We start from the raw sequence: 60,948 nt of genomic DNA on the forward strand, positions 1-60,948 counted from the left end.
ACTGTCATGGAGGGCCGCACCCTTATTAGAAAGGGCTTCCACAACAGTCCCAGGTCCTCATGTGGCCTGTTGGGAGTCATGTTGTTTTATTTTTGCTTTTTATGCTAAGCTAAGCTAGACATGCGAGCTGCTATTTCACTGGTAAACCTTTTAACTGTACATTTTTCATTTTTTAAAAACTGTGTTTGTTTTTTCTAACCTTTGGATTGTAGGGTTAACAGTGGCGTCATTGCTAGGCCGCTCTCAGAGATGAGCTGCCAGACAGAAAAAACTGAGTGCTGGGAACACAGTCATTCATTCCTTTCATTTTTGTTTTTAAGTTCATGCTTTAAAGTTCAGGTCTGTTTCTATAAAATCACCACACACAAGAAAAATGTTTGATTGTGTTTTAAAACAACAGACACCAAAAAAAAAAAAAAGCCAGATTTGTGTTTATGTATTTAAAAACAGACGCATAGTCAAGTTTATACCGAAATAAAAATATACGGTAACACCAAATATCCTGATCTGGTCGTGAACCATGGTCTGATGACAAGCAGGTTAACTTAAGATTTAACTACCACAAAACAGACATAAAAGGTGTTTTTATAGATCATTTGTTTGCACAGGTGACCACAATTGGCCTGGGTTTGACTGACCTCTGTCCAATAAAGGCTAAAATAATCATTCTAAAAACAAAATTGATGGAAAGTATGATTGCAGTTATTGGTGATTCATCACTCAGATATTTTAATCTGTTTATTATTTATAATATATTAGGAAACTTTTCTGAGAGACTAGGTTAAGACTTTTAAATGGAGCTGGATGAATTTTGTTTGTTTTCTTATCATGTACTGTATGAGCTTTGTGTCACGAGTCACCCGTAACTGTCCAAACTTGTCTCTCAATATTACAACTCAAGGCTGTAGCCCACTAGATGGTGCTAATGCTCTTTACCTGCTTTCTGTCTGGAGCTCCAGCTGCTTCTGAAATGAATGCACAAACTCAATATATCCGAAAAACACTGCTTATTAAACATTTGAATTATAATTTTCCCTGAGAAAAGTCCTCAAATGCAAGAAAGAAAAAAAGTGTTACATTAAAAACCAATAAGAATATTTAACAATCAGTTGTAAAACAGACTTTCAATACTGGATAATGTAATAATAATAATAATAATAATAATAATAATAATAATAATAATGTGTATGTGTTAGTCCCCATAGGGAAATAGTTCCCTAGTGAAGCAGTGGGCAGCCACCAATGCAGCGCCCGGGGAGCAGTGTGTAGGGACGGTACCTTGCTCAGGGGTACCCTCAGGGTAGCCGTTCAGTGGAGTTGAACCCCCGACCTTCCGATCATGGGGCCACCACTCTACCTACTGAGCTATCCCTTCCCCCCTTTTTTTTTTTCCTTTCTTTTTTTAATAAAAGGTTGGTGATGAGCCTTTAGGGTCTCCAGCTTTGCCTTTGCATCAGCATGAGACGCAAGAAAATGTCCCCAAAAGTCCATTTCTACTAAAAACTTCTTAAAAACTTGTTTCCTAAAATTGAGTTAAAAATGAGTCTGCGACAGGATTGATTGGTTGTAACAGATAATTTTATTTAAAAAAAGATGTGCTTGTATAGACAGACATGTTCAGTTTAAATACAATCTAAAATTAATTTTATATTTTTTTCATAATACTGGGAATGGACTACTTTTAAAACACTTTGAACCTAGTAACATTTCTATGACAAAGTAGCAATTAGCAGTGCAGCAACAAGCAAATAGAGTTTGTATACAAATCAATTACACAATCAATAAAACACGTATTTGCAAACTTCTGGTCAACATCTCATAAATAATGTAAATGCAACAAGTGTGAACAAGGAGGTCAACTTGGACACCTTTTTTTGTTTTTGTAAATGGTGCCTGGTTTTCCAAAATTCTCCGTTCAGCTCCGTTCTTCATAAATACAACAAAAATACTTTTCCAAACAGTATCTCTATCACACACGTGTTAGTTTGTCTGGAGTGTATTCAGTTTGAGTCCTCCAGGCTGCTGCTTTTCTGCTCCGAGTTGCAGTTGCAGAGCCGCTTCATTATACTTTGCAGGCTCGGCTCAACGATACCAAGCAGGGGTCTCTGGGAGGGGTCCCCGTTCCAGCAGGCCTCCATCAGCTGCCAGCACTCTTCGTCAAAAGTAGGCACACGCTCTGGTCTGGAGCCTGATGGAGGACAACATGGATACAAGTGAGTCTCTGGCCGAAACACGAGCGATCCAAATATTTCCTCAAATATTCACCCTGTTTGACAATCAACAGATTATCTGTGTGTTCAGCAGTGACAGTTACACTTCCTTACATGACCTACCACTTCATGGCCGAGTTGCTGTCATTCCCAATTGCTTCTACTTTGTTATAATACCACTAACAGCTGACTGTGGAATATTTAGTAGTGAGGAAACAGCTGGACTTGTTGCATAGGTGGCGTCCTATCATGGCACCACGCTGGAATTCACCGAGCTCCTGAGAGCGACCCATTCCTTCACTAACTTTGTAGAAGAAGTCTGCATGCCTACGTGCCTGATTTTATACACCTGTGGTTGTCGAAGTGACTAGAATACCTGAATTCAATGAGTGAATACTTTTGGCACTGTAGTGTACATTTTGTTTTGGGATTATGATCTCATTGCATGCATCGTAACTCTCTCCCATATTCGCAAACTGAACTATGATTTGCATTCTCCAAGATTCAAAGAGTCTGGTAAAGGGCCGTTTACCTTTTTTAACGTTGTTCCAGAGCTGATCCTTGCTGGAACATTTTTCAAAAGCCTCTGGAAGTTTCACTGAACCGGTGCACAGGTACCAGAACAGGATCCCAAAGGCGTAGACGTCGACAGAGTTGTCATATTTTCCTGTCGGGAGACAATGCCACAGTGGAGACAAGTTAAAACCTGACACACAAAACAAGCTGCAGTTATGACTTCCTGCTCTTATAACTCTTTCTTTTTTTAATGCACTGCCCCATAATCATACCTGTAAACAGCTCTGGAGCCATGTGGATGGGAGTTCCTACTATGCTGCCAGACATCATGGCTTCTGGTTTACAGAAGCCCAGGTCGGTGATCTTTGCCCGATTTTGTTTGTCCAACTAGAAAAAGCAAAAAGATGGTTATCTAATCAAGTAGAAAATACTGCAGTATTTAAATTTTCACTCATAAAAATGTGGTCTGATCTTTATGCAAAGGCCAAGTTTACAGTCACCTGAGAGCATTCGTGCACACAGATGGCTCGTTGTAAGAGTCCAGCTGTAGGACGCATGCATAGCTATTGTGCTGCAGTCTGTAATTTTATATTTATTTATAGCATGCGTGTATATTTTCAATTGTATAATCAAAACAGGTATACAAGATCTGCTAGACAGGAGCAGGCATTAACAAGCATGTGATTCCTCCTACGCTTTTCCAAACAAGAAGGGGTCAACTTATTTTTCCATGTAAATACGAAGCTTTCTTTGATTTCATGTTTATTCATTTTTTTATGTGCATTAACACTTGTTACTTGAATGTTTAAAATAAAGATTGGAAACTGTAGTTCTAATGTTGGCTACAGCTATTAACAGAGTTAAATCAAACTACACTAATAACAATTAAACTGAACTTGCATCTGTTGAACACTTTTATTATCACATGCATTTAATGTGAAGGCTGGAAAAACTAAGAAAACTCTTGATTTTACTAACTTGTGGAACCTCATTCAGCAGCAACAACCTCTACCAGATGCTCCTTGTAGAACGAACACAACACAAAGGACAAATTTAGGAAAATTTCTCCCTGCAAAGCTGTCCAATATTTATGAGATTTCCTGATTTAACCCTGGGCAGACCATGCCACAACATCTCTACAACCACTCTGATAATTTAATTTTGTGCACTGAATTAACTGTTTCCTCATTGAATACAGACTTCAGAGCTGGGATGAAGCTTTGTTCATTTTTCCTCACAATTCTGTTTATTAAATTTGGGAAAGATAAAAGAACAAACTACAAAAAACTAACAACGCTACAGTGATGCTGTTAAACTGAAGCTGTGACATCAGTAATGCAATGAGACAATACTCCGCACTTGCACAGGGCCCGTTTTATATAGTGAAATACAACAACTAGTCCATAAATCCAGTCTACGTACTTTAGACCAAAAAGGTGGCGATCATCCGTGTCATCTATTCAATTCCAGATTATAAATCAACAGACGTTCCACTGATCACGTTCTTCCATATTCACAACCTCTGAGATTACAGATTTCCACAAAGAAATAGAGGAAGGATCATCTCTGACCCACTTCAACATTATAGCATTAAGAGACTGGATCACATCCTCTTTTGCAGACAGGAGGGAATCTTCCCAAGCAGATGTAAGAGTGCATTTTCCAAAAGCTGCTGACCTGTTGTTGCACTAACACTTGAACATACTACCGTCCAGACGGTTTGTGCATTCCCACAAACAACGCAACCTGAGATTTACATTTACTTTGTGTGGGGAACCTCCAGGTGGTCTTTTGCAAACCTGAGACATGCTGTATTTTCCTTTATGGTGGTTTTCTGTCAGCACTCTGCCCATTTACTATTATTCACAGTGGAAACAGACATACAGCTGTTTGCATTTTATTAGTGTAATCAGACTGTTTATATTTGTGACTCAGATCACAGGTGAGTAATCGATGTAGAGATTATTGTAATTGTATGATGCTGAACCTATGGAGTGCATTTTCTTCTGTGCTTGGAAAGGTGTCATTCAGATCAACTGTGCCATGTATTTTATGAACGTGGGCTACTTTGATAATATAGAGTTCTGATAGAGCTACACAGTCACAGACTATAGCCGGTCTAACTGACAGCTGATCTGAACTTACCAGAACATTTTTTAGCTTTATGTCTCTGTGCAGGAGACCCTGACCATGGAGGAAACGGATCCCCTCCACCACATCCAGAGCAATCTGCAGTCTCTCCTTCAGTGATAAACCAGCCTGGCAGGGACGAACAAAAACAACAGAGAGAGAGAGAAACCGGAGACTTAACAGGATGTAAAGAGCAGAGTAGAAGAGTACGGAGCTGCTCCTATAAAACAATGACCTAAGATCTCTGTTATTCGCTGCTTTATCGAGTCACCTTCAAGCCTGTGTAGAGGTCTCGGTGCAGCCGCTCCATGATAAGCAGCACAGATATGCTGGAGCCGTCTCCATAGGTGTAATCGATCACAGAGCCGTGCAGGTCGACCAGCCGCTCATGTTTGGGCAGTGACCTGAGGAGACGCACACACCCAAAGAAAGGGGAGGGAAAACATATTTTAGCTATAAAATCATAAAATGTTTACTTCTCACCCCCGTCCACCTTCTTCTGCTTATACTTCTGTTATCTTGAAGTCAATCTTGTTTGCCTTTGATAAATTCGCCTCTGCAAAGTTTTGGAGATTCCAGAATTCCTCAGAGCTGAGGAGGTTATAGCGCACAAGCATTAACTGTGCTAACGAACTCATGCTGTCACCTTTAAAAATAAACACTGACATGACACAAAAGAGCCTCAAGGCTTCAACAGCCAAAACTACTTTTCTATAAGCTGGGTGGAGTTTGGCCTTGAAAACAAGCAGCCTGTCATGTTCTATAAGCAGAGCTCTGCTCTTGATGAATGCACCTGCTGCCTGAGAAACTTTCTTAGTCACAGCTGCTGAGCGCGAGTAAAGCTGCGATGCATTTGGAGCCAGCTGTTTGGTGTGAAGACGCGACTGTGTTCAAACACTTGTTCCTAATAACTCACCGTGTGTAGTGAAACTCTAAAGCCAGGTCATTCCAGTGTTTATCGTCAGGCGGGACCACGGACTTTAGTGCACATGGGTAGTGTCCTCCCCAGCTGTCACACAAATACACAACGCCGTACTGACCCCGGCCCAACTCCCGCCCGAGCTTGGGCTTGCCTGTGAGAAGAGAGAGAGAGAAAAAGAATTGCAGATAATAAGATTGTGTTTATAAATGCAGCTTTGAAGCTAAGTCTGAAACTTTGCCAGTGTCTGAGTATTTTAACCAGTCACTTATTGTGTTTCTAAATTAGATTTGCCTATTTTTAAGTAGTGTACTCACACTCAAATATACAGTGACCTTCACTGTACAGTTTCATCTACTGGGAGTGGAAAGTCTCCCTGTGTTTTTCCCCCATGACCTAAAATTTATACTTTTCATTCAAGCAGGGACACGTCTTGGAGTTAAATTAGTTAAGTTCAGATTTAGAACTTGACGGAGCCACAGTTAGCAGAAACGTGTGAGTGCGCTGTGCCCATTTGTGGGAACGACAGAGGAATTCGGTGGTGACTCACCGTGCAGCAGCACATCCCTCAGAGAGCGGCTCTCCAAAGACAGGCGGGCCAGTCGAGGGGCGTGGTCCTTCCTCACACGCAGCCACAGGTCCTCGGTGCGCTCCAGACGACCTGTGTGCCCTTCCTCCAGCTGCAAACACAACACATGGTGTAACAACTCATGCCCTGCATTAGGACATATCAAATGGCTGATCTCATTCGTTAGCAATAACATTTTCCAAAATTAGTTACTAACCAGTTATTTTTGTAGGGAAAAAAAGCCAGCAGAGAGGCTCCTCTCTAAAGGTTTAAACTTAATGTAAGCACAGCCCTTTAACTAACAGAGTCCATGTACAGAGCTGATGAATGCTTCATTGAGCCACCCATCATGTTTGTTTGGCCCAAGAACTTTCTCCTTCATAGTAAAACAAGTTTGGTCTCAAAAGAGTCGCACTAACATGAGTCAAAGACTGCTTTGCTCTCTACAGAAGCATGAGCACAAGCAGCTCATTACACATTTTAAGTTTCCTCCGTTTCTTTTAAGAACACCACATCACACCATGCTGAGATATACCAAGGTTCAACTAACAGCCTTGGTGAATCATCTTATTAGTACAAAATGTTATTTTATGTCTGTCAAACTGGGTTATCGTTACCATTTTTGTAGATTCAACTAAAGGTTTTTGTGGTTTTGTGACTAAAGAAAATGTAAAATTTGTCCTTTTTGCACACCCTGTACATCAGTACAGCTCTGACCACATGTTTTTGGATTCAATAATCTCAATCCATCTGTATGTTGTTTTTATATTAAAGCGTGAGATACTACCATGGAAAACTAGCTGGCCCTGAAGTTCTCAGTGACCCCTGGCCAGCTGTTTTGACCCCTATGGCTATGTGACGTCATTTGTCAGAGGTCAGCGCAGAGGAGCTCACCGACTCACTCCTCTTTTTTTTTTTTTTTTTTTTAAACCAGAGAGCAACAGTAAGCAGCTCTAATCTACACGGTCTGGTCACCACTAACAGCTCACTATTAACTATTACCAAACTAATAAAATACTGCAAGTTCAAATGTTGTTAAGTAAATTAAATTACTTATTTGTTTACATCAGGGTTTTTCCTGCATTGTGGAATTTTTTTGGTTCCAACTCAAAGACAATTCATGCAGCTCCAGAGGAAATTCCCCTCCCGGCTTGTAATGAAATTATTTTTTAACCAGTTTTGTTAATTGGGGTTTCATCAGCTCAACCAGAAAAGACATTTCTGTTTATCCAATGTTCCCCACAGGCCGATTCTGAGCCAGAAAACAAAATAAACAACAATTTAAAAAAAAAAAAACCAACAACAACAACAGAGTAAGCTAGATTTGTTCATATATTCAACACAAGGCAGCTTTGCAGCTAAAGACAGAACTATGCTAATCTCAGCTTGTCTCGTAAATAAATCACGAGACAAGCTGAGATTATTAAAAGACATCTGCAGGAAAAAATTCACAACAATTAGAGTGATTAAAAAAAATGCTTGATTGTATAAAGAACACATTTTTCTCGGTTCTTATTTACTCATGTATGTGAAGTATGAGCTTTGTATTTAAGCAAATAAGAAAAAGGAAAAGTTTGGAGCTGCAAGCTGTAACGTGTTGCTTAACGTGAGAATCTCTGAGAATCGGTGGGACTGGAGGTCATCCATATTTTGCACCAAGAAGCTGAAAAATTGCCGATAGTTTGATATCTGATTCTACCGATTCCCAGATGCAGCTCAGTAATGGGAAAAATTACAGGTCTGTAGTCTGTAAGTGAAATCACCTTAGGGGCTCGTGTAAAGTGCCGAGTATCATCGTCGTGTGCTCTTTTCGGCACAAAGGCCATTACACACCGTTGTAAAAAACCATGACATCAATTTGAACATCTTAGGTAACTTCACGAGTTATCGCATTCACAAGATTTTCAGAAAACTTCATCTGTGATCTTGACAATGAAGTCGAGGTCACCAAGATTCAAACTTATTGGAGATTTTTAGTAGATACACCCTTGGTATGAATTTGAAAATCCTACGTTGCTGTGTTCTTGAGTTATTGAATTCACAAAGCTGGGAGTCCACGCAGCTCGCCCACCTGTCTGGTGAGGTGACAACAATACCTTATCAGACTTTCAAGTGTTACTAATCCTGAATATCACACCAAGCCTGCGTTTTAATGTCCGTTATTCGCCGATGTCCTGCTTGTTTTTCTGGTCGCTCCAACAGGAACGTGACACACGTATGATGTTATTTTAGTCAGCTGGTTTCCACGGCACTCGACAAGTGGATCAGAAGCATAAATAACCTTATTTTCAATTAGTTATGTTCACCCAACATCACCTCCTCTTCCGTCACAATAAATCATTGTATTTGTGTAACTGCATGATAATGGAGACACTGATGTGGCCCACACTGTCTGTCATGTGATAAATACCATCACTCATCTGTTGGGGGCTTTATGGAGGGATGTCCACGCCATGCATGCCAATTGCATAAATACAAAAATAATAACAGTGAATCTGATTAAATAACTAATTTGTTGTTTTATGCTATATTCGATTGTTTGACATTGTTATTTTACATTTTTACTTCTTGTTTTATTGTGATTTGTATCTGTGAAAAGTGGTATTTAAATAAGTTTCACTGATTTAATAAATTGTCCATTTTCGAGCTGTGCGGTTAGCAGCCTTTAGTCTTGCAGCTGCTAAAGAGAATGGGCTTTCAAAGAAGCTGCTGTGAATTGCTCCCAGCTCTCGCATTTTTTGACTCCCTGTGAAACCAGCTGCTAATGTTACACAAACAATAGTAGAGCCGTCCCAAATACCTCTCTGCATATGTGAGAGCTCCAGGAAACGTCTCATAAGGCATACCGCAGCATCACACGGCACTTTCATCTCTGCTGCTCAACAAACAAACAACAATGTGTAGATGCTGTGGTCACGATTTTTCCCTATACACCAGCGGTAGCTCTAGTTTCACAGCCTCACTGCCCTGGAGGTGGTGCCTTACTTTAAAACCAACATTTTTTTGACTGCAGTGAGAGTTACTGGTGAGTAGTCAACCTTTATTGAATCATCACCATTTCATTGACAGTTTTTTACGTATATTTAAGATCATACAGGGGAAAGTATTTGTAGGAATAGGAAAGAAAAGTGCAGCTAAAGCAAAAGAGAAGGTTTTAACCTGACGCAGAGATGTCGCGAAAGCCTCGTGGGAGCTGTTGAGCCGGGTCCTGAACTGCGAGCAGATACTTCGGGCCAGTTTGGCAGCGCTGAGACTTTCGATGGCATCCTGGGCCACTTTGCGCTTCCACTCTGGAGTGATGGCAGGAGGGTTAACAAACGTTATCCGGTGGATTATCTGCAAGGAAGAAGAAGAGACTCATATCAAAAGGGAAAAACATAGCCATCTCATCAGAAGTCCGAGTACTTTAAAAATGATTTGTGTGAATGTTTGAGACACCGACCTGTTTGATTTGCTCCCAAACGAGTCTCGTGACAGAAGATCCAGAATGAAAGGTGACCTCTACGTGATAGGCAGCATTTAACAGCTGTGACAGGTGAGAAAAGGGTTAGCACAAAACCCAAATTTTAAGACAATCTGTGAGTCTAAAAAGCTTCTAGCATGACTAATACAAGCTCATTATTCTACTTTTGTGTAAAAAACAAAATAAAACAAAAAAACAAACATCTCAAATAACATGTGAGAAACCACTTTTCCACTTCAGGAACTCAATCAGGCACAAGTTCACAGAACAGGCTGCTCTGTTCCACTGTGTAACATCCACTCACCTAATGTGGTGATGTAACAGCAGCAACAGCTTTGACAGTGACACCGTTCAACAACACAGCACAAAGTATGAATAACTGTATCTGTCAGACTCAAAGACAAGAATATTAGAATTAAACTGTAGACGGGCGCTCTACAAAAGATAAAGTCACCAAAAGAGTGCATCTTAACCAAAACCACAAACCCAATTCCAAAAGAATTGAGGTGCTGTGTGAAATATTAAAAAAAGAATGATTTGCAGATCTCAAACTCATATTTTATTCGCAATAGAACATAGAAAACATTTCAAACGTTTGAACTGAGAAAACATAAAAGACACATCCTAGTACACACATCTGCGGTATAAATTCAAAATCCTACGTCACCATCGCATTCACCCCGCTCGCCCACATAACAACAATAAAGGCTGAGGGGTAAAAACAGTGATATAAAAGAAGAGAGAAGCAAACCAGAGACACCGGATGTCACACATCTTTGTTGTGCTTCTGAAAATGAGCTTTCAAAACTGTGATGGTTTTAGGTTTAATTCCTGTTTCTTTAGAGGCCCTCAGAAGTCCACAACCCAACAGGAGATACTTTCTTTCTGCAGTGGAAAAGACCATTGTTCCTGTTGGCCCTTCAGTAAAGTTTCCCCTTTAAGCTTTAATGAAATACTTGACATTTTTATATGCGATTAGTGTTCACACCTTACATTTCTTGACACAAACATGTTACATTAGCCTCCTTTCTCACCCACCTGTTTGAGATGATCAGAAGTGATATTGTGAACAGAAGAATCAAAGTTGGACTTCTCCAGACTGTTGAGGCATCGCTCCAGAGTTCCTACAAAGCTCTCCCTCAGATAATCCACAGAGCTGATGAGTTTATTCGCCACAGCCTGATTCAAACTGGCCACTATCAGCTCCTGGATCTGGTTGATGCAGGATTTTATCTCTTTTGACGTAACAGGCTCTCCATTTGTTGTCACGATGACGTCTATTTGACGTAAAAGAACACCGTTTGTCATGTTAATGTGTGGCACATGTAAACAATAAGGACAAATAAATATTGAATAACTGATGTCACTGGATTTTCGTTTGATGCTCAACATGTGTACTGGAGGATCAACTCAAAGTATTTATATGACTGCATCGGATTTTGCGAAGACTACTTGTTGAAAATCACGTTTCTCCACAAGAACAAACTTAACAACGCTTCCTACAAGAAAAATAATCATCCCCAGAGGGTGGCAAACTACCTCACAGGTACTCTTCATGCTGTTTGGAGGTAGATTGACTCTCCAGGGTTTGAGCCAACAAAGATGACGAGCAGCGATCATACACTTTAATCATCATCCAGCATTAAAAATAATTCTTAAAAAATTCTTATAAATATTATAAATTTTGCCTTTTACTGATCATCACTAATATTAATAAGTGTAAACACATTTTAAAACACCCATGTTTTTGGATGAAAGGTGAAAGAAAAAAAGGTTGCAAGCTCCAACACACATTTCATTTTATCACTCATTAATTGTGCTGTAGGAGCGGGGAAAAGGTTCTGAATTCTATTAGCTAAAAAACTAGTTAAACTTCATTTTTATAGAAACTACCTGATACTATGATTTTATGAGTATGGACTCTCAAGAGTATAGTTTAAGTTAAAATAGAACGATGAATGAAGTCCTTAAAATATTTTGATGTTCATTGTCTGGCAGCAGATTTGAAGGCCTGTAGAAACTGCATAAACAAGGAACTTAATTCTTCATACTTGTTTAAAAACAGCCCAAATCACAGATAATAAAGCTTTAAAATGAAAAAAATAAAACAATTCAACGTCAGTGCAATAGTCCCGACGTACAACACCACGTACCAAATTCAAATTATTTTTTTTTTTCCTTTTTAGAAAGAGAAAGTTTCAGTTAATATACTGTCCAAACTTTCTTCTCTGTAATTTCTTGATAAACTCAATACATTTTTGAATTAATTTTTTTAATTTGATGAACTGACAATCCAGAGCCAAGCTGGACTTTTTAAATTGAAGTAATTAAAGTAAAGGGTTGACGTTGGCACAATAGCGTTTGCAAACTTGTCAATATAATTTTACACTGGATTCTGCTTCCAACAGTTCTTCTTCTCCTTTGTGTACAAAGCATTGTGTCAGACTTACTGTAGTTTCAACAATGATCTCTACTATCTTTCTCCAGAGGAGAAAAATCTATTTATGTTGCAACACTGATGATAAGGTTATGGGTGGAAAAAGTGCACGTTGCCAATTTCCTGATTAAAAGGGGAAAAAAAGAAAAAGAAATGGTTCAGTGTTAAAACACCTGCACGGAGTATTACTCAATGTTTTACAGATAACCAAGAGAAGTTGTTTCTCAAACATACCCGGAGCAAAAGCAACAGGCAATGACTGCCTTTTCTTTCTGAATATGTTGAGTCAGACAGTGCCAAACTTTGGGGGCAGATTGTGAAGCACAGATGGCTTGGTTACATCTGTTTAGATCTATGCAAGTATCTAAAGACTATGCACAGTCCGGCTTTGTAGGCTGTAAACACTGATACACTCACTGGCCATGTATGTATACCTGTTCAACACAAATTTCTAATCAGCCAATCAGATGGCAGTAACCCAATGCATTTAGGTACGCAGACACAGTCAAGACGACCTGCTAAAGTTTAAAAGGTGCATCAGAACGTGAAGAAAGGTGAAACTGAAACTCGCCTGACTGATTTTGGGTGTCAGTCAAGCTGGTTTAAGTATTTCAGAAACTGCTGACCTGCTGGGATTTTCCCACTTAACCATCTCTATTGTTTACAGAGAATGCACAACATGTTGCAAAGTCCAAAGCATCTCAAACTGGTTTCACTGTACTCCAGTGGCCTCCACAGGTACCAGATCTCATTCAATAGAGCACCTTTCGGGTGTTTTGGAATGGGGATTCACATCATGGATGCACAGCTAACAAATCTGCAGCAACCGTGTGACGCCATCACTTCAGTACAGACCAAAATCTCTGAGGAACATTTTAGCACCTTGTTGAATTTTTGCATTGAAGAATTAAGGATGTTCTGAATGCCCAAGTTGGGGCGAAGGGGTCCAATCTGCTCCTAACATGGTATACCTTTAGAGCTGGGCGATAGAACGATAACGATATGTATCGCGATATAACTTTTACTCGATAGAGAAATTAAGCTATCGCGATAGACCTCGCCGCTCTTGTCCTCAAAAAAAAAAAAAAAAAAAAAAAAAAAAGGTCAGCCAATCCAAATTAAGTAGCGCAGAGCCGAACCAATCACAGCCGCAGCGTCACGTCGCGTGACTTGTTAGTACAGCACAAGTGCCAAGCCGCACGTGTGTTTGTTTGGGAAGCAGCCAGCGGGTAATGGAGGAAATGAGTGTGCCGACTAGAAAAATCAACCGAGCGTGACCGAAGAGAAAACAGATGATGGTTCCAATGCCGGAGAGATTGTCAAACGGAAGAGCCATAGAAGTTCTGTAGTGTGAAGGTATTTCGGCTATTTCAAGTCTGACAAAAAACAGAGTAGCGTGCACTGTAAATTGTGCCGAAAGCAAGTCTGGAAATACAATAAACTGGTGCATGCGTCACACTGTGCGCCACGTTATTGTTTCGGTGAAATGAATTTCTACAATACTGTTACTGTTAATTCTACTCTCTGCAGTGTTTAAATGCTTACATATACACACAGTTACTGTCCCTCCACACATACGACTCGGTTCTGCTTCTATGCCCCAGCTTTGTTTACTTTTTCCCACCGAGGCTTCTAGACTTCTGATTGGCCAACATTTCTGCACAGTTAGGAATCTAGCGCCACCTGCTGCTTTGGCATGTTCATAGCAGCGTTTTCCTTCATTTCTGCCTTTATGTGTGGACGGGATTATTTTTTAAAACGAAAACGGAAAATCTCCGTTTTCAAAAATACCCGTGTACGTGTGGACGTAGCCTCAGTCTCTGACTGGAAGCGCTAATTCGTCATTCGGCTTTTGTCAGACTAAAGTAACTGTTAAAACTGTTTGAAAAGCTAAGCTATACAACAAGGAGAGATTGAGAATTTCCTTTTAGTTCTCAGTTTATTTGATATTGACAAAAGTTAGTCATTTTTGTCTGTTCTTCTGTAAAACAAACTAAGATTTATTTTTAGAATTAATATTTTGTTTCTAAGTGGAATTGACAATTTAGTCTGTTTTGTTTGTTCTATTTTGAAACTTAAACGCTTTAGCGGCTGCCTTTTGTGTAGTTTGCAATATTTGCCTTTATTTATCTGAAAAACTCATGTTCCTTAAGTACATCTACCCTGTTGAACTTATTATGGGAAATAAATATTTAAATAAAAACAAGCTGCTGATTCTTTCACATTTTACTTGTGAGCAACGGCACATTTAAATCTTACAAATATAGTTATTTGGCTTATATCGTGATAGATATCGTTATCGCCTGAAATGAAAAAAACATATCGTGATATGAAAAAATCTCATATCGCCCAGCTCTATATACCTTACAAAGTGGACTGTCCCCCAGCAACTCTAAACTGGATAATTGGGGGAAAAACAAATGGATGGATGGCACCATGTAATCAGAGGAATAATTAGTTTAATTTAACTACTTAATTAATTTAACTAATGAAACCGTGCATGCATGTGTGCCAGTGTTCAGCCAAAAATATTATCAGGGTGATTAAATTCATCTCGAACAACACCCATACGCCCCCCTCAAAAAAATATGAAAATAAATAAAAACAAAAAAAACACAAACAAAAACCCAACAACAGGCTCCTGTAGATGGAAACGTAAACATGTTCCATTTATACAAATCACAAATAGAAATACTGGGGCTCTATTAATGATATATTAATGTTAATTAGTCACAATTAAATATTTTAAGTTTTTCCTCAGAAACAGAAAACCTTATCTTGCTTGGTGACATCTAACAGCCACAGAGTCAAATTACCAAAAACCACAGAAATCAACAAGTCATCTATGCTAGCCACAAACACCAGACATGGAAACCGCAGTACTGCTAAGGTTAAAACACATCCTCTGCGATGCTCATTCAAACAGCAACCTTGTACATTGTGTGTGCAGACGTACACAGAAAGACTACAGATGAGGTGAGGTGCAAAACATTATTATCATCATCATCATCATCATCATCACTATGAACAATAAAAACATTAGTTGTGGTTTTCCTTATACTTTTTCAAGGCTAAGCAACATCTGCCAGAAGTTTATGTGATCACATCTGAAAAACAGTTTAGACACAAACAAGCCGATCAGATTACCAAGATACTTTGATGTAATCTGTGTCGCAATCTTTTGTGCATTTCACCATTTACAAACAGGTCGAGATGGCATTTCCCTTATAGTATGAAAGATCCTACGCCTGTCTATTAGCACCGGTGCTTATCTGCTCACCTGTAAACTCCAGGTTGGCAGCATCCTCCAGTAACTGCTCTTTCATGCTGGTGAGTGTCTCCACTATCATCTCCTTCATCTCTTCCTGTTTGCGGTTAGCAATGGCCATAAGGGAGTTGAAGAGTTCACCCTCTTTCTCGCGGGTGTACTCCAGCCTGCGTGGTGTTATCTGCAGGTCCCTCTGCATGTCAAAGGCCTGCAGGAAAGTGAGGCACAAAGGACAAAGGTCTGTTTGGACCCCCACTGTGACCAAGAAAATCATCAAGTGACTGTGTCTACTGTGAAGCAGTAGAGCAATACATACAAACATATGAATAAAGACGAACAGTAGTAGGAAACATCATTGTCTGACCTGGTTGATAAAAAGATCTAGACACCGACAGTGAAGTCCATTGAGCAGGCTGGCAGCTTCCACCTGCTGATTTTGAAGCACCTGGCGAGCAAACGGCACCAGTAACCGATGCGGTCTTTCGAAAGATTCACCCAACATGCTCTGGGGCTTGGAGCCCGGTGTGGGCATCTGCGTTGGGGTGCCACAGGAACTGTTTCCTGTCGGGCTATTGAGAAAGCCAAGTGACAGTAGCTGCTTGTGAAGGGGGCTCTTCTCCTTCTCTGTGTGGCGGCCACGTTCTGGGGATGCTGCTGGAACGCTGTCAGGCAAACGGACAAAACAGATGGGAAAGGAGAGCATCTCTTTGACCTTCCAGAGCTGTGCCACCTGTTCTGAGCTGAGGGAGTCCTGGTTGATGGCATAGAGTATGACTGGGATCACATTGTGAGTGCAGTCTTCCAGAGCTGCTTCTATGGGCTGGACACTTGGGCAAGGCACCACCATGACCTTTGCTTCCTGACGAGGGAAAACAAAACAAAAACAAAACAAAAACAAAACAATATGACGCTTATTAAAACCAAATGTTTATGTAGACATCATTACAGGCAACGTGTTCATCTTTTTAGAAAACAGACAATTCAATCAAATTAAATAAAAATTTACATTTTAGTGAAATCTAGCAATACAAAAACTACTAAAAGGATGACGCCGGGTTTATTTCACAAATATCTGACGAAACTGGCGTCATTTAATTAAAACTAATAAGGACAGAAAACAGCGTTACCTTATTTATTGTACATGTAATAAAATATGTACAATTTCCCATGTGTGAAACAAAAACTCAACAGTATCAGGGGAAAAAAAAAAAAAAAAAAAAACTTCAGATAAGACCTTCGTTCAACCTCTGCTTGGCACCAAACAAAAGGCCGATAAACAAAGTGACTATGAGTAAATAAGTAAAGTAAATCCCCTTACAGCCAGACTTCTGGATCCCACTGATTGGCTGTCTCGCTATGTGGCCCACAGATTACAGTCAATCAATTATATATACTCATGATCTCAACTCATTATGTATATAAGACGCACCTGTCCATAGGATCAGTTTCTTCTATTTAAACATCTCCACCATCATGGGCCAAATCATAGGTCAAACAACGTCAAACCCTTGCCTCATAGGGTGAGCATGGTCATGGGAAAAGTGGTGGATCAGCCCAAAACCACACACGAGCAGCTTGTAAATGATCTGAAGGCAGATGGGACCACAGTCACCAAGAACAGTAATGGTAACACATCATGCTGTAATGGACCCACAGGGTCTTACTGCTCAAGAAGGCAGATGTACAGGCGCAGTCTCCGCTTTCCAGTGAACATCTAAATGATTCAGAGAAGGCTTGAGAGAAAGTGATGTGGTCAGATGAAACTAAAATCAGGGTTCTCTGACATCAATGCAACCCTTTGTAAGCAGGGAATCAAATGATTATTTACCCCACTATAGGTGTCTCATGGGTGCTGGTGTAGGGCATAGATTTAAAAAAAAAAAAAAAAAAAAAAAAAAAAGCTGAAACAGTCTTTTAAATGTCTTCTTTTTTCAAAAGTTTTTTTCCCAAGCTATTGCAGCCGTGGCAGGCGTGCCTTACATTTATGTCTTCAACCTGCGGTGTCATGTGCACGTCAAGATAACACCAAAGTGTAGCGGCACACCAGCACTTCAGCTGACGTGGCATCACTTTTTGCGCATGCTCCTTTCCGCAAGTATAAACCAAGATGCGGTGCTGTGCACTGGCTAGTTTACAAATGCAGATGAACATTAAAGAGCTAATAAAACACTATCAGATGATGATGACTTCGAGATTGCATTTTGGCAACTGGAATTCATCTTTTTCTCAACATGTAACAAAATGCCTGCTTAAACACGATTGGTTGCTAAAACCCAGTGTACAAAACAAACTAAAGAGCTACTCTCACCAAATATTTGAACCCTTGCCTACTGCTCGGCTGTGATATGTGCCCTGCTAATAGAGAACTGAACAAAAGCTGAAGCCACACTGCAAACTGTCCAAGCCTGTTTTTCTGCATTAGGTTTGGCAGCAAGTACAAGCTTCCATATTGGTGCAAATCAAAAGGCAAATACACCGATACCAATCTGTAATTGGTTAATTCCCGATCATTAACCAATGGACTGCTATTAGTCAGGCTCTAACTCGGCCATTAACCTTATGACCTCAAATACCAGCACGACAAACTCCTGTTAAATACAATCTACAATTCATGCCACAAGATGTTCAAAGAGCTTTCCCTCTGGGAAAGAAACGACACGTCACAGACCGTTTCTAATTCTGAACACATCATGGCACATAAATATTTGTAGTGGTCTTGGGAATGGCTGTGACAGGGCAGAAAAAAAATTAATGCAAAAAGATTTTCTTAACCCTTAATAATTTACGACATTTACAAAAATAGAAGGAGAGACTGTGACGGGGTGGAGGAAGAAGAAAAAAAAAAAAGCCAGAGGGGGGGAAAAAAGGCAGAAATGACCAACAGCTACACAAAGGAGACAGTCAGTCCTGTCTCCAAGAAACAAGCAGCGAGGCCGTCTGAGCAGTCTCTTTGGAACAAAGATAGCCTGCAAACATTTGGTTGCAACCAATCAAAATCAATACAATGTTTGAATTGCCTTAATGGAGCCTGTTTTCAATAACAACCCTTCAAGAGGAAGCCTGTAGGGTATTTAGATGTTACTGTTCAGGTTTAATAAGACTTCAAAGCCCACGTTAGACTGGGCTTCTACAAAGAAACACAGCAAAGAGAAACAATCATATAAAGTAATTATAAACTTCTCCTAAATGCATATTTTAAGGGTGACTGGCAAAATCGCACTTGTTCATAAGAGTCTGCAGAAGTGTGGCAGTAAACATATTGGATTATATACCTCAAAAGAATTTTTAGAAACATGGTGGTAGATTAGCACCTTCATATGTCAACATGGTTAGACTGCAGTTAAGTTGAAGCAGGAGGCATGCGTAAATACCCCGGGATGAAGTGAGGGCCAATTAGCAACTGAGCTCTCATCTGCTGGCCTCCTCTATGGCAGGAGTGTGTGAATACCACAGCCAGCAGAGAGATTCTGTGCCTCCATTTATTTCTTATTCTCTGCTCTTCGTTCAGCAGAGACATAAAGCACTGGGCTGCTTTAGTTGTCTGGTTTGAAGAAAGTGGATTTCATTTTCTTCAAGTGTAGTTAATCAAATGCATACAATACGAGATCACACTGATCCTTTTGTCTTTAATTTTTTTACTGAATCTGAATCGTTACTGAAAAATATGTCAGCTATTTCAGCTTCTAAGGTCACAATAAGGCACATCTCATGCCCTCCAGTCACACATGAAAGTAAACGGAGATTTGTAACAACCGCCTTTGTTTTCAGTATCGAGGTTTTTCCTTCAAACATTAATCTGTAAAATACTAAACTGCCGCTAAATTAATTTTAATTTGGTACTTACAAATTAACACGATTGGGATTTATCTCTGTCTGTTGTGTTTTTCTCCCACACGCATATTCTGATGTGTGTGTATAAACCCAAACACTATTGGATTTTTTAAAGAAAAGTTTTTAATGGATCTTCTTTTATTAGCACAGCCCACATCAAATGCTGATCTATGCCATTGAAAACAAAACAAAACACAACAAAATATTTTTCCTAGTGATATGAACACCCAGTGTCCCAGATCTCAACTGTAACCATGGCAATTGTACCACACCAAAGGGTTTGAGATCTGTTTTTTTACATGACCTAGTCATGTGAATCACACCAGACCAGTAGCATTACGTAAGGGGGTTGGGCGGGTGGGCTGGAAAAGCCAGGCCTAGTTTCTGGAGATCTGGGATCCTTTGGGAGGCCTTTCCATGTGTCAAGCATTATAAGAAATGACTACAATTCACAGACCAAACCAAATCATTTAATTTTCTCAAGATTCTGTGATTTTCTGGTCACACGACCGCAGAGCGTGGAACACTGGTGAAACACTGCATGCCTAAACAACAGCACAAATCAAGTGAAAAAACGAACAGCACAAGAAATAATCAGCTCTGCTCAGTAATCTGTTTATGAGCTAAGCCACGTGAGCAAAAGCTAATTCAAACAGGAGACAATGATGAAAAGAATAAATCGATCCATGAAGGGAAAAAGAAAAAAGAAAAAAGGAGAACAATAAATATCAGCTCACAAAATATAAGTACACACTGAATTTTTTTAAATGCATTTCACGACTGAAATAAACCGTAATCAAAGCACTGTTTCATCATTTTTCCACATGATGAAAAATTAAAGCAAAAACGTTATCTTTACCAGGCTCTAAGTTCATTTAAATCAAAACCTGATATGAACAAAAACTTATATATATATATATATATATATATATATATATATATATATATATATATATATATATATATATTACTTTAAACAAAAACTAAACCAAAACGCTAAATTCCTATTTTCCCGGGTCAGCATCAGCCAGGTGCTGATAATGAAATACACTTGACTAACTGATCAACAACAAATGTTAGCACCTCTATAAAAGCTGAAGTTCTGGCAGTTAATAAGTCTGGAGCATTTGGGTTTGTGTTAATGCCAGGGAGGAAAGACATTAGCGATGATCTTAGAGAAGCAACTCTTCCTGCCCATCAATCTAAGGGGTTTAAGGCCATTTCCAAATGTTAAGAAAGATAATTCACAAGTGTAAAATGTTAAAGACAGCTCCCAATAATCCCAGGAGCGGTCTTTCCAGTAAATTTACCCCAAGGTCAAACTGCGCAATGCTCAGAGATATTGCAAGAAATCCAAGAGCTACAATCTCAGACGCTACAGGCCTCAGTGACCATGTTAAATGTTAAAGTTCATGATAGTGCAATTAGAAAAAGACTGAACAAGTGTGGCTTGTTTGGAAGGGTAACCATGAGAAAGGCTTTTTTCTTTAATGACTTATGTTTGCAAAAGTTGCATCCAAACAAATCACAAGACTGAGATATTTGGACATGATACACAGAACCATGTTAGGAAAAAACCCAAACACAGCATATTTGCATGAACACCTTATAACAAGTGTCAGCACGGTGGTGGAGGGGTGATGATTTGGGCTTGTTTTGCAATCACAGGACCCTGACACCCTGCAAGTGTTGAGTCAACCATGAACTCCTCTGTATACGTACTCTAAAGCCAAACTGGAGGCCATCTATCCAATAGCTAAAGCTTGATCAAAAATATGGATCAACAGGGTTGGTCAACAGGGTAATGACTCCAAACACAGCAGCTAAACTACCCCAGAATGGCTGAAAAAGAAAAGACTCAAGGTGTTGCAATGAACCCAACCTGACTGAAATGCTGTGGCAGGAGCTCAAGAGAGTTCTGCCTGCAAACTCGATCGAAGTCAAGCTAGTGTAATTTCATTTTCACACTACAGGGTGGGCCATTTATATGGATACACCGTAATAAAATGGGAACGGTTGGTGATATTAAAGTCCTGTTTGTGGCACATTAGTATATGTGAGGGGCAAACTCCTCAAGATGGGTGGTAACTATGGTGGCCATTTAGAAGTCGTCCATCTTGGATACAACTTTTGTTTTTTCAATAGGAAGAGGGCCATGTGACACATCAAACTTATTGGTAATGTCACAAGAAAAACAATTGTGTGCTTGGTTTCAACGTAACTTTATTCTTTCATGAGTTATTTACAAGTTTCTCTTTGTTCACAGCCATTGACATGTCGAAGAGGTTAACACGTGAGGAGCGGATCAAAATTGCGTTGATATCTGGTGAACGCAGTAACCGGGTCATTGCAGCAGATTTCAATGCAAGACACCTTACGAGACCACCCATCTCCCATGCTACAGTTAGCAAACTACTTGCTAAGTTTCGTGAAACTGGTTCAGTGTTGGATTTGCCAAAACGTAGACGCAAGAAAACTGTCACTAATGAAGAAACATCAGTGGCTGCCCTAGCTTCATTCAGCAAGAGCCCACAGCGTAGCACTCGCCGCATGTCACTGGAGAGCGGCATTAGTCAAACATCCCTTTGGCAGATATTAGCTACTCACAAATGGCACCCTTACAAACTCCAGCTACTGCAGCATCTCAATGAGGATGACACAGATCGGCGCACAGAATTTGCAGAATGGGCAAAACAAAAATTGGAACAGGACCCTCAGTTCATGCAGAAGATTTTGTTCAGTGATTAGGCAAACTTTTATGTGAACGGTGAAGTTAACAAACAAAACCACCGCTATTGGTCTGACACTAACCCATGTTGGATGGATCCCTCCAAGACTGTTGGAACAACAAAAGTGATGGTTTGGTTTGGTATATGGGGTACAATAGTGGGTCCATTCTCCATCAATGGAAACCTCAAGGCCACTGGATATTTGAAATTGCTACATGATGATGTGTTTCCCTCTTTGTGCACTGAAGCTGGCACGTTCCCTGAGATTTTCCAGAAGATGGCGCACCACCACATTATGGGTGCCAGGTCCGAGCATTCCTAGATGAACAGTTTCCTGGAAAGTGGATTGGTCGTCGTGGGTCAGTTGAATGGCCCCCAAGGTCTCCCGATCTGACCCCCTTAGACTTTTATCTTTGGGGTCATCTGAAGGCAATTGTCTATGGTGTGAAAATACGAGATGTGCAGCACCAGAAACTACGGATACTGGATGCCTGTGCTGGCATTTCTCCTGCGGTGTTGCTATCAGTGTGTGAAGAGTGGGAGAAGAGTGTTGCACTGACAATCCAACACAATGGGCAGCACATTGAACACATTTTATAAGTGGTCAGAAACTTGTAAATAACTAATGAAAGAATAAAGTTACATTGAAACCAAGCACACAATTGTTTTTTCTTGTGACATTACCAATAAGTTTGATGTGTCACATGGCCCTCTTCCTATTGAAAAAACAAAAGTTGTATCCAAGATGGACGACTTCTAAATGGCCACCATGGTCACCACCCATCTTGAGGAGTTTGCCCCTCACATATACTAATGTGCCACAAACAGGACTTTAATATCACCAACCATTCCTATTTTATTACGGTGTATCCATATAAGTGGCCCACCCTGTATATCATGTTCTACTAGAAGTCTATAACGTGTAACAATAGACTCTATGATCATTTTCCATAAATCTGCTCACACCAGATTCACCAAAACCTTTTCAATCAAGAATCAGACAAAATCACCTGCCTTCACCCTAATGAACTTTACAACAATAACTACACAACCGCTCGAAGCTTTGGAGTCAAATGGTTCTTGAAAGAAACGCATGTTTGTTTATGAAAGGTTGTAAATTATGACGATGATTATGTTTATTGTTATATTGATTCCATTAAACAAGTAACCACACGGGTATAAAAAGTGCATTGCATTACCTAATGCCAGTTTATTGTGTTAAAGTCTAACTGATAACGGCAGAACAGCTTAAATCCACTCTGCTGATAACAGACGGAACAGAATTGGCCAGTTAAATGTCTGAAACATCAGCCTTTGCGGGTTGACCACAAAATTAAAATGCTCCTCAAGAAAAACTTCATTGACAAAACGTTTCAGGATATTCTTACTATCCTAGTTTACTTTTCTGTAAAAGGACTAGTAAACACGACTGTATTGATCAATAGTTTTCACTTCAAATTACTTAAAAAAAAAAAAAAAAAAAAAAGAAAAGAAAGTTTTGTGTGCAATAGTGTACCGTACATCAATGGGAAACATATATGGCACCAATCTCACATAAAGGGGTTCATGTCACACTACATATTTAAATTATGAGGGTAAAAAAAAATTGATCTAGCCGTCTATCACTTATGCTCCTGAGCTCACTTAGCAGGCATCCTAATCAGATCCGTAAACCACCAACAATGGCTCCATTCAATTAACACTAGTATCAGCTCTACTCTAAGCCTTTCATGAATGGCTCACCCAAACACCCTTCAGAACAAAACTCATTATCCGTGCTGCTATCTCCAATCTTATTAATTCAGTCTTTATCTACAATCGTAGTGATCACTGAGGGCAAGAACGTGGATAAACCTATAAATCAACAGCTTTTTATGCTCAACTCTCACACCTTCGTTCAAACTCTTTCCTGGCCCGGAGAGGGAACGCCACACTTTTCTGTCTGAGGGACATGGCCTCGGATTTAAACAGCTCATTCTCTTCAAAGACACTTCACACCTAGTTGCACACTCCCCACCACGGGCTGGAGGTCACTGCTTGAGGAAATGTGCACATTGGTTGTGCCTTGAAATTCTCTTTACAATATTTATTTTAAAAAAAATGTTGACAAAGGAGAACCCTGTCAGAGTCCAACACCACCTAGGAATGAGTCTTACTTATTGCTAGCAAAGCAAAGCAAACCCTCTCTACTGTTAAACAGAGTTAATTCTCGACATCTGCACATGTTTCAAGCCTACCTGAAGCAGCGAGTGGTGGAGAGTGATTTCCAGCTCTGCTAGCCTGTGGGCTGGGTCTTCATATTCCTCATGGATCTCCAAGTCCTCCCTGGGAACAGTATCCCAGCGACCACAATTAGCCGCCAACTGGTGCACCAGCTCATACTGGCCAGGCAGTGCCAAGCTGAGCCGTGTCTGTCTCCCATGGGTGAAACAAAGTTTCCTCCTCTTGCAGACAGTGCCCTGGACTCCTTCACAAGGCTCTCCAGCCTCACCGCCCAGTGGCAGCAGCTTCTCCCCTAGAAGGCTGTTGACCAGCTGGTAGCGAGCAGTGCAGTTCTGGCCCAGCACAAGGATGTAGGGGGAAGCACCCACATTGTTGCGTAGGAACTCTTCTTCGTGAGCAGGGAACGAGATGCAGCTGAGCTGACCTGGACAACATGAAGAGGATATGTTATCTAAAACCACATCAGTATAGTAGAACAAACAGTTAGACTCAGTAAGCTGTTTAGAAACTCTTGGTCGGCACTACAGGTGTCAGCATCAGCATGCTATCTGTTTTTCACCTCCTCCTCACAGCGTTTTTGAATGTTTAGCCAGCGAAAAATTAATGTGACATGACGGATAGATATCAGTCATTGTAATGGGTAAATCACTTTGCTGTAGTCCTATTAACCTGCATTCACTTTACCCTTGTTTGATACGCATCAAACCAAGGAGTCAAAGTGGTGACTCTTGTAAATTAAACTGGCTGTGTGTGTTTGAGCAAACATTTATGGTGGGGGTTTTTTTTACATCTAAAAAACACCATGAGATTGTGTTGTGCACGGATTTTGCACTGGTTTTGCTTTCAAAGGCAGAATGAAGAGCTGAATGTTGTTAAAAGAGAAGCTGTTCCTCAATTCCCTAGCATTAAAAAAAAGCAAATAACAATAAACAAGTAATACCTGACTTTTTGTGTTTGTTTCGTGTAACTGTAAGAAAATCTTATCTTACACTAAATATTGCTATCGGCATCCCTTTAAAAAATCCAATCAGTTAGACATCTCAACTTTACCTACCATTTGTTAGATGTTACAGTCATCTTAGATGCATAGAAAGTAGAAAAACATGGATGTAACTAGCATGATGTCATCCACTGGCTTCAGAAACCCCGTTTTGAAGCTTTAAGATTTGCGTTTTAATTTCCAACTTGGATAAAATAAAAATTTAAATGATTTTTAATTGACTAACCACTTGTCATTAATATGTGTTTACAGGCGGAAACACAGTAAGCCATTTTCCCTTAGACTTCTATAGAACCAGACGTCCTTTTTTCCCCCAACAGCAGCTATCGCAATCTGGTGGCCCTTAGACAGAACGCAGGTTTAAGGCACTTTCTCATCAAGCCCCCAGTATACCTGCCGCAGTGGTCACAACCTTGTCTCATAGTCGCTTGTATTTTTACCCGCCATTACAGTGCAGGGAGCCACTGCAGGATTCTCCTGAAGGATAGGTGTCGCCACTCAGACAATATCATCACATAAACACTGCTATAGGAGGAGAAAACGGGAAAACAGAAAGACTTTGTTGAAGGTTTTTTGCAAAGTTTTTTCCACAAACTCAAGCTTTCAAACGGTTCCAATATCTCCCTCTGTATATCTGTATATCTGTGAGCTTCTGTGCTGGAATATCATGAAAATGGTGCTAAAAAACAACACACACCAGGTTACAAAAATCAAGAGGCGCATGACCAACAAAGCACCACAAAGATTGTTTTTTTGTTCACTTCTGGATGGATGCAAACTGCATTTCGTTGCCCTGTACCTGTGCATGTGCAATGACAATAAAGTTGAATTCTATTCTATTCTATTTGCACGACACATGACGTGACATCAAAATGGGTGTGCGACACAGGCGATGTTGCGAGCATAACAGCCCCATTAGCTTAATTTTTCCCAACACAGAAGCTACGTCCACACGTTAAACAGTCTCTGGTTAGATAAAGGAAATCTCATTCAGCTCATTCTACAATAGCTGTGCGGTTAAAAGCCTGTAAACAGTATTAATGTCACTTTGGCAGTGTTGGATTTTTCCTGTCTTGTTTCTTTTTGACCCCATAAATAACTTTGAAATAATCCAATGAAAATAAGTGAAGATTCAGCTGAGTCTGTAAGAGCTAGTGCTGCTAGCATTATGATGTGGAGTTTGAAACATGGAGGCTGCCATTTATGATATCTGCCACTCTCCTCACAATGCCCATGTCTACTAGAAGTTCTGAGGAACCCTTCAACTGTTCATTGTGATTGAATACAATGACTAAGAGGGCTTTAACTATCATCCAAAATAATATTTAACCGATGCTGAAATTGAACTTCAAATTGGTGGGAATGCTATTTAAGGCCACTCACACATGGACTCGATCCTCACACCAAGTCCTTTGCACTACTTCCAAGCACTTTGTCCTCTAATGTGTACCTTTCTACTGTTTTGTATATATTCCTCCAGTTTGCATCCATTTATCCTGTTTGTTATTTATTACTGCACATGCGTGTGCCGGGGTAGTGTGGAGCACTCATAATTTCGCTGTACAAGCGAAATGACAATGAAGGGCTATTCTATTAATGAAACTGTTCCTAACCGGTTTTAATCACAGTACAGCTAATTTTTACTGCATGCTTTCCTAGGCTATTTCCAGTATAGATATGGCATTATGGTTAAAGATTTTCCACTGTCCTGACAAACTAATCAGAATTAAAAGGTGGTTTGTATCTGTAAAATTAGTAGAAAGAAAATTGGGCACAAATACTTTAAAGGTGTCCTGGATACCTTTAAAGTATTTGATATCCAAGTACTTGTAGGATACGATATCCTACAAGTACTTGGATATCACTAATACAGTCATCAGAGATACCCAGCTGTTGTTGTGAACAGTCTTCCCACCATTATTGCTTTTCAAACCTTCTGTTTGCAAGACTCAGCCAATCAAGAGAAAGCTGGCTTGAAAAAAGAGGAAGCACTAATACAGTTCAAAGAATGAAGTGAGGTAATGCACCACAGTACATATAAGATAAATATGGGATTTTTTAAAATTATTTTTATGAAACATTAATAAGAATAACAGGTTATCTTTACACTTCATTCATGACCTTCATATTGGCTCATGTGCAACCTTATCAATAACATATCACATAAAGAAGCAATACAATATACTATTGTACTAAAGTCTTCTCCCACCCCTAGTCAGCACTGTTATCAAAGATAGGACACTCAGATTATTACATCTATATTATTCTTGGTATTTTAACACAACTCCAAGAATACAGGACATTATATTCCACAGCAGAGACAATGAACCACTCTTGATCAAATATTATTTTTTGGGATTATTTTTTTGTCCCCTAAGGTATGAAGCGCAAACAGAAGAATCGATTCATTTTGATCATTGCAGGGCTCTGATATAATCCCCAATGATGCTGAGTCACAGTCTAAAACACTTACATAACGAAGACAGCGCATAGCAGCAACAGCCACCCCTTTATAGTCACATACCACTGCATTACTTTCTAACACTACAGTGGCTTTACTGCACTTCTAACCTGCCCTCATTGACCTAACATGAAGCAATAACGCAAGCAAGTCTACACAGAAATGTACATACCAGTACAGGACCCCCGCCCCCCAACACACACACAGAGAGAGAGAGCAGGTATATATACCCAGGACATTTCCAAGATGAATCTCGTTTTTTTTCCTGCTGATTATGGCTAACCTTCAGTTATCTTTGAACATTCAACACGGAGAGGAGGAGGAGTACAGACTCTGACCCTCTCTGTATGCAATTCCTGAAGATGATTATCAAGTCTAGTCCGTTTCTTTCACAGAAACAGATATCTGAATTATCTGATGATAATTATGTGATGAAATGATGCTGCTGACAGTGCTCATAGTTTCGGACACACAAATGTAATGGCGAGTAATATATATATATATATATATATATATGGAAAGAAACGGAAAGATGATATACATACACATATTCAGTGAATACAGATTAGAAAGTTTTGATTAAAACTCAACGTTCGTCAAATAATCTATATAATAATAATAATAGCTTCTTTTAAACTAATATATATATATATATATATATATATATATATATATATATATATATATATATATATATATATGCATACACACACACATCTCAAGAAATCTGTGACCCGTAACTTCAATCTAATCAGAAATGACTCAAGCAGCCAGTGCATAATTCTCAGCATATTTGGTGCACTTATTCTGCACATGTTTTCCAGAGGGAGGGGGGGGGGGGGGTTAATCTCTTTAGTTTTCTTTGACCCAAATGAATGGATTTTGCTCCCAACCTGCCCGCTGGTGCAATAATCACTTGGCAGTAGCAGCAGCAGTTAGCCTTTTCTTTTTACTTCCGTCCGGCATGCTTAAGTGTAACCCCGGCTGTGGGTGCTTTAAACATGCAAACATATGGGTGCAGTACTGATGCATTTCCAGGTGGTGTTCAAACCTACCTGCCTCCAGAGAAGCTGAAGCCGAGCTCATGGTCGATGCACAAGCATTGCTGTAGTTTTGCCGTATTTCCCGGAAGAAAGCATTAGTCTCCTTTAGGTTTTTCTTCAGCTGTACGGAGTGCTTGTTGTAGCTGGTAAATACTCTCGTCAGTTCCCGAGTTAGAGGACTCGGTTTCTGCTGTTGCGCATTTCCCTCCATGTTAAACAGACTGGGCTGCTGCTGCCTTGTCCTCGATGCGATTTAAGTGGTTAAGCAGGTGCCAAACACCTTGAGTGAACCCGAAATGTGTTAATGCACACACCTTTCCTTGCGCGCTAACTAGTTAGTTCCCATGCTCGCCCAAAACCACCTGCTAGCATTTGTTAATTAAAAAGAAAGAAAATGAGTCAAGTTAACAGGTAGTCCTTAAACATACATGAAGTAGGAGTGTGTCAGTGCTGAACGGTCCCCACAGTCTGTTGTGCCCGTGAATGAGAAGGCATTTGTTGTTGTCCCGTTGACAAGCACGGCTAGGCTAGTTTCACGTCAAGCTTTGAGTGGAAGAAAACCGCTTCGAGTTACCGCTATTTAATCATTTTTACTTCCTTTTGATAGTCGCAGTTTTTTTCGTTACTAACTACAAACTTTTGAGTGTCTTAAAACCAAAGCACGCGTGTAAGGCTATGTTATGTCGGCCAAAACGCTAAGAAATCAGTGCTTCTGCGACCTAGCTACGGTCCACTGAAAGTTAGCGTTGCTAGCCAGAGGGCATCTCCGATCCGTCCCCACCTTAGCCTGGCACGGCACACATATCCATTTAACCTAACGAGGCACACTTTCACAGCAGTGCAGCCCCGTGTTTAAAAGAGAGGGCCCGGCTTTAGCGTTTGCCTGTCAACGACAAAAACAGCCCAAGCACGACTTTAAAACAACAACACCAAAAAAAACCTCCGTTTTTTCCAGAGGAGGCTGCGCTATAGACCGTTCCTAACCAACAGTGGCCCGGTGGAGCCAGCGGACATCCTCTACCCCCGAACACCGACGACTGACAGCGGCCAAACCGAGCCGGGTGCTGTCGCTGGTGGTGGCGATGAAGAGGAAGAGTGGTGCTGGTGCAGGGCGAGGAGTGTCCAAATCACATAGCTGAGAGAAGCAGGAGTGAAATCACAGCAAAACAGAAACTCGACGAGAGCGGTGTGCGGAGGGAAAAGGCGGGGCCCAGGCGGCATTCTGGGAAGTGTAGGCATTAGAGAGAACGCCGTTTCCACCGGGAGGCGAAGATATAGAAGCCTGGGAAAAAAGTAATTATGAACGAAAAAAGAAGAGTGGAAAATATCTGGTTTATGGCTTTTTGCACACAGTCTAATATATGATAAATAATAATCCCGGCAGATATATAGATTTACTGATTAGTTCTCCAACTAATTCATGAGCACACATGTATGGATATCCTAGGAAATGAATGTAACTTGCTTTTGTGTTTGGTTATACTATCACCGGCATGTACATTTGGTTTAATTATTTAGTTTAATAATTTGTTAATTCTAGGTCAACCACAAGTTTCCTTGCTTTTCTCGCAGTCTATCCAGCATGCGGTTACCTCTCATGACACATAGATTTCTTTACATTCAAATCATTTTTATATCACTCCACATGACAAACTTCTGCTAGACAAAGACACTAAGAAATTACAAGTAATATGGGGCTGTTATTAGCCCCATTCCAAGCCCATTAGAGTGAGAAACTGAGTGCAGAGATGTGTCAGGACTACAAGCTGCTAGTGAGCTCCCTCTTCTGGCAGAAAGGTTGAATTACATAAACAATATCTTTGAAAGGGTTAGTTAAGGTCAGATCAAATCAGGAATATTTTCTCTGCCAAAATTTATATGATCTGATTTAATGAATGTATAATATTTCAGATATAGCGTCAGATAACACTAATAATATTTGGACATCACATGTACAATCCCTTTACAGATTCATTTATGTTCTCTTTTGAAACTTCTTGTTTCAGTTAAAAGGTTGCCACTGCAGAGCATCTGCCTCCATCTCACTTTATCCCCTATCATCCTCCTCTGTCATAGCAACCCTCTGTATGTCCTCCTTCACTACATCCATGAATCACCTCTATGGTCTTCCTCCTGTCTTCATACCTGGCAGCTTAATATTTAGCGACCTGTCAAAGGTCAAAGGTCAAATGTATTTATATAGAAGATTTAAAACAACAGCGTTGACCAAAGTGCTATACATTAAAAGTATATAGCCCCAAGAAAAACTACAGTAAAATCCACAACACATAAAATCCACAACACATAAAATAAAATAAAATAAAATTGTCCAGAAGTATGTTGCACTCGAGTCAAATGCCAAAGAGAATAAATGTGTTTTTAATAAAGATTTAAATGTGTGTACCCTTTGTCCAATGCATCCACAGTCCCTCCTCTGCACATGCACGTCTCCAAATTGCTCAGCTTGAGCTGTCGATCTAATCTACTCATTTCTATTTTTGTCCATTCTCATCACTCCCAGTGAAAACTTTAACATCTCCAGGTCAGCCTCCTGTGTTTTTCTCAGTTCTGCCATCTCCAAATCATACATCACGGCAGGTCTCACAACCATCGTGTAAATGCTTTCTTTCACGCTTGCTGCTATCCTTCTGCCACAAATCACCCCTGACACTCATCTCCACACACTACACCCCGACTCCACTTTTCTTCTTCACCTCTTGTGCACTGTCTGTTCCTTTAGATGGTTGACTCCAGGTGATCTACCTTCACCTGTCTCCTTCTCATTTACATACATGTATTCTGTCTTGCTTCTACTGACCTCCCATACCTCCTCCCTGCTCTCACTACAGATCACAATGTCATCTGCGAACACCACAGTCCACACTGACCTTATCTGACCTGACCTCATTGCCAACAAAACATTTTTGGTTATCTAGCTGGTATTTTGATTTGATTCCCAAAACAATATAAAAGTGCTGCGAAAGCACTTTTATATTAGTGTTCTTTTTTTTCTACATCACTGTTGTTTATTTGTTCACAATGTTCCTCTGCATGCACGAGTGAATAATCTGTGAAACATTACTGAGCGGTAAACAGAAAAAGGCCAACGAGTTGGAACACTGGTTCCCAAAATGTGGAGCAGACCCCCTGCTGACGCATAGCATCGCTGCGGGGTGCGCAGGCAACCAGAGTGGGAAAAACTGCAGTTCAAGTTTGACTAACAGCTTGTTTGTTTCAGTGAAATGTAATGCTGTATGTGACTTTTCAGCTTCTGAAGGAGAACAGGATAAAAGTTTGAGGTCCTGTCAGTTAAAACAGAACGTGTGAACACGCAGCTTTGCTTGGCTTAAAGTATTAATTCATGAAGATCAGGGAAGGCGGCTCATCTTGTCTTGACTGACAAACACTTGTCAGATGTTTTGCCTTAAAGTATTTACTGAATATATAGTGATGAACGTGTGGCCTCAAATGAGGTTAACCAGCCTGCAGTGTTGCAAACAGTGACTGCTTGCTGACCTCCAGTGGCCCATAGCTGTAACAACATTATTCATCTAAACGTTTTCTGTTCCAGATTTCACTTCTCCCAGCTCACCACTGGCTTCCCATTTAGATCAGAATATCCAAACACAAATAGCTGCATGAAGTCAGTCAGGACTGAAAATGCGGTGCACTGATGGAATAGAAGAAAGCAAAAGAAAAAAACTCATTTTTTGCCCTTGTGGAAGCCAATTTATGCAACTGTATTTTTCTCTACTTCATTGGAAACGAAGAAGAAGCAAGAAGCAATGATAGGAAAGAAGCTGGCTTATTCATCACATTTTAAGAGGATAGCTTTGAGGCATAAGCTCCAGTGATTACACAGTGGTTTCAAAATAAGCAACAAACCTCTGTCAGAAGTAATGCTTTACTCCTGTTCAGGTTTTAAATACATTTTTAAACTACACATGCACAACAACACTTTATAATACCACACACTCTTATACCATCCATCTGCATTTTATCACAGAGGATTATAGTATCATATGTCATCATTTACCTCATTTGCTGATAGCATTAATATTATAATCAACACTGGGTCATTTGCACTACTATTCTCATATATGAGATCTCGTGTGTGTGGATGTTTATGTTTATATTCATACTCCAGCAGGTTTTCTTTCTTATGAATAGGGGGAAATGGGATATCGGCTACCGTACATAATATCATCAAAAGATTTTGAGAATCTAAAGAAAGGAAGCCTGTGGTCGTCAAGCCCTCAGGCAGCACTGCATCAAAAACAGGTGTGATTCTGTCATGGAAATTGCTGCATGGGCTGAGGAACACTTCCACAAATCCCTGTGCCGTCCACAAACGCATGATACAGATCCATCATGCACAGAAGAAGCGTTATGTGAACATGATCACATAAAAAAAGCACTGCTGTCTTCTCTCGTGGTCAAACCTCATTGTATTTATATATATATTTTAAATAATAACATTATGTAAATATATATATTATGATGCATTAATGCTTAGACAGTTTATATTAATAACTGTGTATGGGCCTACTGTTTGATCTGCAATATTATAACATAGTTTGGTAGCCATGTGCATTCAAACTAAAACTGTGAGTGAATTAGAAGTAACATGAGATAGAAATATTCCAGCAAAGTAGGTCAACATGTCGGTTACCTCAGATGGCGGTCGTTTGAGTAAATTTACTTAAATGCAACCACTGGATATGTTGCAACTACCTGTTCAACTTCTATGCCCCACTTGTTTTTTGATTTTTCGTCTTCGTGGGGTGTCCTTGGTCTGTTTCTGCGGAACACAGATTTTTACACCAATCACCCAAAAACAAAAAACTAAACAAAGCATGTGTGGGAATTAAAAGAGGTTACCAGGCAACACTGAATCATTTCTTCTTGTTTTTAACATTAACTTTAAATAAAGCTGAAGCCAGTAAATCCAACATGAACTAGTTCGCTCTGTTTGTTCACTCCACGGTATGCGCGGTGCAGCAGATCCAGCGCTCCTCCCTTACCTGAAACTCCCCCTCCACTATTTGACGTGTCCGTCTGCGGGCGGTGCTCCGCCGCTTTCCCCCTCACTCTTGCCTACCTGCTGCTGAGTTTCAGCAGCATTACCGAGCTAACACGCAGATGTTCCAGTTCCTGCCTACAGCCTCTTGATCACACTAACCTGCAGTTCTCAGCTGAAGACTTTATATCGAGACTTTAACCTGAAGCGTGCCTGCGGCTCCACACAGAGGGAATGCATTTTTAATACCTGGCTCTGAAAGTAAAGCGACACAAGACAACACCTCTGCCGGGGGTCGGCATGGATGCTTTACGCGCTGCCCGTCTTTCGTCAGCCTGCAACAGGCCGTCCGTCGGGGGAGCTTTTCACGACGAAAACACACCCTTCGGGAAAGCTCAATTCCAGGTGCCCGTGAAAAAACAAGCCGTGAAGAGGCACCACCACAAACACAACCTGAAACACCGGTACGAGTTTCTGGAGACCCTCGGAAAAGGAACCTACGGCAAGGTGAAGAAGGCCAAGGAAAGGTCCGGTAGACTGGTAAGCATGGTGTTATTTTTCTTTTATTATTATTATTATTATTATTATTATTTTTAATCTGATCACATTTTACCTGCAGTCAGTCTCACGTCAGTCTTTGGGCTGCTTGTCCCATCGGCCACCTGTTGTTTAGACAGCGAGCGCTATTTTTAGGTGACTGACTGTCTGCAAACAGGTAGAGCTCGCTTGGATTTGAATTTTCAAATAAAGGCGTGGAAACTCTACCGCAGAGCGTTCACTTTGAAAAAAGCAAAGTATTGCTGGATTGTAAGAAAAATAATATTGTTAATTTTTTATAAGGCGGATTGTAAAGTAATAAAGTTGAAAGTGCGCCTGCCATCTCTCCTGAGGTGTTTGTCTATTGGCTAAAGTTTGCCGAAGGGTTCAGTGTGTTTATTTATGGACTTTTCTTACGTTCACACTGGAATATACTGACCATGATCTAATAATTTCCTCCTCGCCAGCCCGCAGACTCTTTCTGATCTGCTTGATAAGCGCTTAAATTTGTCTTAAGCGCAAATGCAATTATGCAAGCATCTGCCCATGCTTCTTCATGGTGTATTCAGGTTAAACAGTGAGATCTGCTCCAGTTTGAGGTCATTATCATGGCGTTTCAACAGAAATTTATCACAAGGCATTTTATATAACCTCTATCTCTCTCTCTCTCTTTTTTTTTTTTTTTTTTTAAATTAGCCCATGTGAGGCACAAAAGAAAGTCTCTTGGAAAGGGCTGGGTAAGTTATTTTCCCCAGGAAGCAGTTTAGGTAACTTTCTTTTTGTTGGGGTTTTTTTCTGATAAAAGGAACAGGAGGGGGGGGGATGCGGGGGTTGCAATTGGGCTTCCAGGTAAATTCCAGCTCTCCATGGCCTAAGGGGAAATGCGAGGAATTTAAAACATTAGAAAGATAAGCCCTTAAAAGAGGCATAAAAAGGAGGGGGGGTTTCCCCTTGATTATAAGATCCTGGATCTCTTTTATTTTTAGCTTCTAAATATTTTAGAAAGGAATGTGGAAGTGGGTTGATTGTGAGACCAGTTAAAAAATACTGTACGGGACTGGGTCAGGGTCATGTGGTACCACAAAACAAACCCTGACTCAACAACAACACTTAAAACCAATTTAAACAAACCCACATAATAAACTGGCACCTGAGTTTATTTTGGTGAACCTATTAAAATCTTTGTTCTCTCGATAAACGTGTGATTTGCATTCGTGCTGCCTAATGGTTTGTTTACTTGCCGTGGCTTATCGAACATACCGGGAAACGGAAAGTGTGTTAAAATGATACAAATCAAAGCCCACATCTAGACTTTAAAATGAAAACTAAACGTTCCTGCTGTAGATACTTCGGCCTTTTCTTGGGAAGCCTGACTTGGCTGCTGTTTCATACTTTATCGGAAATGCCCTTTGTTAAAAGTCCTGCTTTTGTGAAAGTGGAGAAGTCAAGGAAGTAAGTGTTAGAATCCTTTTCCCCTTCCCTTTGCTGCTTACAGTAAACATGCAGTGATACAAGTTGAGCCGTGTCCACACACGCCCATTTCTGCTCTTTCACCGACTGGCTCTGCTGTTTTTATTAGAAATGAGTTGGTGTCTGGGATTTATCCTTGCCGGCAGCTTCCTGATGCTTCAAACCTACAATTTTTTTTATTTTATTTTAAGTATCAAAATACTGATTAGCCCACATACGTGTTTTGAATCTCACACCCAACAAATGGCATTTAGCAGAGAAGCCTTTGCACGCCTGATTATTGACAACATAATGGACAGAGATGTGTCATTGACTCAGGGGAGTGACACAAAAACAAACAGTGGCTTCATCTTGCGTGCTGTGGCATTACAGCTGTTTCCATTGTCTAAGTGCAAAAGTCTGATTGCATAATCCACTGAGGTGGGGTAAGGTAGGTTGGGGGGTGGGGTGTCAACATACATCAGGATAGGGGTTGATCTGCCACTCGGTGCCTGACATGAATGCTGTTTGTGTATTCAGACGCCCCAGTTAAGTCCCTAGACTTGGTTTGCATCAGCTGTTAATTAATTCATTGTGCAAGAGAGTTCCCAGGGGCGTTTTTACTCATGCTCCACAGTTAAACTGGTTAAATACTTGTGTCTGTATGTCTGTGTAGGTTCTCAGTCATTCAGGTCATGACAGCCTTAAAAAAAAAACCAGACTTCTTTAAGTTAAAGTCCATTTGCCTTCTTTTTGAGCTCCTAAGACTGCGTCTATACTTGCTTTATTTAGATAAAGTGACTCCGTATACCTGTAAACAAAGTGCCATTTACTGATTTCAGAGGCCGATACTCACCTGCGTGACTTATCTGTGTTGTCACATCAGCTGAGCACGGGATAAATATTCCAAGATGGTCTGAAGAGCTGATCTAAGGATCTTAAGAAATCCTTAAACATGCTTTTTTTTTTTATATCATGATTTATTGTTTCCCTGGAATAAAAATAAATAAAAAGGATATTAATGATATCAAATCTGTCCCAAAATGTAGTTTTTAAACTTCTGGATCGACCCATGATTTTGTGCATACCTGATTAAAACCTGATTAAAACTCTACAAAGCTTCACTAAGCCTACATTTTAACAGGGCTGTCTGGTGCAAATGGCCAGGGGGATAATGGTGGCTCATGAGTTGTGTGTGTTGTGCAGAAATGTGGTTTGAGTCTTTGCTGTGAAATGTGAAAGATTTCAGCCCCTCTGTGCTTATTACGTGGAGCAGACTGTCTGTAACAGAGATTGCACACACACAGATAACCTCACAAGGATGTGAACTGGTCATGAGTGTGAGTTCAGGCCTGTCTGACAGCTACGCAAACAAATGCAGGAAACCTCCATTCTCAGAGTCAGGAAACGGGCCCGGGTGGAGGGAATACGGGGGTTTATTTGCAAGAGCATCCACGCCAGACAGTGACTCACGACGGGGAGACAGGTCACGCGTTGACACGGATATGACAAGTCGCTGCTTTACTCATTTTCCTGTCTCTGGAACCTCGAGGGTTAGAAATGAGGACACCCCACCGCCTGCACCATCTGGTGCCTCACAGCACCTCTTCAACCTTGGGGTGGACTGATGACGCACTCGGCGCACAGAGGAATCCCAAGCATCTGCGCTTCCAATGGGCAACAGAATGACATGAATACAGCTTGCCTGCGAGTTCAGACTGAGATGCTATTCACATTTAAATTTTTACTTCTGTGGGCCTCGCAGACCTAACGGCCAACTCTAGTTTTCTTTAAAACAGACAATACTTGACCCGGAGTTCAAAACGGCACAGGTTTCAGTTCAATGCTCATTGTTCCACTCGCAATCAAACAAGCAGTGGGAGGACGGCAATTTATGTTAACTAGCGGCTGATTTGTGGATTTTTTATTTTTATTTTTTAACCATACTGCACTTAATAGACATGACTTATCTAGTATACCTCTGCTGATCATTGCATTAAGGTTTTGTTTGCTTTTTAATCAATAATTATGCAACTTTTGACCTGAATTTGATTTTAAAAAATGCCTTATTTGAGCAACATAACCAGTAAAGTTGGATAAAGTTGACGTGAATATTACTGTCACTGATTTTTTTTTTTTTCCCCAACTTGTGCACCTTGTGGTTTAGCATTTATTGAGTCTCCTACAGTCTCTTGTGTCCTTTTGAGTGTTAAAATTAGATTTGCTGAAACACCTCGAGGTCTAGACCATTAGAGTTGTCATTAGCATTAGAAGCTGGAGGGAGCTGGAGTACAGGCTCACTCGTTCCCTGTTTTGTCTCTATTCATGTAACCCCCTCCAGCAGACTTCTAACCCTTTTTACACAAGGAAGCCCATTAAAGTGGTTTAGACCTTACATGGGGGAAGAAAAAGTTTGATTCCCTGTTGGATGATTAATTATTCCATGAGCTCGTTCTTACTTACCTCTCACTTTATTGATTTTTCTTTCTTAAAGGTTGCCGTAAAATCTATCAGAAAGGAGAAGATCAAGGATGAACAAGATCTGATTCACATTCGCAGAGAAATCGAGATCATGTCCTCGCTCTGTCATCCGCACGTCATCACCATATATGAAGGTACATTATTTCAAAAACAAAATGCTAATGACTATGTTTGGGTTTGACTTTAATCATTCTGTCCCACACACTACATACAAACGTGATATCTTGGGTGGGGGGAAGGAGTCTCTCTGTTTGAGATTCCGAGTTTTGTCACGCACGTCTTTGTGCTCAAGTCTGATGCAGAGTTACGTAAGTGGCAACTTCCTGCCGTAATCCGGCGCCGCTGATAATGTGCAGAGCCCCGTGTCTTCCAGCACCCCTCACGCCTGATGAGGTGGTCATCACTCAGCGTTTCTCCACTTCAGTGCACGTTTGTTTGCTGTATAGCTGTAATTGGTGTAAATTAGCGGTTGCACAGATAATGGACGTCTCTCACACAGCTCAAGTATTGCAAATGGTTTGAAGCGTTGAATTCAAAGGAGCTCTGCTCTTCTGTATTTCAGTATTTGAGAACAAGGACAAAATTGTGATTGTCATGGAGTATGCCAGCCGGGGGGATCTGTATGACTACATCTGTGACAAGAAAAGCATCCCCGAGCGGGAGGCCAGGCATTTCTTCAGGCAGATTGTGTCAGCTGTCCACTACTGTCATCAGGTAAGGCAGTTTTTCTCATATCGGATCTTCAACCTGCTGTTGTCTTAAGCCTAATGACACAGGGCTGCGTTCAGATTCACTGTTTTTCCAAGGCGCTGGCACCTCCAAAGTTACATAATGGGTATTATTCACTGTCAGCCTGGGGGAAAATGAACAGTTGGTCTGTACTGAGACCAAGTGAAGGCTAAAGGCCAGCAATCCCAACATGCACACGCATGGTCTCACAGTTTAATGAGGGTGTGAAGGAACAGAACACACACACACAGCAATCGGTTGTTCTAGCAAGCCCAGAGCCGTGCAATTACCACCATTCAGTGAACATTATATTTTATCATGGCTCTGCTTGGCAAAGCATTTATAAATAAACGTTTGCTAGACAGTATTTGCTGAGTGACCTGCCCTTTCATATTACTGTGTTAACCACCTGTCCTTTACCTCTTTACAGAGGTCTGATGTCTCGTTAAACATTTATTTATCCACGTTATTCAACAGAGAAAGGCCATCTGTTATATCACCTACATTTGGCACAGCGACAAATTCCAAAGTTTCTTCATGATGGCATTTTAACAATAAATGAACGCCACGCTACACAAAGAATGTGTTCGTTGCTACAGCAAGTGCTCATATGTAAGGAGCAGTAGCTGACCTGCTTTTTTTTTTGTAAGTGAAGCAAATGCAGACTTGAGTCAAAGGCATGCCCCCCTACAGAGCACAGCACAATGAGGCACTGCTGACGTACCAGAGAGGTCTTCTGTTAGAGAATAATGTGGTGTAACCCAGTAAAGCAAATCCTTTCTACGTAATGCAGACAACTCCCAGTAAACCGATCCCTAACAGCATGCATGAAACAAAGCTTAAACAAAAAAGAAGGAAAAAAACAAACAAACAAAAATAAATCCTTTTTCCTCTTAGAACGGAATCGTACACCGGGACCTGAAACTGGAGAACATTTTACTGGATGACAACGGCAATGTTAAGGTATGCACGTGGATTGAAATCAATAGCCTGCGTTACGCATTTTATAACTAACAGTGATGCGCTGTAACTGAAGAACTTCAATGGGAAAATACGCTTCACATCACATCTTTTGTTCTCACAGATTGCAGACTTTGGGCTGTCGAACCTCTACCACGGTGACGAGTTACTTCAGACTTTTTGCGGCAGTCCTTTATATGCCTCCCCGGAGATTGTCAACGGGCGTCCGTACCATGGCCCAGAGGTGGACACTTGGTCTCTTGGGGTGCTTTTGTACACGCTGGTTCACGGAACCATGCCATTTGACGGGAACAACCACAAGATGCTAGTGCAGCAGATCAGCACCGGAGACTACCGGAAACCAAACAAACCCTCTGGTAAGTTTTTAAAACGGATTTTTCCTCAGTGAAGCTAAATTATATTTTAGCTTTTATAGGAGTCTTGATTTTTCCCATTTCTTTCCATCAGATGCATGTGGACTCATCCGCTGGATGCTGATGGTGAATCCTGACCGCCGAGCTACAATAGAGGAGATTGCCGGTCACTGGTGGCTCAACTGGGGCTATCCGCAGCCGTTACTGTGTGAGAGAAGGAGCAGTCATGTGGAGCAGACCTCTGCCCCAGTATCTCCGTCAACATCACAGCCTGCTGGGCTGGCCGGTGTTGCTAGTTGGCTGCGTCGTACATCCAGGCCTTTACTGGAGAATGGCTCCAAGATGCGCTGCCTGCTCCGCACGCAGGGCAGTGCAGGGGATGTAGTCCGACAACGGTCCCTGCGAAGGTCACATAAGGAGAATAACATCACCCAGGCAGTTCACGAGGGTAGCACAGACACTCGGCCCTCCAAGGGTATTCTGAAGAGGCGTAACAGTGTGAAACAGAAGTCGATAAGCGAAACATCAACTGTCAGTTTAGTGGAGCCACAAAAAATCTTGGACTTGTCTGCACCAGGTAAAGCACCTTCAGCAGCACAGCTGCCTCGCAAAGGTATCCTAAAGAAGCCTGCTGAGCAAGAGTCGGGGTATTACTCATCATCTCCAGAGAACAGTGACTCTGGCTTGGTAACGCAAACGAAAGAGTGCCCTTCAGCACCCTACAGGAAGGGCATCCTCAAGCGTAATGGAAAGTTCTCCTCTGGTGGGTTACATGAGTTTGGGTCTTTGGACCAGCTGGCGACATCTCTGCCTCATGGAGGTGGCCGATCAAGACCAAGCGGAGCCATCAGCGAAGATAGCATTTTATCTTCAGAGTCCTTTGATCAGCTGGATCTACCAGACCACGTGAGGCCAGCAATGCAAATGGATAAACCAGCCAAGGCGAGCATGAGAGGCTGCGTTTCTGCTGATAACCTTCTGGACATCCAAGAAGACAGAATTCTGTCCGATGGGCTGTTGAGGTCCTGGGACTGTTACAAGTCTGGAGTGGCTGACAGTGCCTTTTCGATTTCAGACTGTGATAACGTCACAGAGGCTTACAAACAGGCCATGGTCATACGAAGCTCCAATGCAAGCTGAAGACCAGTAATAAGGGACAAGATGCTGGCTAAAGAATTAGTGGTCATCCTGAATTTTGAAGTGACTTTAACAATATTGTGGTCATGAAAGCCAAAGTGCGTTGTGGGAAAATACCAGAACACTGTAAGGTGATCATTTTGGCAGAATTCAGGAATTAATACAGTACCAAAAAAAGGGAGAAGACTGATTGTATTTGAGATGGTCGATTTGATTTAACCGAAACTAAAATAAGGAAATGCAATTACGCAAAGGAAATGTTACATAGTGCAATTTGACTTTCATCAAACAGTCTCAGGAGAAGAGAGCTTGAACTCTGGTTTTCATTGTTAGAGGTTGCTAGTCAATTAATTCACAATGAAACCAAAAGCACTTCAGAGACGGAAATTCGGGAGACATTTTTAATACAGTTACAGTAGATCTGATTGAATGTAGCTGGTTTGTGTCCGAGTTACAGCAGCAGAATACTCTGCATTGTGGTTTATTGTCAACAAGAAAGTTTGAGAAAGTTCAATGAGTGTTATTTGGATTCTAGCTTCGTAATCTTCTGTCAACATGATGTTTGTCTAGGATGATGACGGCAATAGCAAACAGTTTCGATGTTGGAATGAGTTTTGTTTATGGGTAAGGTAACATTTCACAGATGCCAAAGAGCAGATTTGGAAAACCTTGGCGCTAAAAATCCCCAGCAAAATGTGCCAAGTTTTGATGTTTGAAACGGGGACTACTGACTTTTTTTTTTTTTTTTATATATAAATGTTTTTCCTGAAATGACTTGTTCTGTGTTTGGATAATGACTTGAATAATAATAGTGACCCTATGAATCACTGGCCTAACCAGTCGAACCTGCCTTTGCTTGCTAGCTTGCGCTGATACAAGTGCACAAATAGCCTTTGAGTCTACATACACGTGTGGGAGTTTTACAAAAACAGGTGGGGCCCAGTTTTATTTTGTTTTGTTTTGAAAATCAACAGTATGAAGTTCCCCAACTAATTACTATTTGTTTTGGGGGTTTTTTATGAAGTTGAATCATCGGTTATGGAACAGCGTAGTATTTTATAAGGCCAGATAACACCAGTTAAAAATAGCGCTGCCAAAAAGTAGTCACTGAATCAAAACTAGAGTTCAAATTAAAATCATAAATGCAGGTATTGATCCTTAATTAAGCTTGACCAGATATTTTCGTAGCTACCTGGCTCTGTCTTGCTTTATGAAATACTCCTGGTATTCAGCTACATCAGCATGTATGTTTGATTTTAATTTGGATGCTAAGCCAGTGCCTGGAATAGCACTTTCAGGCCACTGAAACCTGATAAATACACCATTTATGTATCAGTGTCATGTAACAAGAGTTGCACAAAGCCATTGATGCAAGCTGCAGAACCATGTTGTTCAGAAACATGGTTCTGATGAAGGAGGCTCATCAGGAATTGAAAGCCTGTTCATTTGCAAAAGATACTTTTTTTTTAATTTTTTTTATTGAAAGTTTTTTTTCTTAATTTCTGGAATCTGATGGATTGTATTAAGATGAAGGTAAAACTCATTCTCACATATGATCTTTGATTTTCATGTGTGACAAGGAAAATATTGTTTGTAGGATGTTTGTTTTGTTTTTTGCTTTTATAAAATAATTTAATGTGTTTGTTGTAATGTGGGCATTTCATTGTTTTTGTTTCTCCCTTTCCCTTATCCCATATATTTCAGGTTTAATTTAAACCATGTCTGCCAAAGTTACTGGCTTATCATTTGTGTGACTGTTCTGCTGTGTTGTCCTTGCTGGGATGAGGAAGTCAATAAAAAAACGACAACAAACAACTCATTTGCTGGCCAGTGTTGTTAATGGCCTTCATACAGATATTGCATTGGCGTATAACAGGATTCATTTGCATTCAGCACAGCCCGAACCGCAGACAGACTTCAGTTTAAACTTAACAGAACCACCATCACTAGTATTAGATTTGCAAAAAGTAACAATTAAAATGTGCAAACACTGCTGGCAGGATTGGGTGCAATTTAATTCTCACTGTCACAGCAGGTTTTTATGTAGATCAAGGGATAAAACTGCTTACGCGATTCCAGAAAACAACACTCTTAAACAAAGCATGCACAAAAAAATAATCTTAATCAAAGAGCCACGTAGATGAATTTCTTCCATCTTATCTGGCCTTCTCGTTTCATTTCCTGGCAGTAAACTTTTCAAGGCAGGGAGGAGTGTTTTAGTTTGATTTCCTCTGGTGGGGATGTCGGTGTCAGTACAACATCCTGAATGTCAGCAGGGGCGTAACTGCTCCCTGATCCGTGTTCCTTTGGCTTGCAAACCATATCCTGAAAACTGGAGGGCAGGCTGAGCTCTAACACAATCCTGAGCTGGTCATAGCAGAGGAGCAGGGCGTTCTGTTCGGGGCCACGTTTCACATAGAAACAATGAATTTGTCAGCGGTGACAAGGCCGCACATATAATCATGGATATGTTTTAAGATGCTTTTTAAACAGTGGTTTGTTTGCAGCAGTTCTCAGGCTGTTTGATCAAAGACGACAAATACACCCATCGCTGTTGACGAAAGGGCAAAGTCAAAAGAGATACTGCCTGAAACTCAGTCAGTTAAACATTAGCCTTACCTGATCAGCGGCCAAAAGGTCGGCCAAAAACGTTATCACTGAATCTGCAGACACGCCAGCGTCCAGCAGCTTTAGCTTCTGCGTGGCGATGCTCACGCAGGCACACGTTACAGTGGAGGGCGGGAAGACTGAAAACCTGCATTCTGATAATTAAAAACGTTTTATTACTTTCGTGTCTTCTATTAATAATGAGCACTTTGTCCACACAATATTGAGAAAGAAAATAGATGGTAGACAGATGGTCGCCACCATGCTCGACACACCCTGACAGATGAACCTAAAAGCTTAAAACAGACACTTCCCAGAACAGGATAATATGATATCCTAATTGCTTGAAGCAGGAGAAATGGTGAGACAAAAACTCAGCCATTCAGTTCTTGCTTTACACCCTTAGAGTGGGTTAAAATGTCTTATTTTTATGGGGCTGAAAATGTGTAACAGCTGCCTGAAAGAGCAGCAACTAACTGTATCCCTGTGACCTGCAGCCTCGGGCAGTATTGCAGATAGAGATAGGTGGGAACTCGGCCAGCTGAATAGCTGGATGCAGGTCTTTCATAGCAGACAATGCAGGATTACACAAACTCTGCTCTCACTATCCAAAATGAACTGCTGACACATCGTAATCATGGTTGGGGCTGTTTGATGCCCACTGTTCACGGCTTAAATAGTCCCTTGATGATCATGAAGTAAAAAGTCTTATCACGGATTGTTTTACAGGGGGGTGTAAATGAGATGATTTCATTACATTACAAGATTTTTTTTGTTAAAATGTATTTTCCATTAGTTGTCTGCCTTAAATTGAACACTAAATTGACTGATATTGTCTTTCATTTGGGGATACCATTTCATGTTTAGGTAACTCAGTTATGCAACGTACCCATGGCAGCCAGAGCGATGTAGGTGTGAACATGCCTGCGCATGTTCTGAAGGTGGGGAGGTCGGACAAAGGGGAGAGCGTGAAGAATTGGCTCCAGGAAGTCAGAGGGGACCACGGAGGCCAGACACCACTCTAACCTTGACACCACTGCCAGCTCCCAGTGCTGCAACACACACACACACACACACACATTCCTTGAAGCCAGTCCACCATCAAAATCCCACAGCAGGAACGCTCATTCAGATCAGCCAACGAGTGCTGGTCACCCTAACCCCTCAGTCAAACCCCCGTGTCCTGAACAGTGTGCATGCCTGCAAGCCTTTGGTCAAAAAAATGATTGTGAAAAGGGAACATTTCCGGCTTCCTACCTACAAAGATCTTCTAAAATGGCCTTGATAAAATTGTGCCCTTAGAAATCGTACCAATAAGTGTCTCTACTTAGTCTTCAATGAATATTACAACTGTTGTTCCTTTTCAGATGGAATAAAAGTATTGAAAGGTGTGTCCACGATCCATCTGCAGTTGCCCAATGTCATATCATTCAGGCCTAAACCACAGTTTGAGAAGCACTGCTTTGGTCAAAGTATGCATTTCTGTTAAGTTTATAAATGTCCTCTCATGAAATTCATGACAAAAGCAAAGCTACAAGACTGTCATTACGCCGTCTGATTTTCATTTGACCACCAGGATATTTGAGGTTCATGGGAATGTAGCTGGCCTTTCTGGATGCGGCCAAAACAGGAAAACTATCCACAGATTAAGAAGCAACAGTGTTGATTTTGGGGATTATCGTGAGATCCATGGAAAACAAGTATTACAGATTCCACTTTTAAAAGAGACAAACTGGAGGCTCAGTTAAATCATGAGGTCGCTTTGAATATTTGCAATAAATGCAACAGAAAGAGGGGTCACAGTGGGGTGGTTTGCAACACCGCCTCACTGCAAGAAGGTCCTGGGTTTAAATCCAGCCTCCCTGTGTATACTTGGGATGTACCAGTAATGATCTGTTAAATAAAATAAGTATAATCCCTTCACAATTTCTTTTATTAGAAGCCTAAAGAGGTTTTAAAAAAGTGCTTTAAGAGAAGCATAAAAAGCATCAAGGATGTCAAATAAATACATTTTATTTTAGTGGGAAAAGCAGATTCATTTATTCACTTATTATGTGGGATCCCTCAGACTTATGCGACGAAACTTAATTGTGCATTTGATTATTACTTTTATTTATTTATTTATAACCCAGACTTGGTCAGTGGTGGTAGTTTTTCTGTGCTGTTTGGGGGGAGATAAACATCAAGGATATTAGCTCCTTTATAATAGTTAATGCCTTTACCAGAATGTCTGAGACTGAAATGGAGTTTTCTGTGTAGACACAAAGCTTGCTGGCAGTCAGGGGGATCGTTTCTCTCATTTTGGAGGCCAGGAACATACAAACTGCCCCTAACAGCTGCAGGTTGGTCTTCTCAACTGCAAAACGGCTCAGGTAACAGTCCAGGTAACGCATCGCCTGTGGAAACACCTCCTCCTCGCATTTCTGCTCCTCACACACCTGTCAGACAGAAATCTGGTTTATTTCACCTGAACTAGGTGGAAAATTACACTGTGACTGATGAGTGTATACCTGAAACATCCACACAGCTAGTATCCTTCTCATGTACGGCTGGACTTCTGTCTGCACCCCGTCAAAGGGGGAGGTCACCCGGCTGGTCTCCTCAAAGGCCCGCAGGTTGTGTAGCACTCTGAGATCACCGGTCATAGCGTGGTCCCTGCTCGCCCGGGGGACCACAGCCTGCTCTGTTTCACTAACATTTCCCATCTCCGGATCAACTCTGAAGCCCTCCATTTCCAGGCACATCCAGTTCAGTGAAGGAGCATCAATAAACCGTTTAGCTAGCGTTAGCTTCGGTCCGTTATGGCGGCCATTCCTCTTTTAGCTAGCTGTCCAGTAGCTGCTGACATAACGCCATTTTCAGCCAATATTTTTTCTTTAATTTTCTTTAAGAGTATTAATTTCAAACTGAACTGAATTTTATTTTAGCCCTCAAAAAATAAACAAAAATTAAAGCTGAATATTTTCCAGCTTATTTGCATTTTGTCGTCTTCTTGTCTTCCTTGCCATTTTAAATGCATATACATTTACTAAAAATTACAAATATTTTTGGAATTTTTTTCCCCTGGAAATCTCGAAGACCTCTAAACAAAAATCCACCCATATCTCATAGCCTTATTTAGGAACTTTCTTTTTTGTTTATTTTTGTTCTGTGCCATTCAGCAAATTTGATACCAAGTAAATACAGGTCTAGTATTGTCGATACCAACACTTTCTGCCTATAAAGGCAGCTTATAGAGGACAGCGCTGTGTCAGGATTTATGAGATGAGTCATCATTAACTTACAAATACTGAACACATTTTAATGATCACTAAACCACTGTAATATTTACTTTACAAAATCAACCTTTCAATTTTTTATGTATTTTGAAACTAGGTTTTTTGGAGACCTTGAATATAAATGTGCCTAGCTGTCTCTAAAGCAGTTTGGGTCAACTTCTGTAGTTGGCATTTAGTTCAACTATATTCAAGCCAATGCTCACTCAAACTCACTCAACAACTACATCTCAGACTCTACCGGTTTAGCAAGCATGCTAAATATTAAAGTTTATGACAGCAGTTAGAAAAAGACTGAACACGTATGGCTTATTTGAAAGGGTTCTCACAAGAAAGTCTTTTCTCTCTAAAAAGTTGCACCTGAGAAAACAAGACTTCTGGAACAGTGTCCTTTAGATAAACAGGAGCAAAGTTGAGATGTTTTGGTCATGTTGCACAGCACTATGTTTGGTGAAAACCAAGCACAGCGTACCGGTATAAACACAGTGGTGGAGGGCACCTTGCATTGTGTCCACAATAAACTCCTCTGATTGCTAAAGCTTGACTGAAATTAGTTCTGCAACAGGACAACAAACCCAAGCACAACAGCAAATCTAGACTGCTCAAAAAAGTCAAAGAAGCATTTTTTTTTTTTTTTAGTCAGACTAAAGCATCGAGTCAGGTAAACCTCTGAGATATTGATCTGGTTAGTTAAGTTGCAGAGGGCGTTGTTAATCAGTTTCAGCTGCTTTGTGTTTCAGGGAATTAACAAAGGCAAAGGTTAAAATATCAATACTACAGTCTAAATATCAGGAGAGCAAATCAATGAGACAAGCGGGGTCCTTTCTTGTCTTTTGAAACTTCCTTCCAGGAGACAGGAAGTTATTCTAAGAGAGCTTGACAGGGCCGAAGGTGGTCCTTAAACCATATGCAGAACCGGTATCTGCTCACTGCCATTAGGTGGCAGGATGAAAATCTTGGACCCGTTTTGAGACTCCGCCGGTGAACTCAACCCCCTGTAGGTCGATCATTTTCATTTCCATCACATGATGTGACAACCTTTCATTCCTAACACTTTAGTTAGTTCATATCAGTAAAGAGATCAGCATGATTTTTTCCCCAGTGACATCTGATGCTTTCAAAGTGTTCCTTTAAGGTTTTGAGCAGTGTACAAAAAGGCCCAGGGCAAACTTTTTTGGTGTAACTATGTTCCATTTGAGGTCAATAAACGGAATTACCTAATGGCTGTTAAACTCCTTCACAAGACGGACACGATTATACACTAGTAATGCAGGACTCATTAACTTAGTTTGGTGATATAAATCTGTGAAGTTATTTGTAAAAATGTCTAAAACCAGAGGCAGCTCTCTACTTGGTAATCTGACATACTCAACATGTTACAACTCCTACAGAACTCTAACAGGCAAAAGCAATAAATGGACATTGATGGCAAATGTTTAAAGATTCAGTTCGTTTTTAATCAATGTTCTGCTTCATAACAACAGAGCTGTTCTTATTTAGATGAACAGAAAAGCCACGTGACCACTCCTCTGCATCTGTAGAGAAAAAGCTTGAGCGTGACGATACGAAATTACATTAGCAGTATCACTAGTGATGTGCATTTCCAAATGTGCGAACTCCAAGACACTGATCTTTCCAAACTCTTTTATCCCATGACAAGAAGAATATTGAAAATCCAAGATTTTTTTTTTTCACGCTGAGGAAACATTACTAAGGAAGAAAACCGAACCAAATCAGTCCATTTCCACTGTAACAGGGAGCCCGATTTCAATGTCCCTCGACTCCGAGTTCTGCAGCTCCCTGCGGATCTCTGCAGAGATCTGTGGGTGTGTTTGTATCTTGAGCAGCTCCAGCAGTGCTTCCTTCTGTTCAGACCCCAGGTCAGCCTTGTAGCGCTGAGCCAAGGTGAGTAAACTCTGATGCCACAGCACAGGAAGCTCGCGTTTTTCACTGCGGAAGGACAGGAAGTGGGCCACCAAGGCATCCAGAACACGGAAAGGCAGGGCGTACTTCTTGTCGAGCAGGAGGCGCAGGAAAATGCTGTTGGCACCATTATACTCCATCTCTGCCAACTTAAGCATTGCAGCGCTGAAAGACAAGAAAGACTGCTTGTTAGATAACCTTGAACTCTGTGTTAACTTGCCTGCACTGCACAGAATGAGGCCTTCAAGGACAGCTGGTTAATACTTCACATGAGCAAATGCTGACATCTGTCTGCCAGCGTATGTCAGTGAGGAAGCCTCACCTGGAGTGCAGCACGGGAATTGAGCACTTCGTGAGGATACTCCCGATGATGATGGCTTCCCTGAGAGTGCATGTCCCAGATTCACAGAGAGGAATCAGGATACCTGTGTGAAGGTCCAGGAAAAAAATGTTAAATAAGTGTTCCAGAAAAATTATAATAGACAGAAATAAAAAAAAGGTAAAAAAATTAAGGATCAAACTGCAAGTTGTTTTTTTTAACATTTTCAATTAATTATAGTATTATGCCATTATACACTCTAATGGAACACTCAATTCTATGATGTTCCATTCTATGGCAAGTCATTTGTGACTTAAAACAGACTTGCAATAGAAATGCATTTAGGAGCAATGTATGAACAAAAACAACATTAAACACGTGCAGCGCCCAGTTGTAAACAAAAACACTGATAAAGGCAACAGTGGCAAAGTGGAGCTGGAGTGTGTTTATACACCGTGAAGAGCAAAGAGGCGGAGCTGTTACTGAGATGGTGTGCTCAGGTTAAGTAAATGAAAACACTTCTCCTACGTCCAAAACAGCAGCGCTGTTCCTGTAATCACCATTAAAACCTTTACTGATAAAACACTGGGGAAAGCCTTCCAAGAACACAGAGTCAAGGTAAATGTTTGATGCCTTAGTTTAGATTGAATATACACCTTATTTTATTTGTCTTTCACTGTACTTGAGTTTATTTATGTTTTTGCATTTAAGAAAAGTTATCTTAAAAATGTTTTAAATATAACATCTTGTTGTATGCAGTTAAACTTTAAAACACTAGAATTTCTAAAATTTAACCCAATGAGCAGTTCATTTTGACTGACTTGTGTTTGATCATTCTTGAATATTTATTATTGCTCATTAATAAGACAAAAGTATCAATCAATAGTGGTCAATAGTATTAATCAATAGGATACACATTTTCATTATTTGATTACTAAAACAATCGATAGCTGCAGCACTAGTCTATTGTATGACATTCCATTCTGTGCCACAACATTCTATACTGCGAAATTGCAGTCTATGGCGTTTAATTCTATACTATGGGATTTCATTTGGTGACACCGTTCTGTACTATGTTACATTCTATACTATGATGTTCTATTATATAGCGCTCCATTCTACACTACGGCATCCCATTGTATGGTTATAGCATTCCATTCTATAGCTTCCCATTCTATGACACCCCACTGTATAATATGACTTTCCATTCTATACACACACCATTCTATACTATGGTGTTCCACTGTATAATAGGGCTGTTCGATATAACGATATATATCAGATGACGATAGAAAAACGTCTATTGTTTCATTTTACGCTATCGTTTGTTTCGTGGTGTCGCAAAATAAACTGTTTACGGCAATATTTTTTCATCGTTTTGATGGTCACTGTAGTGGCTATATTAATTTCTTAAAGTTCTCTCTTTCTCTTATATTTAATATAACCACACTACAGATGGACAAGCGCCTGTTTTTATGGGTTGTCGTTAGCAACAACGACGGTAAAACCATCGCATGTCCGCTTGTTAATTTCCACATAAACCTTTCACAATAAAACTCAAGATCCTGTTGAGAATTTTCAAAATAAACGGAATCATGTGAAAAAGTATGCAGAGTGTTTACGGATGAGAAGCAAAAAAGAGCCGCCAGGTGCTAAAAAATAAACCTTAGACTTAAACGTTAGAAGAGGCTTTTCCCCGCAGCACGCCGTGTAATAAATACTCACAAAGAAAACGGCGGCCGTTAAAACCTGTCTAACAATGTGTCGTTTCATGCATCGGTTAAAACACTCGACTCCAGGTACATGACGCCCAGCTGGAAACACTTCACGCAAGACGAGATTCACAGAATTTACAGAAAATATTAAATTTTTTGTGATTTATATCGTTATCGGGATATGAGATTTTGGTCATATCGCACAGCCCTACTGTATAATATTCCATTCTATACTATTCCATTCTATACCAAAGCATTCCACTCTATCTCACCCCATCATATATATCATTCATTCTATGATGTTCAATATGCCATACATACTGACGGTCAGTGTCAATGTCTATGCAAAGTTTCATTAAAATAGCTCCACTCGTCTAGGAGTAGACAGGATCCTACAAACATACATACATATGCTAGAATCATTATAACATGGTTATGATTATTATTACTGTTATTTTTCTTTGGGCTGCATGTGCTCATGAAATGCAAATTAAGGTGATTCTGCACAAGTTTGCCCGCTGCTTAATTATGTTAAAAATAATATTTGAAGCTTTTTAAACACATTATTCTAGCGTCTTCAAATTCTCCACTAAATTAAATATTTAGCATGCTTCTGATCACTTCTCACTCTCCCACTCTCTCATGCTTCGTGGGTTATAAAATACATCTTTGTAAGCAACACTGCCACACAGTGGTGACATCTCACATTACCGTTTTGCCAGAATATAGGTCACAGGATGTTTAGGGAAAATAGTCCCACCGAACTGGGACAATTTGTGAACACAAGACTGACAAGATTAAAGAAAAATCATCCTCAACAATCAGTTGTGGATGTATGAAAGACGCTTTGACCCAATTAGATTTGAGTGTGTTAATTACTTTCCTACCAGAACCAATGGTGCTATTTACCCTATGGACACTGTAATCCTCCATCAGGGTCTTCAGAATAATATTTCTAAATTTAGTGCTGAAATTGGAAATCTGAGATGTCCCAGAAAGCTTGTTTTCTGCAATGCAACAAGCTGCCAAATCCTCTCAGTCATTTAATGTACCCACTTCTTTTCCAAGGGTTACATGCAACTGGATCTAAGCCTTCGATGAAGATTTAATCAAACAATAACAAAGGTTACTGTTTACAGGCCCGAGAGACACACAGCTGTAGCCTGTAGGGGTTCTTGGAGTAGTTCATGGTGGATTTCAAAGTCTATGTTGGATCACTGTCCAGTTGTATACCCCAATCTTATTTCAGTTTCCCTGTCGTGACTGAATGCATCATTTTTGCATGCAAAATTTGCCAAAAGTCAGTGAAATCTATTCCTCCCAGCTTACAAAGATGCTGCCAATGACAAGATCTCTTCTGTGCATCAACACAGCGAAACAGTACAACCACCCCAATCAGTTAAAGCTTCAAGCAGCTGCTCTGCAGTCATGTGGGTATTTTGCTTTCTGCTCAGCATATGTGCAAATTTATGGAGATGTCCTGACTATCTGTGAAGTCAGGACAAGTTCTGGAAGAGAACTTGTCCTGACTTCACAGATACCCTTTACTTTGAATTCTTAAAGATATTTCAGAAAGTGGAAACTGTTCTTTGACATTTTACATATTCTTCAATGTGCACAACAGTTGTCATTCCTACACAGTTAATGCAACACTTTTGTTAAAATGCTCAGCGACCCGAGTAAGGAAATCCTAGAAAGCTGACAGAGTTCATCTACAAAACATTTCATAACTCATCCAAGTGACTTAGTCAGTCTCAGCAGACTGTAGGCATCTCCAGCACCACTGCATAACAATGAGCCACAATATCAGTTTCATTATAACTGATGCGCAGATTGTCATCACCATTAATTAAAGGCCATGGCTCCCATTCACAGGGAATTGAGGAAAGGCTGCAATCACAGCACTGTAACACAAGGAAAGATGTACTTTTATGGTCTCTCCTTCTCTTTTCATATGAATACTCTTCATGAACAAATGTGTGTCAAATGAAAATATGCATTTCAGTGTTTCAGCTGAGACACATGTGGCTCACCAATGGTTTTTCAGAAATAGTCCAATTAGTTCTGCTTGTTTGCTACATTTAAATATAACACCTAGAATGTACAGTAACATAACATTTATTTAAATGCTTTAGTTTGAAAACACATGACTCTATATTACTATGATTACTAGATTTCTGTAATCACTTCCACACACACTTCTACTCAGTTCTGTCACAGTCTGTTCTCAATCTTAAGTATTTATTCGAATCCTCAGTCTCACCTTTAAACCATGCTCCCGGTTTGAACAGGGCCTTCTTCAGGGCGCTGTAAAGGTGAAAGTTCAGTCGCTTGTATTCTGCGATATCATCCCGTACTCGAGGCAGCAGCACTAAGTTGTAAAACCTCTGGGCCATTCGCTCTTTCAGATTGGACGAGAATATCCTTTAAAAGGAACAAGGAAAAATACTTCATTATATCACTTACGAGAACTTGCGGAAAACGAATCATCACAAAGCGCATCAGCTCAAAGTTTACCTCGTCGCCTGGTACATAGCAGCTGCTGACCAGGAGTCGGGGTCAGTCAAATACAAAACCTGCTCCCAGTTTGAAAGCGCAGGTATTATTTTAAAGGCCTTTGGCAGTTTGCCGCTGCGGTATTTCGACAGAACCTGAAGCACAAGAAGAGAAAGGGCAACTTTAAACATGTCTCCATTAACAAAAACACACCTGTTATACAAGCGATGTGTACAAACTCCCCCTCTGCTCGATATGATATGCATGACTAACCGGGCCAGTGGGCTTCTCCACTGACTGTGTCTATTTTCCTTTAGTTTGTCTCCCAGTTAGTTGACGTGTGGTGGGCTTGAAGTAAACTTACCTTACCGACACCTCTGTACACTTCTGTTACTCTTGGGTCCAGCTGTGGCATCGGACACCCGGAAACCTCTGACATCACCGTGCCCACCTCTGTCTGCTTCTCTGTGATCTTCTCCATAATGATGTCGGCTAACGTCCGTCTGCAAGAGCCACAAAGGAGTTAGTGGTTTGCCGACCAATCCAAATATCGATACCAGTGCTGGTATTGGTATCGGATCAATACCAGCACAATTTGATCGGTAATTTGTTTCTATCCTCCATGTTCATTATGTAGCCGACTGAATTATGTTGGATAAGTTATGTTTTGGAAATGAAAAACTACACTTCAAACATGCACTATGAACCTTGTTGTGTTGATCGCAACAAGAGAACCGGATCCAAAAACCCATAATAACATTACAGCTCTAAAAAACAAAAAAACAATAAACAAGTTTCAAATTAAATGAAAGGTTAAAAAGATGTGCTTTGCTGTTTTAACTAATTATTGTCGAAAGCAAAAACCAGAGATTTAGCTGTCATTAAAATATATTTAGAATTTGCAAATTGAAGGCGACTCCTTTACAGGTTAGAAGTGCTGGTATTGGCTCATACTAGGGCTGGGCGATATGGCCTAAAATCCATATCGCGGTACACTTTGAAGCATGTGCGGTAATGATATATATCACGATATACTCTTTTCTTCTGTATTTTCGCACTATAAGGCACACTTAAAATCCTTAAATTTTCTCAAAAATCGACAGTGTGCCTTATGTATGAATTCTAGTTGAGCTTACTGACCTCAAACCGATTTTATGTGGAACACAGCGCTCAAAAATCTGTCAAAAATGTTTTAGTACGACTTTGGTAAACAACAAAGCCGCACCCCTTGATGGATTGTCGGAGCATTACGGCTATTGTAGGCAGGAGCCTCGCAGAGTGATACGTACTGTGCTTCAACATAGTATTACTGTGTTGTGTGTGTATAACGTCTTAAGTTTAGTGGATGTTAAACATGGTTATGCTGAGGATATGTCGGCCAGTTTCCACTGAAAATGCTTTTTGGTTAAACTGTCAGCAAGGAATTTGCATTTGCACTGTTACGTTTTTATATAACTTTAATGCAGATAAAAAACAGCTGCTTGTTTAAGTGAAATACATTGATGTTTTTTGCACTAATAAAGTTGTGGAGTTGTAAAGCATTTTGTCTAGTGTCAATTATATCGTCAGTTATATCGTTATCGCAGATTTTCAAATGTATATCGTGATAAATATTTTTGGTCATATCACCCTGCTCTACGTGAGGGTCCGATGGTCAGGGACAAATGCAATCGCATGGACCAAACTTCAGTCAGGAGAACAACTGAGATAATCCATCCACAATACGAGGTTAGTTATTAATATACTGCAACAACATGGGAATAGAGCTGCTGCGAGAGAATTCAACATTAATGAATCAATGGTAGGGAAGTGGAGGAAGCGCAGTTTTTGGCTTTCCTCTTTTTCTAAAACGAGCTTCGTCTCTTTGCTATTACTGTCGCCCAAATTGCAGATGACATTGCTTGCAGCCACTGCAATGCTTTCGACCAAAACAGGCGCAGCTTGATGACACCATCAACATGCACTATAGTCAAAATCTCTACCATTGGCCAAATTCATTTCGTTTCTACCGTATACCGTTTATACCGCCCACCCCTACTCGATACCAAACTTTCCACTATTGCACAGCATTAGTACAAACACAAAGCTAAGGATTTGCTGAGCTCGCAGCGCCTCAAGTTAAAGCGATGGTGTAGCTCACCTCACTGGAGGGTTTTTGTTCATGAACATCTCGATGGCCTTCTCATCTTCAGCGTCAACGACGATTTCTTCATCGTACTCAACATCTGCAGGACCTGCTGCTCCCAGCGCCGGCCATTCTTCATCCGAGTCTGCATCCTGAGACTCAGGCCCTAAAATAAGATTACAAGATGGAGATGGCTCATTAGAAGATCACACTGAACTGTTTTGGGTGTAAATATTTTAGTTAAGTAATGTCTCTTGATAAAGACAATCACAAGGAAAGATTTTACACTTTAACATGGATTCAACATGTGCTGCACTTCTATGTATTTGTGTGGAAAACTCCTAGGTCATTTAGCAATAGGAGGACAATTCAGGCTTTAAAAATGTCTTATTATTTTATAATTTTCTGGTATGTATTTAAGAAAAAACTAAATATTAAATATGTCCAGATCAGGCATTAAAGATAAACTTTTTATGATATTTTTGTTTATATGCGCATCTCTGCAGCCAATACTTCAGAACCCAAAAAAGTAGATTAAAAAATATTGTTTAATAAATTCTTGAGCATCTTTCACACTTGATAACAGATAACACTCAATTTTTATTCATTTAAGCAACTTTCAAAACCTACCAAATTTTCAATATTTACTTTTTTTTGTAAAAGCAGTTACAAAGGCAGCAGATTAACAGATCAATCCCTTCAGCTAATAAAAACATTTATGATAATTTTATTAAAACAAACAAAAAACATTAGTAGTGTAACGGGGTTGCACATGATAAAGGTTTAATGGATATATTACTTGTATTTATAGATTATGACATACCTGCTACAAATAAATATCTAGACCAGAGAAATGCTTTTTAATTATATTTTAAAATGTGCTTGTGAGAGTGTATTTTATATGTATAGTAACAAGACTGCAAACCAGAGTTAGTATTAGTTTTTTCTCATGAAAAGATGTGCGCTGTGGAATGTTGTGGATTATGAAAGTTAAAGGACAAATGTAGGTATATAAACAAAAGCTACCTAATCTAGTCAGAAGACATTGAACAAATGCGATGTGTGTTAAAGACGACTGACTTGATGTGCCCATGGTGCTAGCACTTGGCTCACCAAACTCTATTCAAATATCCGCCAATTTAAGGATAACTACGACACCAATCCAACATTACCGAGAACAGTGACTGGTGCTTTCTTCTTTTCTGGTGCCAGCCCATATTCGGTCTGAAGTTCCTCTTGTTGAATGCGGGCTTGTTGTAAGATTTTCCGTGACAACCGCTCGTCCACGTACTTGTCGTCGCTTTCTTCCCGGGTGTCTCTGATCTTGACCCGGCCTTTGGCTCGGACAATGTCCGCCTGCAGGATCTGGTCGGCCAGCGCCACTGGCGCGGCTCCGCTCTTCTCTCCTCCACCTTTGGATCGTTTGACTTTCGGCATCGCTGCGGTTTTACTTCAGCTGTGACCACAGTGTGGATGTTCCCGTGGACATGTGCGAGCTACGGGACAGACCTCACCAAACACTGTAAACAGTCACTGCTTCAACACGTGTGTAGGTCCGGGGAGAAGGAAGTGACGCAACACACTCACGTAACATCCGGCTTTCGGCGACCACTTCAGAAAAAAAGTGCAACAACGTCAGTTGACTGTTTCATTGTGAAACGGTGTTAATATTCACCATTCTTTATTATCAATAATATTTTATTTTTTTTTCTGTTGTTTCCTTTCACTTTACCGGAAGGGGTTTTATTTAACCCGGAAGTGCTCAAACACCGTACTACAAGTGAAGAGAGGCAAAACATCAATGGGTGTTACTTGGTAAGGTGGTTTTTAAACCTACGTTTGATTTTAAACGTTTTTTAACCCCTAAATATTCAAACAGTTTTAGCCTAGCCTCAACCATCCTGCGTGGTTTTTTGTCCCATTGATCCGCGGAGCGTGGCTCTGTCTCACTCAACAATGCTGGTAACGTGACACAGGGCAAAGTGTATGCTGGTCCCTCAAGTGCTCTGCTTGCTGTGCCCCGCAGTGTGTGCCAGGTGCCCGTGGCGGAGGGGAAGAGCGTGCAGCAGACTGTGGACATGCTGCACAAAAAGCTGGAGCAGCTGGGCGCCGTGAAGCAAGGCAGCTTCTGCGTGGACTGCGAGACTTACCATGCCACGGGAAATTCCAGCAGTAATAATTTTTTATCTGTTTGTTTCTGAGCTTTAGAATTCAGATTTATAGATCACATTAATGCACTCACCCATGAGGGTGACCTGATGTCTATGTCTAGGTGGGGCTGCAGAGTATTTTATCCCCTTTTCGTGTGATTGTTTGCAAAGAAAAAAAAGATTGCCGGTATTTGAACTGTTGTAAATGACTTATTGGCCTATAATCTGTCAAACAGATCTCTCACGAACGATTCTGAGTCATTTTGAGTAAGAAAGAACATTTCTATCACAAAGCAGAACTTGTTTTTTGGCAAAGTGATTTTCATATCTCCCTTATTTATGCAGCTAAGTGTCACTGACATTAAAAAAAATTCTAGAGAGATCTGGCAAAGAGGGCAAGAGAAATTGTGACAAATATAACATCACAGTTCTATAAAGTATTTGTAAGGACTAGACTGACTATAATATAGGTACAATGAAGTCAGTGTCATATAGATACTTGCAAAACCAGTATATACATATATATATATGTCCACTTCACAAAATCTGTTGAGTGCAGTCTATTTACCAATATTAGCAAACATAACATGTATATTAAAAAAAACCAACGAAACGTCAAAATTCACATTTTTGTCACACAAGCTGTGGCTCAGCTGGTAGAGAGCGTCATAGATCCCCATCTCCTCCAGTCTGCATCCTGAAGTATCCATGGAAAAGATGCCGAACCCTCAGTTGCCCCTGATGCATCCGTGTGTGTGTGTTAGAAAACACTTAGGCATAGACAAAAGTACTGTATGAATGTGAGTGTGAGACTTGTAGTAGGAAGTGCTTTTGAGTACTCAGCTACATTAAAACAAGCTACATAAGTACTGGTGTACTGGTTCATTTACCAGTTTGATTGGCTGTAGTTAGGTCAACACAGTAAGGCAGTCACTTTTATTGGGGGATTTATGCTTCAGCAGCCTGGTGTGCACCTCCTTAGAAATGTTACAAGTTCCATCGACATACTGCTACTGTTCTCTTCAGTACTGCTGATTCCTCCTGTGCATCTTTGGCTACTGTTTCGCCACAGTTTTTGAATGTATCTGTGGGAGAATAACAATCATCATCAGTATAAGTAATAGTTGTATATCTATATGGCCAGAAGTCTGGTTCCTTTAGATGTCACCACAGATCATCTGCCTCCATCTCACCCTTGCAGCTTCTTCTGTCACACCAACCATCTACATGTCCTCCATCACTACATGCATAAATCTCCTCTGACGTCTTCCTCTTTTCCTCCTGCCTGGCAGCTCCTCCATCTTTAACATCCATTGCCCAATATATCTACTATCCCTCACTGTACACGTCCAAACCTCAGCTGCAAATCTCAGCCTTGCCTCTCTAACTTTATGGAACCTTCATTTCCTTCCTCATCTCACCTGACAGTTTTAAGTGTTGTCTGTCCATTGTAGGTCAGCCCTCCAAGCTCCTGTATGTGATGCACAACTCCGAAACCCCCCTGAGCTGCCTGGCTCTGTTTGAAGGTGGACCCTGCCTAATAGCGGATGCAAATTTTGATGTCCTCATGGTGAAGCTGAAAAGTCACTTTCAGAATGCCAAGGGACACAAGGTGGAGTCTCGTGGTTCGAGATATCGCTACTGCGACTTCTTGATAAAAGTTGGTACCGTGACGATGAGCTCCAGTGCCAGAGGGATATCAGTAGAGGTGCGTGTATATGTATATATGCTGTGATAAAGACGAGTCACGTCCTTCTGCTTTCTCTCCTTGAGGCGTTAACTCCTGGCTTGCTTCCTCAGGTGGAGTACTGCCCTTGTGTCGTTCCTGGGGACTGCTGGAACCTCATGAAGGAGTTTATGCAGTCCTTTCTCGGCCCCAGCGTCCCTGAACTGCCATCTGTGTTTGCTGCCAAGCCCGAGGGACTCTTTGCACCAACAGATTGTATTGACACCATGACTCAGTACCTGGAGTTATTCAACAAACTGCGCAAGCTGCAAATCCCTGGAACCAATGTGCGCTGAGTCTGCAACAAAGATATCTGTTTTTTTCTCTCCATGTTTGTACAGATGTTGGTATATTTCTGGTCCTATGGATCAGCGTTGGTACCCAGGCATTTTTTTTTTTTTTGAACGTCTGGGGTTTTATTATCACTGCAGAACTTCACATTAGTGTTGGATGAAAGCATTTGCAATAAAGAGACACGGTGAAAACAAGTAGTCAAAGTCTCTGAGCGTTCATACTGCGATGCCCTTTTGATGGTGCGCTTTTATCTGAGAGTAGAGGCACAAAGTATTCATTGATTTCTTGCTAGTTTACACAGGGATGAACCAATTTATCAGCTGAACACTGGCCCTGTTGACTGTCAACTGATCTGATGACGTTTATCAGTGAGAGAGGTCGATTTTTATCTGTTGCATCATCCAAGTTTTGCGCTGGCTGAATGTTTAAAGATGATGTCACAAGCAGGTGAGAGATTTTCCTTTTTAAACAATCAGATTTCTTTGTTTTTCTCTGTCAGAAAGACAGGAATGAATGAACTAAATGTTGACTACAGGTCCAGGAATTTCATAGTCAGTCCAATCCCTAGGTTTATGCAGTTGGATTAGTGTTCCAGTATTAGGTTGAGGCTTGTGCTTACGCATGTAATGAGTTTACAGTGGAAATGCTTTATTAAATTACAAAGAAGTATCTGTGCAGATATCTTAGGGTGACAGTAAGTTCGATTGTTTATATTGGATTGTTAAAATGTCCAAAAGACTGGATCTAGCTTCTAAAATCTGAGAATAGACACTTTAATCTACAATAATCTGAAGATCTCACTTATGCTTGGCATCGAGTGGACTCTTATGTTA

The 60,948-nt window shown here is 40.5% G+C and overlaps 5 protein-coding genes across 6 annotated transcripts; 2 read left to right on the top strand and 3 right to left on the bottom strand.

Annotated features, from left to right (window-relative positions):
- Window positions 1-1,559: 1,559 nt before the first annotated feature.
- Window positions 1,560-30,055, bottom strand: dstyk (dual serine/threonine and tyrosine protein kinase). The gene is made up of 14 exons (XM_026167920.1): window positions 28,811-30,055; window positions 24,309-24,718; window positions 15,876-16,370; window positions 15,524-15,719; window positions 10,845-11,083; window positions 9,786-9,869; window positions 9,503-9,679; window positions 6,326-6,455; window positions 5,773-5,929; window positions 5,128-5,260; window positions 4,872-4,985; window positions 2,999-3,113; window positions 2,743-2,877; window positions 1,560-2,188 (listed from the first exon to the last, which is right to left on the bottom strand). Exons 1-14 carry the CDS (start codon window positions 29,007-29,009, stop codon window positions 2,001-2,003), a joined length of 2,772 nt encoding a protein of 923 aa, XP_026023705.1. The 5' UTR covers window positions 29,010-30,055; the 3' UTR covers window positions 1,560-2,000.
- Window positions 30,056-33,792: 3,737 nt separating this feature from the next.
- Window positions 33,793-43,300, top strand: nuak2 (NUAK family, SNF1-like kinase, 2). Its single transcript, XM_026167921.1, has 6 exons — window positions 33,793-34,358; window positions 38,299-38,419; window positions 38,848-38,999; window positions 39,912-39,977; window positions 40,099-40,351; window positions 40,443-43,300. Exons 1-6 carry the CDS (start codon window positions 34,119-34,121, stop codon window positions 41,486-41,488), a joined length of 1,878 nt encoding a protein of 625 aa, XP_026023706.1. The 5' UTR covers window positions 33,793-34,118; the 3' UTR covers window positions 41,489-43,300.
- Window positions 43,301-43,327: 27 nt separating this feature from the next.
- Window positions 43,328-46,973, bottom strand: ccnd3 (cyclin D3). Of its 2 annotated transcripts, none has more exons than XM_026167922.1 (5): window positions 46,603-46,973; window positions 46,315-46,530; window positions 44,982-45,144; window positions 44,105-44,247; window positions 43,328-43,879 (listed from the first exon to the last, which is right to left on the bottom strand). In XM_026167922.1, the coding sequence occupies exons 1-5, from the start codon at window positions 46,834-46,836 to the stop codon at window positions 43,682-43,684; spliced, it is 954 nt and encodes a 317-aa protein (XP_026023707.1). In that variant the 5' UTR covers window positions 46,837-46,973; the 3' UTR covers window positions 43,328-43,681. The 2 variants fall into 2 exon arrangements, with proteins under 2 accessions (XP_026023707.1, XP_026023708.1); XM_026167923.1 differs by having other exon boundaries at window positions 43,812-44,036.
- A 1,829-nt stretch (window positions 46,974-48,802) lies between these two features.
- bysl (bystin-like) lies at window positions 48,803-57,389 on the bottom strand. Its single transcript, XM_026167929.1, has 7 exons — window positions 57,118-57,389; window positions 55,961-56,111; window positions 54,185-54,323; window positions 53,842-53,975; window positions 53,588-53,748; window positions 49,613-49,715; window positions 48,803-49,455 (listed from the first exon to the last, which is right to left on the bottom strand). The coding sequence occupies exons 1-7, from the start codon at window positions 57,380-57,382 to the stop codon at window positions 49,101-49,103; spliced, it is 1,308 nt and encodes a 435-aa protein (XP_026023714.1). The 5' UTR covers window positions 57,383-57,389; the 3' UTR covers window positions 48,803-49,100.
- Window positions 57,390-57,674: 285 nt separating this feature from the next.
- On the top strand, window positions 57,675-60,312 carry med20 (mediator complex subunit 20). Its single transcript, XM_026167930.1, has 4 exons — window positions 57,675-57,760; window positions 57,972-58,117; window positions 59,550-59,803; window positions 59,896-60,312. The coding sequence occupies exons 1-4, from the start codon at window positions 57,747-57,749 to the stop codon at window positions 60,115-60,117; spliced, it is 636 nt and encodes a 211-aa protein (XP_026023715.1). The 5' UTR covers window positions 57,675-57,746; the 3' UTR covers window positions 60,118-60,312.
- Window positions 60,313-60,948: the final 636 nt, after the last annotated feature.

This window comes from Astatotilapia calliptera, chromosome 5 (genome assembly GCF_900246225.1).
Source record: "Astatotilapia calliptera chromosome 5, fAstCal1.2, whole genome shotgun sequence".
Classification (NCBI taxonomy): Eukaryota; Metazoa; Chordata; class Actinopteri; order Cichliformes; family Cichlidae; genus Astatotilapia; species Astatotilapia calliptera.

What these genes read in the sequence shown, in the direction of transcription:
- dstyk (XM_026167920.1), bottom strand. Translation starts at nt 29,009, where the DNA reads ATGGAGGGAAATGCGCAACAGCAGAAACCGAGTCCTCTAACTCGGGAA. An exon ending in TGCCAACCTGGAGTTTACAG is followed by an intron (nt 11,084 to 15,523) that starts GTGAGCAGATAA and finishes TACGTCAAATAG; the next exon opens with ACGTCATCGTGACAACAAAT. An exon ending in TCGCGACATCTCTGCGTCAG is followed by an intron (nt 6,456 to 9,502) that starts GTTAAAACCTTC and finishes TTGTGTTTGCAG; the next exon opens with CTGGAGGAAGGGCACACAGG.
- ccnd3 (XM_026167922.1), bottom strand. Translation starts at nt 46,836, where the DNA reads ATGTGCCTGGAAATGGAGGGCTTCAGAGTTGATCCGGAGATGGGAAAT. An exon ending in TAGCTGTGTGGATGTTTCAG is followed by an intron (nt 46,531 to 46,602) that starts GTATACACTCAT and finishes TCTGTCTGACAG; the next exon opens with GTGTGTGAGGAGCAGAAATG. An exon ending in TTTCAGTCTCAGACATTCTG is followed by an intron (nt 45,145 to 46,314) that starts GTAAAGGCATTA and finishes TGTGTGTTGCAG; the next exon opens with CACTGGGAGCTGGCAGTGGT.
- nuak2 (XM_026167921.1), top strand. Translation starts at nt 34,119, where the DNA reads ATGGATGCTTTACGCGCTGCCCGTCTTTCGTCAGCCTGCAACAGGCCG. An exon ending in CGTCATCACCATATATGAAG is followed by an intron (nt 38,420 to 38,847) that starts GTACATTATTTC and finishes TCTGTATTTCAG; the next exon opens with TATTTGAGAACAAGGACAAA. An exon ending in CTGTCCACTACTGTCATCAG is followed by an intron (nt 39,000 to 39,911) that starts GTAAGGCAGTTT and finishes TTTTCCTCTTAG; the next exon opens with AACGGAATCGTACACCGGGA.
- bysl (XM_026167929.1), bottom strand. Translation starts at nt 57,382, where the DNA reads ATGCCGAAAGTCAAACGATCCAAAGGTGGAGGAGAGAAGAGCGGAGCC. An exon ending in AACAAAAACCCTCCAGTGAG is followed by an intron (nt 54,324 to 55,960) that starts GTGAGCTACACC and finishes TGGCTCTTGCAG; the next exon opens with ACGGACGTTAGCCGACATCA. An exon ending in ACCGGGAGCATGGTTTAAAG is followed by an intron (nt 49,716 to 53,587) that starts GTGAGACTGAGG and finishes ACCTTCACACAG; the next exon opens with GTATCCTGATTCCTCTCTGT.
- med20 (XM_026167930.1), top strand. An exon ending in TGCCACGGGAAATTCCAGCA is followed by an intron (nt 58,118 to 59,549) that starts GTAATAATTTTT and finishes TGTCCATTGTAG; the next exon opens with GTCAGCCCTCCAAGCTCCTG. An exon ending in CCAGAGGGATATCAGTAGAG is followed by an intron (nt 59,804 to 59,895) that starts GTGCGTGTATAT and finishes TTGCTTCCTCAG; the next exon opens with GTGGAGTACTGCCCTTGTGT.